The sequence below is a fragment of the Asterias rubens genome, chromosome 15 (assembly GCF_902459465.1).
Source record: "Asterias rubens chromosome 15, eAstRub1.3, whole genome shotgun sequence".
NCBI lineage: Eukaryota > Metazoa > Echinodermata > Asteroidea > Forcipulatida > Asteriidae > Asterias > Asterias rubens.
The window spans coordinates 11,444,365-11,515,494 of NC_047076.1; the positions used below are offsets into that span (position 1 = coordinate 11,444,365).

At 40.0% G+C, this 71,130-nt stretch overlaps 6 protein-coding genes, 1 long non-coding RNA gene and 1 pseudogene across 16 annotated transcripts in view; 2 read left to right on the top strand and 6 right to left on the bottom strand.

Moving 5' to 3' along the window:
* Positions 1–1,293: 1,293 nt before the first annotated feature.
* LOC117300172 lies at positions 1,294–6,893 on the bottom strand. Its single transcript, XM_033783891.1, has 5 exons — positions 6,774–6,893; positions 5,541–5,647; positions 4,366–4,509; positions 2,492–2,656; positions 1,294–2,129 (listed from the first exon to the last, which is right to left on the bottom strand). The coding sequence occupies exons 2-5, from the start codon at positions 5,627–5,629 to the stop codon at positions 1,970–1,972; spliced, it is 558 nt and encodes a 185-aa protein (XP_033639782.1). The 5' UTR covers positions 5,630–5,647; positions 6,774–6,893; the 3' UTR covers positions 1,294–1,969.
* A 2,928-nt stretch (positions 6,894–9,821) lies between these two features.
* Positions 9,822–13,704, bottom strand: LOC117300265. The gene is made up of 4 exons (XM_033783998.1): positions 13,700–13,704; positions 13,073–13,210; positions 10,683–10,844; positions 9,822–10,374 (listed from the first exon to the last, which is right to left on the bottom strand). Exons 1-4 carry the CDS (start codon positions 13,702–13,704, stop codon positions 10,215–10,217), a joined length of 465 nt encoding a protein of 154 aa, XP_033639889.1. The 3' UTR covers positions 9,822–10,214.
* Positions 13,705–17,021: 3,317 nt separating this feature from the next.
* Positions 17,022–33,714, top strand: LOC117300036 (protein Hikeshi-like). 8 transcript variants are annotated; one of them, XM_033783693.1, is made up of 6 exons: positions 17,022–17,199; positions 17,727–17,830; positions 21,264–21,451; positions 28,572–28,809; positions 30,427–30,557; positions 33,437–33,714. In XM_033783693.1, exons 3-6 carry the CDS (start codon positions 21,359–21,361, stop codon positions 33,512–33,514), a joined length of 540 nt encoding a protein of 179 aa, XP_033639584.1. In that variant the 5' UTR covers positions 17,022–17,199; positions 17,727–17,830; positions 21,264–21,358; the 3' UTR covers positions 33,515–33,714. The 8 variants fall into 8 exon arrangements, 5 of the variants coding, with proteins under 5 accessions (XP_033639584.1, XP_033639583.1, XP_033639582.1 ...); XR_004520135.1 differs by lacking the exons at positions 17,022–17,199; positions 17,727–17,830 and adding an exon at positions 20,528–20,913 and having other exon boundaries at positions 30,456–30,557; XR_004520134.1 differs by lacking the exons at positions 17,022–17,199; positions 17,727–17,830 and adding an exon at positions 20,538–20,913.
* LOC117300034 lies at positions 18,557–19,505 on the bottom strand. The gene has a single exon (XM_033783690.1). The coding sequence runs from the start codon at positions 19,483–19,485 to the stop codon at positions 18,580–18,582; it is 906 nt and encodes a 301-aa protein (XP_033639581.1). The 5' UTR covers positions 19,486–19,505; the 3' UTR covers positions 18,557–18,579.
* On the bottom strand, positions 19,539–20,302 carry LOC117300035 (annotated as a pseudogene).
* Positions 33,715–50,460: 16,746 nt separating the features above from the next.
* LOC117300335 lies at positions 50,461–58,102 on the bottom strand. Of its 3 annotated transcripts, none has more exons than XR_004520162.1 (4): positions 57,808–58,102; positions 53,335–53,461; positions 52,804–52,914; positions 50,461–50,643 (listed from the first exon to the last, which is right to left on the bottom strand). It is a non-coding gene; the product is annotated as an uncharacterized LOC117300335 (long non-coding RNA). The 3 variants fall into 3 exon arrangements; XR_004520160.1 differs by lacking the exon at positions 57,808–58,102 and adding an exon at positions 54,047–54,126; XR_004520161.1 differs by lacking the exon at positions 57,808–58,102 and adding an exon at positions 54,043–54,126.
* A 6,454-nt stretch (positions 58,103–64,556) lies between these two features.
* Positions 64,557–65,680, top strand: LOC117300266 (glycoprotein-N-acetylgalactosamine 3-beta-galactosyltransferase 1-like). Its single transcript, XM_033783999.1, has 2 exons — positions 64,557–65,304; positions 65,528–65,680. Exons 1-2 carry the CDS (start codon positions 64,603–64,605, stop codon positions 65,678–65,680), a joined length of 855 nt encoding a protein of 284 aa, XP_033639890.1. The 5' UTR covers positions 64,557–64,602.
* A 3,927-nt stretch (positions 65,681–69,607) lies between these two features.
* LOC117300063 (ubiquitin carboxyl-terminal hydrolase MINDY-3-like) overlaps positions 69,608–71,130 on the bottom strand; it is a 17,312-nt gene continuing 15,789 nt past the window's right edge. Inside the window, exon 12 of the mRNA XM_033783736.1 lies at positions 69,608–70,039. Coding sequence (XP_033639627.1) covers positions 69,890–70,039 — 150 coding nt within the window. The 3' untranslated portion in view covers positions 69,608–69,889. The remainder of the gene's footprint in view (positions 70,040–71,130) is intronic.

The window sequence follows — 71,130 nt, forward strand, 5'->3', positions numbered from 1 at the left end:
ATCCTCCCAAATGGTTGGTTTTTTTTTGCACAGAGCTATCAAAGAGAAAATCAACACTTAATATAAGTCAATTCGTCCCAGACTATAAATGTCCAATCTGAACAAGTTTTCTACCATCGTAAGGCCATTTTCAAGGTTTTTTTCACGTACAAATGTAAATGCTATGCCTATTATCTAGGCAGGGCCAGCGACCAGAAAGTGGACATGCCATTAACCAAAAAATGATGCACTGGGTGAATGGCCTCACACACAGCGCGTGTGGGCATGAAAAGCCGACAGGAAAAAAACAGTAAGAAATGGTTTAAACATTAAATCTGAGCCGAACTCTTCAATAAACGTACTTCTTTATTTCTAAAATCACAAGTGAGTGGGACGCTCCGAGCGGTGCTCAATATACTTTTTGTGCAATGGATTTTTATTTTTTTACAAACATTTAAATACAAGTAATTTCGACCCCACACTTATGCCGATTTTCTAGGCGGGGCCAGTGGCCAGGAAGTGGACTTTCTACCTAAAAAAATTGATGCACTCGGTGTATGCATAGGGAGGTATCGTTAAATCGAAAACTAGGCAATATCTCTAACGTCATCACTCAAAGGCATTTTGTGAAGGATGAAGTCAGGAGACCAGCCTAGGGGTACCAGTCTAGAGCCATCGGTTCTTCTGTTTTTGTCAATGTAGATTGCATTTTCCACCAATGAGTTATGCTCTGCTTAGGGAGTGTTACTCAAGGGTTTGTGCACGGAAAAACGTAGTCAAAAATATACAGAAACACCCCTTCCCAGTGTAGGCTAAACTAAACGCAAAAGATTACATTATTTAAGAGATGCATTATAACAATAGTCGTAGGAAACTTCTGATACGCGTCACCCGGAAAACCCCAGTGTCAGTGGAATTAAAGGGTAAATACATACATACAATAATAATTATTAACAATAGTAATTATTAGCTTTTGCAAACTGCCTAACAACCATATAAGGACCTATTTTATATAAATGCAAAAAGAAGTTAATGTCATGACGTTTCGACCCTAGCAGAAACTTTCTCGAATGCTAAACATGTTTTACCCTCTTCCCCTCTGACCGCCCGGCGCCCCGCCCCCCCCCCCCGGCTCTCTCCCTTCCCTGTATTTTCACCTCACTGCTTACACTTTTCACCCGTATCTCTCACATGTAAACGGCAAACTAACTTCGCTCGGCCCCAGCGGCCAGTCTATCCAGGACCGCTGGGAGGGGCTAATCGCATGCACAGATTCTTGTTCAGGAAGTACGTCATGCGTACAGTGCATACAGATATGGTGCAGTGTGAGTATGATGCATGATGGGACTGCGCATGTTGAAACCATTGACAGTGCATGATACGTTTGCCCACCATCCCAGCGTCTTTGGTTTAAAGCAAGGCGCTGGGGACGAGCGAACAAACCAACTAGCTGTTGCCTGCAAGCTGGCCATGGGGTAAAGAGTCTCAGCTCAAGCTCGTGTCATACCCCGTTTCCCCCATTTTGTCGAGTTGGATTTTGAAGTGGAAAATTACACGTGAGCCCTGTTCAAACTATAGTAATTTCCCGGACTTTTGGTCGATCTTTTCACACTACAAACACAACTTTTTGCCAGGAAATAATTAACCTTGCTCAGGGGTAGAGTTTAGGGCAGTTAACTCGGGGTAAAACGTTTTTTATTCCCGCGAGCAACCATGTACATTCATGGGAAATTGTACTCCCGGGAGTTACCAAATTGGGACAGTGATAACGGTTTCTGTGGTGGTGGTGGGGTTAAAAATTACCCGGGAAATGGCTCTGTAGTGTGAAAGGGCTTTAGTTACTTGTTTGCCGTGTTGTCTAAAAGCCTCACAGAAAGACTATGGTATATGGTTGCTCATATCAAAATAACGCAAAAAACTGTTGATAAAACTGGGGAAGATTCAACGACAATGTTGACTGGTGCGGTGACCTTTTCAGACTCGTAGTTACCTATTCATCTACAACGTAAAGAAACCCTTCTGGTTGCAAAGTGTGGTACTGCATAATTCCCTTTTCGATCAAAGCCTTCAAGTTTACCCAGCACTGAGAGTTATCCGCAGCGACACCCTTTATGTAGCTGGAATCCCACCTAGAGATGGTCCACCCAGATCTAAAAATTAACAAGGAAGGGAAAGGGGAATAACGGTTAGGAGAAAAAACTACAAATAAATAGTAAACTGGCGGGTAAACATTAATCTACGTTGCTTGAGTTTAATTAATATGTGACAGGGAGATCTAGGGACATCTCAGCCGTAACCTCATTGACCGAGGACACCACTCTAAAACGAAGAATGTATTATGCGCGCGGGTAGGAATGGGTTAGGCTTCAAATCTGATTTTCGTGAAGAAACAGTATCTCTAAAGTTTCCACGTGCATTGAAAACGTCGATCGACATTTTGTCTTTTTTGAAATCAACCTCTCTGGGGTCATACTATCGGTGGCGCACTCTATTGTTAAAATTGTATACTTACTGTCCGTTGGCGTCTGGTTGATCAGGTTTTAAGTAACTGTTGCCGTTAGCCGATAACGGGGCAAGATCGTAGACACCTTTGTTGGCGTTGTACAGGATCAGATACTCATTTTCTGGTATGTCCCCGTTCTTGGGAGCAGAATCAGTGCAGCATGATCTCACCTCACTGATGGGCAAGAAATGAAGAACGGTGAAATAATGTCATAAATATTCAAATTATGCAAATCATACTTCTTAACATATGAATAACAGTGATTTAAATATTCAAATTATGCAAATCACACTTCTTAACATATGAATAACAGTGATTTAAATATTCAAATTATGCAAATCATACTTCTTAACATATGAATAACAGTGATTTAAATATTCAAATTATGCAAATCATACTTCCTAACATATGAAGAGTGGTGAAATAACGTCATGAATATTCATATGAAGAGCAGTGAAATAATGTTATTGTCATGAATAATCATATTATGCAAATCATACTTCCTAACAAACGACGTTCAAAACAATTGCATCACGGTCACTCTCAAATTGAGAACGGTACATCCATTCGATCCCGTTAAAGGCAGTGGACACTCTTGGTAATTACTCAAACAAATTATAGGCATAAAAACTATACTTGGTAACGAGTAATTGGGAGCTGTTGATGGTATAACACATTGTGAGAAACGGCTTCCTCTGAAGTAATGTAGTTTTCAAGAAAAAAGTAGTTTTCCACGAATTTGATTTCGAGACCTCAGATTTAGAAATTGAGGTCTCGAAATCAAGCATCTGAGAGCACACAACTTCGTGTGACAAGGTTGTTTTTTCTTTCAATATTATCTCGCAACTTCGTCGACAGATTGAACTCAAATTTTCACAGGTTTGTTATTGCATGTGTTGAGATACACAAAGTGAGAAGAATGGCCGTTGACAGTTACCAATAGTGTCCAGTGTCTTTATGTTAAGAACTGGGCTGACTTTATTCATAGGTAAATTTGTGTATACGTCTAGCGGTGGACACAGGCTGGGAGTCCCAGGGAACTTACTTGGTAAAAGAGCTGTTGAAAGTATAAAACATTGTGAGAAACGGCTCCCTCTGAAGTAACGTAGTTTTTGAGAAAACAGTTACACTGCAATTATTTGAATTGAACTCAAGACCTCGGCTGAGGTCTGAATTCAAGCCTTTGAAAGCACACAGCTCGTGCGACAAGGATGTTTTTTCCCAATTATCATCTCGCAACTTCGGAAACCAACTTATGATATAAAAATGTTGAGATATACCATCAAGTGAGAAGATTGGTCTTAAAGGAACACGTTGCCTTGGATCGGTCGAGTTGGTCTTTGAAAAGCGTTCTGTAACCGTTTGTTATAAAATCGATATGGTTAGATAGATGTTGTAAAAGTAGAATGCAATGATCTACACAAATATGCCTCGAAATTGCGTGGTTTTCTTATTAACTCGTCGACTAAACACGGTCGGCCATTTATGGGAGTCAAATTTTTGACTCCCATAAATGGCCGACCCTGTTTGTTTGTGACGTAAAATGAAAACGTGAAATTTTGGGTGATACTTGTGTGGATCATTATATTCTACTTTTAAAACATCTTTTTAACCATAATATGCATTTCATAACAAACGGTTTAAAACGCTTTTTATAGACCAACTCGTCCGATCCAAGGCAACGTGTTCCTTTTTAATAGATGCTAAATTTGCAACGGGGATAAAGAATAATATTAATTTTTGGTTTTTACCCATACACCGATGTTTGTTAGCACTGTATACTCAGTACTTTCCCGAGTCCTGTGAAGAAATATCACAGGCATATTACTCGGGTGGGATTCGAACCCACGACCCTTGCAATTTTTTATTTTTTTTAATCTTACTTATTACCGGTCGTGCACACCACACAAGCTGAATTTGTGTAGTAGAAACACACCACGGACGACGCATGGCTCGATGGACCTGTCCCCATGGTGCTATAGAGGGCGGGCTCCATCCTTGAGCCAGAACTCCACTTCTGGCAGCAGCTGACAATACAGGGAAATAATATAAACTACTAATAAACAGGAAAAGAAAAGAGTTTCCAAATTATGATGAGGTAATTTCTTACTCAATTTAATAATAAATAACTTCAGCTGAAGTATTTTATTGTGGATCTGAAAGCACACATAATGCAATTTGTTTCTTCTTCTTTTATTTTTCTCTTGCAGTTTTGATGACCAACGGAACCCATCACAGGTTTGTTACTTTTATGCATATGTTGGGATACACAAAGCAAGACTATTGGCCTTTGACAATTAGTAAATGTGTCCCGCCGTCGAATTCACCAACTCTTCCCAATTTGGAAACAAAAAAACATTAGGACTTGGGAAGAGTGAAAGTTCCGTATCCGTAGACGTTTGGAGGCAATTCGCAATGAACCCATCCTTAGGTAGGACGAGTTTCGTGAAATCGGTTGCAGTGCCTGTAAAGTTAGTATTATTTGAAATTTGTCCATGATGTGACTACAAAGTAAGAAACTATTAATTAGTAAACTTGCGGGTACAACCATGTGTGTGAATCTCTTTTGTGCGAGTGTTGGCTCAGAGAACTCCCGAAGAAAACTCCTGAAGATGAGTCTAATGTTCGAAAAGTCGAGACCACACCGGTTTAAAACACAGATAAGCTTAACACTCAGACAAGTTGACTATTTATTTTCAGTTTCTACCTACCTTTAAAGGCAGTGTGATCACTCAAAATAATTATTAGCACAAGACCTTAATTGGTAACGAGAAATGGGGAGAGGTTGATAGTATAAAACATTGTGAGAAACGGCTTCCTCTGAAGTATTAAGTTTTTGAGAAATAAGCAATTTTCCACGAATTTGATTTCGAGACCTCAGAATTAGATTTTGAGGTCTCGAAATCAAGCATCTGAAAGCACACAAGTGTGTTTTTTCTTCCATTATTATCTCGCAACTTCGACGACCAATTGACCTCAAATTTTCACAGGTTTGTTATTTTACACAAAGTGAGAATACTGGTACTTGACTGTTACCAATAAGTTACATAAGACTTACGTATCCTCAGGCACGTCGGATTGTTTCGGACAACATGTTACACTTGTCCAGAGAGTCACGAAGACGACGATTGAACGGAACACAGCCATGGCTTGCAACCGGATCCTCTACCGCATCAGACGTAAACAACAGCAACAACAACAACAAAAGCAAATGAAGAAGAAAGGTGTTATCAAAATTATAGTTAAAATTTGCGATTTGTGTCAGCGGTCCCATTCATCCATCAACATAATAGAACCGTTTACGTGGATCAAGTTTTGGAGAATTTGTTTGCACTAGTCACGACAAAATCAACGAAAGGCAAATTGAACGATTATGATTTGATAACGAGTCAGTTCTGGTCTGCCATTATGAACACCAAAACAACCAAAAACACAAACTAACATCCCCCACCACCCCCAGAAAAAATTGATAAAACTTAGCTTTAATTGGAGAGTATACTCCGAGTTTTTGTTTTCTTATAATGCTTTCATTTTGCTGTTAAGCGCTTCGAGGAATGCTAAATCGTATTGCGCTATATACATACTGTTTATTGTTGTTATTATTAACAAACAAACAAACAAACAAACAAACAAACAAACAGACAGACAGACAGACAGACAGACAGACAGACAGACAGACAGACAGACAGACAGACAGACAGACAGACAGACAGACAGACAGACAGACAGACAGACAGACAGACAGACAGACAGACAGACAAACAAACAAACAAACAAACAAACAGACAGACAGACAGACAGACAAACAAACAAACAAACAAACAAACAAACAAACAAACAAAAGTCAGGCCATTAACTATCTTTATGCATTTACTAAACCATGGTTACAGTCTGGTTGCAGGTTGGTATGCACTTTGCAATCACTCTATAGGGGCCGAGGTTGCTCAAGTTTTCCTCAATGCTCAAACTTAAGGGTGCAATAACTTCAAGTACCACTACTTTCTTCTAAAATTGTATGCACACGTAATGTAATAATAACTACAACATCCATTGAGCAATCAGGGGGTCGATTTCACAAAGAGTTAGGACTCGTCTTATCTCGAGTTAGGACCAGTAAATTTTAGGACGAGTAAATCGTCCTAACTGAAGATTAATCTTAATGTATACATACTACAGTGCAGGGTTGGGACTCATCCTAAGTCATAAGATTAATAATCTTAAGTTAGGAAGAGTTTTGTTAAATCGACGGCACAGAAGTACTTATTATGGAGAATTAAAATGAACAGCCTACCTGTTTAACACAACACAGATGTTATCAAGTTGACAGCTTCAGTTGTCACCACACTCTTGATTGTCACTGCGTAGGTTTAGGTGTTTATACCAAAACAACCTTCCCTTAAATGAGTCTGTACACACAATAAGTGTGCTTTTAAGTGGAAAGTCTGACCTTTATGGTCTGACCTTTACCAAAACAACCTCTCTTCAATAGAGTTTGTATGCAATGCACTGTGCCTCCAAGCGTGGAGAGTCTGGGTTCAAACATAGGTGTATCAAAGTGTGTTAGATTTAACACTGTGATCTCTGCAAACACAATCACCTTGGTGTTTAACAACCGTTGGTGCTTTTTGATTTGCTCTAATACAAGATCCTCAGTACAAATGTTAGCACCCGTCTTTTGCAGTGCAGTTGTCCTACAGGTGAACAATGCATTGCTGTTCGATCAGGAACCGGACCAATACATGTCCTAATTAATTTAATAAATAATTGCCAGGTAAAATGCGGGAAGCATTCAGTTTTTGCATTTGATTATTTATTTACGGTCTACCACGATAACATTTTCATTAAAAAAAAACATTAAAAAAAAACAGTTGGCCATTTAAATTAAAAGCAAACTACAATGCTGTCACTTAGGTATACCATTTCTAAGATGTATTGTAAAATAACAAGCAACGGAAGACGACACCCGACGATGCGCACCGCACTTACACCCGCCTACCCTGTCCGCACCTTTGAACCTCACATCATTTTACATGGCCTACATGGTTTTTCTGAAGATTCCCAGTTAAATCCGAGGTTACAAGTCATGTGTACATTGTACATAAACCCCCTTTTTCTTTTCCTTACAGATTTTTTACAATAACGATTAAGCCTTAAAGGCACTATACACGTTTAGTAATTGTCAAAGACCAGTGTTCTCACTTGGTGTATCCCATCATAAGCATAAAATCACAAGCCTGTGCAAATTTGGGCTCAATCGGTCATCAAAGTTGCAAGAAAATGATGAAAGAAAAAACACCATTGCTTGCACGTATTTGTGTGCTTTCGGATAGGAATAAAGACTTCTAGCTAGAAGTCTTTTATTATTTTAGTGTGAAATTACCTATTTTTTCAAAAACTACAATACTTCAGAGGGAGTCGTTTCCCACAATGTTTTATACTATCAACAGCTCTCCAATACCAAGTCAATTTTTTTTAAGTTAATATTTGTTTTGAGTAATTACCAAACGTGTACCTTTCCGTTAACCTCCGAACAACACTTCTCAAAAATCAAAGTTCAAAATATATTAATTTAAAGTTTATTAGCCGAGTATTGTTTGACCCCCACAAAGTTATTCTTTGTTCAACTTGGACACCACGGAAGAATTATTGGGTAAAGAAAATAACAGAATAACAACATCAGGTCGTGTAAAATGACCTAGAAACGACGTAAGTGGAGATCTTTTGTTTCCGAAGGTCGCAAGGCCACTACACATAACAAAATAATACATTATTGAAAAGACTTTCTCCGTGCACTTTTGCACTGATTTCTGTATTCATAGTTTTTCTAAATGGTTTTTAAGAAAGCAATTTTTTTTACATTGAAAGGTGTTTTAAGAGCCGGGCAGTGTTCAAAATATTATGTGACGTCATCAGTCCAAGGACTGTGCCCAACTTCAAAGAGATGCCTATAAACAAGCGGCCGATTTGTGCGCATATTCCCCAAAACAATAAGAAGACAGTATGTAATGATACTTTGCAGGGCAGACTTATAAAACAAAGGTCTAATGACATTATTAAGTAAACGCTCCTTGGGTTAAAATGTTTGGGCATAAATTTGATGGCTTTAAACAGTTAGGCCTACCACATTACTTACAAGTGAAATAATTCTCAAAATGCTTAACTATACATGGTGTTACCGCAAACTTTTCTATATCTTACTTCCACCATGCAAAGTTTCAAATCCTACTTAACTATACATCGAAAGCTGCATTAATTGGTCATTAGTTTAAAGAGTGATTCCAAACGTATAGCTTCTCTTAAAGGCAGTCGTGTAAAATGACCTAGAAACGACGTAAGTGGAGATCTTTTGTTTCCGAAGGTCGCAAGGCCACTACACATAACAAAATAATACATTATTGAAAAGACTTTCTCCGTGCACTTTTGCACTGATTTCTGTATTCATAGTTTTTCTAAATGGTTTTTAAGAAAGCAATTTTTTTTACATTGAAAGGTGTTTTAAGAGCCGGGCAGTGTTCAAAATATTATGTGACGTCATCAGTCCAAGGACTGTGCCCAACTTCATAGAGATGCCTATAAACAAGCGGCCGATTTGTGCGCATATTCCCCAAAACAATAAGAAGACAGTATGTAATGATACTTTGCAGGGCAGACTTATAAAACAAAGGTCTAATGACATTATTAAGTAAACGCTCCTTGGGTTAAAATGTTTGGGCATAAATTTGATGGCTTTAAACAGTTAGGCCTACCACATTACTTACAAGTGAAATAATTCTCAAAATGCTTAACTATACATGGTGTTACCGCAAACTTTTCTATATCTTACTTCCACCATGCAAAGTTTCAAATCCTACTTAACTATACATCGAAAGCTGCATTAATTGGTCATTAGTTTAAAGAGTGATTCCAAACGTATAGCTGCTCTTAAAGGCAGTGAACACTATTGGTTATTACGCAAAATAATTATTAGCATAAAAACTTTCTTGGTGATGAGTAAAGGGGAGAGGTTGATGGTATAAAACATTTTGAGAAACGGCACCCTCTGAAGTGCCATAGTTTCAGAAAAAGAAGTAATTTTCCACGAATTTGATTTCGAGACCTCAGATTTGGAACTTGAGGTCTCGAAATCAACCATCTAAACGCACACACCTTCGTGTGACAAGGGTGTGTTTTTCTTTCATTATCATCTCGCAAGTTCGATGACCAATTGAGCTCAATATGTCACAGGTTTGTTATTTTATGTATTATGTTGAGATACACCAACTATGAAGGCTAGTCCTTGACAATTACCAATAGTGTCCACTGCCTTTAAGACACTGGACATCTTTGGTAATAAGATACAAAGACCATTCTCACTTGGTGTATCTCTAAGTTTGCATTCAACTGGTCATCGAAGTTGCAAGAGAATAATGGGGAAAAAGGGCTTGCGCTGATGACGTCGTTTGATACTTTTGTGATATTCTCAAAACCTATAATGTTACTTCAGAGTGATAAGCCGTTTCTCCCAATGATTTGTAATATCAGCAGCTCGTTAACAAGTAAGTTCTAATACCAACAACTATATTGAGTCATTACCAGTAGTGTTCAGTGTCTTTTATAGAACGAAATCAATGGTCTAGTCCACGGTGTTGGAGGGTTGGAGGTCTCGAGGCCGGCCTCCCCCTCGACCTCGCAGACCCATGATGACTCCCCCTCTGCCCTGGCCACGAAGGTCATGGACTCAACTACAACACTGCTAGTCAACCACATACAGAAACCCTCGAAATTCAAAGAAATCATTGAGGAATGAACCTTCATCAATCACGATTCTCATGTCATCCCAGCAGGAATTGTCATTCAAAACGGTGACCCCCAATTGGCTGCTAGATGTAGCCGTGTTAATACTCCAGTCAAACCTAGAAACAACCAGTGCAAAAAAAAAACAGTAAACCATATTTCCATTTTGATTTTTGAGGTATGGTGGCCATTAGTCATATCCCTAGTAATGAAATAGCAAATGATCCCGACTTAAACCAAACTAACCGCGATCGGGACCTACTACAAATAAAAATCACAACTGCGTTTATAATCGCACAGATCGGCCGTGTGTTGAGATGTTTCACAAACAGTTGACGCCCGCATTAAACCGAGGACGTTGGTTATCAGCGCTCGTGTGAAAAGGGCTTAAATAAGAAGTGGGTATTCAGATATGTTTTATACGTACCCGTTTTCGCCGGGCAAGCTGTAGGTCCCGTCAAGTTGCAATGGGTGTAACTCGTACCCACCACTACCGATTGTAAACACAGGAATCAGATATTCGTTCGCAATGATGTTTGTGACGTCACCAACAGGTAAGGGCTGAGTGCAGCATTTCTTCTCCTGGAGGCTTGGATACATGAAATTGAAACAAAAACAGGACACAATTAATGTTAAAGAGCTTTGTAATCTAAACCCCTCTCGTAAACCAGCGTCCACGACCAAGCTAGTATTGGCCCAAGACGTTGGTGATAGATCCCGTACGCTTCATTCGGTTCCAGCGCCTCATGGCATTCCGTCACGGACATCGTGGCTTAAGGGAGCTGACATGGATTGTGTAACCGCGGAGCGACTAGTATACAAATATTGACAGCTTCGAGTATGGTTAAAACTATGACTCCCGACTCCCGATGTGATCCCGGAGCGTTCTATTTTGAAAATTTAACGCTACGGGGATCACCGAGGGAGTCATAGTTTTAACCATTGCACGAGTAAAAGCAGTCAATATTTGTGTTATAACACCCCAAACATTTCTAAATACTGTACTATTAAGTTACAGACCTGAATGCTACAATCCACGGACGACGCGAATACAGATTGCAAAAACTGTTACTGTGCTGCATGTTGTGTCGTGCAATCCAAAATGGTTACAGACTATTAATTTATCCTCGGACCCGCAACGGACGTCTGGGTACTGCACGCCGTGTGATAGTCTTCGGACTAGCGCACGGCAAACCGATGCACTATCACACGGCCGTCGTTTAGCAAAACTAAGACATGTCATGTGACGCGCTCTAAACCAATGAAGAGGCAGAATATTTGTAAGGGGTGTTATAATACCGGAGACCACACGCTCAAGTGGCGAACCCAACTTGAGTGAGGGCCTACTTTAAGATGGTATTTTGTTAAGGCCTTCGTCAATTGGAGAGCCGCGATACCAAGCGACATGGAACGGGAGACCACGCACGCGAGTGGCGAAGCAACGAGGGCCTTTTTTTTTTTTTAGTCGTGTTCTCCCATTCCGATCGTTTTGGATCGCAGCTCTCCAAGCTACAAAGGCTTTGACAAAGGACTAATAGCAATCCCATAGGTGTACACATAAAACATTATGGATAAACAACATTACACCCACCATTATGTGTGCACGCACAATCGCGCAGCAGCGGACGAAGTGTAGCTGACAAACTACGTCACTTCGAAGCACATGCATAGACCAATCAAAACGCAGAGATTGAAACCTTACGTCACTACAAGTTTATCAACTGAAATAATGGTATAGCGTCTTCATCATTGCAGATAATGACAGGGGACCAGGCTAAGAATTCTGCGTGCATTTTTTATCAGAAATTTCTGGGCGACAGGATTAATTGGGGGGATACGTCCTCTATTGCATGGATATGACCCCCCCCCCCCTCTTAAATGGAAGGTACACGTTTGGTACTTACTCAAAACAATATTAACTTAAAAACTGACTGGGTAGCGAGCATTGGAGAGCTGTTGATATTATAAAACATTGTTGGAAACGACTCCCTCTGAAGTAATGTAGTTTTTGAGAAAGAGGTTATTTCTCACTCAAATAATAAAAGACTTCTAGCTAGAAGTCTTTTATTCCTATCTGAAAGCAGACAAATTCGTCCAAAAAGGATGTTTTCTCTTTCATCATTTTCTCGCAACTTCGATGACCAATTGAGCCCAAATTTTCACAGGCTTGTTATTTTATGGTTATGATGGGATACACCAAGTGAGAACACTGGTATTTAACAAGTACCAAACGTGTACCTTCCCTTTAAACCATGAAAAGATTGGAACAAATAGTATATTGTGTCAATCTTTTCATGGTCAGTTTCGCTTGAGTTTAGGTGCCATTGTTCAAAGTGGTGCCTGTAATTTTGCTATTGTGACCCACTATTATGCACCCATTATGTAGGTCACGGGGAGGATCCCGCACCTGCCTAGCCTAGAAGAGGCCATGAGGCCGACCTCGCAGCACCTAGGCCGGCCAACTTGAAGCAGACTTCGAGTCCCGGGCTGGGCAGCTGTGGCACTCGGCAGCAGAGCGCATTGGTTGGGCGGCTCTACGTCCCCCCCCCCCCCTCTGATGGATCAAGAGAATGATGATGATGATTATGTGGGTAAATCATTGGTTTGAGAAAAAAAAACACAAACCAAATATATAATTTTATTTGATACCTCGCCATGCATTGCCTCAAATTCTATATTATGGCAATCTTGTTATGGTCCATTTGGCTTGAGTGTGTAATTGTTTAATAGTGTCTGTGATTTTGTTCCTTCGCCCAAGTATAGGGGATTCTAGATCATGTCAATAACTATACAAAACAAGCCAAATATTTGGAGTACCTTGGACCCTGACACACCATACAATTGGATGTTTTGTAGTAGTAACACACCGTGGATGACGGGTTGTCCGAAGGGCTTGATCCTCGGTTGCTGAACTCACTCGGCTCATCTCGTGTGCCAACTAACCCCAAGCAACAGCTGAAAAAAAATTTTAAAAACTAAAAAAGAGCTGTTTATAGTATAACGCAATGTGGGAAACGACTCCCTCTGGGGTAAGACAGTTTTTAAGAATGAGCCTTTCTCACTAAAATAAAGAATATACGAATCTGAAAAAGACTTTCTCCGGAATCTGAACGAAAGCACACATACTTTCATTTATGAAACAATGGCGTTTTTCTCTTGTATTAATCCCTTGCAACCGCGATGACCAATCGAGCCCAAATTTTGGGACACACCAAGTTGAGAGACTGGTCTTTGGCAATAATTACCAAACGTGTCCAGTGCATTTTCCAATCTGTCTGATAATACATTTGTATGTAACTGTACGTATTCACTCATACAACCAAACAATTCTGAAAATTCTGCTGAATACAAAATTCTGCTTAACCAAAAATGTTATTAAAATCAATTAGGCCTAAGGAGCATGTCATTACACGAAACACACAGTAAGAAAGCACGTCAAGATACACCATTTTGAGTTTTCGTTTTACCTGGTTGGAGATAAAACAGCCGAGTTGAGTTCCGTGTAGAGCTGAGGCGGATGACGATGTGAATGACGGACAAGCTTGGAGGCTGCTCCTTTTTATCTGGCCAACAGGGCAAAGTGCCATTCCTTGTTTTGTCCAATAAGTACTCTGCGGGGCGTGATGTCTGGCCACTGGGACCTAGCCACTTTTCGAAACCACGGCATCAGCTTTGGATTCTGCTTCAGGCTCCGTTCTCTCGTCTGAAGCCCATAGCGCGTACGCAAAGGACGCGCAATATTGTTAATCAACCGCGGGGCCAAGCTAGCCAGAGCTGATTCAAAAGCCGAAGCCGTCGTTTCGGAAAGGGCCCTAGTCTTGGTTCCAAGACCTTCTCATGGATTATTTCCCAGTAGCTCTAGACCAATCCGACGCGCACCGGGCGGGCAAGTGTTGAGCACCGCGCGCCATTTGCTGCGGTGTCTTCAACGCCTAGATTGTGCACAAACAGACACCGCAGTTGATAGTTTTCAATAGAGGGCGCTACCAATTTTGTTTCGTCGGATTGGTCTTTAGGTTCTTTATGTCTGTGGTCTTTACCATGCATGGGCAGCGCGCAGTATCGCCCGTTAGCTTTGCGCAAGTCTATTCTTGGTTTGATTTCTAGACATTCTTCAAGCAAACAAAATGAAATCAAAAAGAAAAGCGCGCCCTCTGTCGGGTTATCACGTTTACATCCTAGCGCCTTCTATGAACTCGGCCAACGATGTAGGGCATTAGCAAGTACTAATGTCTCCTTGTTATATAAACTATTGACCGCCTGGTTCAATCTGCAGTATTCTGACGATGGAAGGATCGCTCCTAGCGCCCTCTATGAACTCGGCCAATGAGAGGTCTCCATCGTGGTTTCGGTTTGTCGAGTCCGACAGACTAGCACACGGCGTGCAGTACCCAGACGTCCGTTGCGTGTACGAGGATGATAAATTAATAGTCTGTAACCATTTCGGATTGCACGACACACTACATGCAACACACACAGTAAGTAAAAGTGTTTGCAATCTGTATTCGCGTCGTCCGTGGATTGTAGCATTCAGGTCTGTAACTTAATAATAATAATAGTACAGTATTTAGAAATGTTTGGGGTGTTATAAAACAAATATTGACTGCTTTTACTCGTGCAATGGTTAAAAACTATGACTCCCGAGGTGTTCTCTGGAGCGTTCTATTTTCCCTCTCGCCTCGGGAAAATAGAACGCTCCGGGGATCACCTCGGGAGTCATAGTTTTAACCATAGCACTCGAAGCAGTCAATATTTGTATAATATTGCACGGCTAATATCACTACCATTCGTCTTGTGTGTTCTATGTCACGCGCCAAGTTTACTTGAAGACAAATACGTTATCACACACCTGTATGTTGCGTGCTAGGTGGTGCCCTAAAGAGAAAGTCTTTCTTTGGAATTCCCGAAAAGCAAAACGTGTGCTCTCCTCTGCTCCCCCCAGGAATCAACTATGGAAATTGGAAAGTGTTTATTGAATTGAAGTGATTTGCATGAAGGTACCTGGGTTATTCGCTTGAATTTTACCTGACTAACTAGTACTACTACTGGCTCCTTAAATTGTGTTGGTTTAGATTGTTGATTATAAAAGTAAAACATGTTTATGGAGGAAGACAACATGCAACATTCATTTTAACAACACTCACTCACTTTGCAGCTCTGGATCTGGATATCTCCCAATGTAGGTTGCAGGTGTGTGGTGCATAGTGTGTAGTTGGTGTCCACTAGTTGACAATTACATCGTACGAAAATGCAATGTCAGATTTATATTACTTTCTTTACAAATCGGATGGCACTGACTTTTAGTTTCACTTCCAAAGTGTTTTGTTGGGAAAAGTTTCCGTATGGCGCCACCACTTTTTCATTCGAAATAGAATAATATAGTATCTAATTTACCTGATTGATATATCCCTTTTTGTAAAAATGAGTGAAAAAGTGGTGGCGCCATACGGAAAGTTATCCTTTTGTTGTAATGTACTGTATCTGTATCTGTATTGGTCTCCGTACAAACACCTGGTGAGGTTGTCGTCGTACGTCGGGTAGGGGTCTAAACGCAACGCAGCTTGACAAACCATTAGTTGTTGTAATGCGCTTTTTCTGTCGCTTGGTGGATGTTGATGGAGTCTAGCGCAGCCTTAAATGACTTAAGGTCAGGTGCAGTACGGATGTCTTGGGGAAGTAGACTCCACTCTGGCAAGGTCTTGGGGTATAATGCGAACCGGTAACAGTCTTTGTGGGCACGGATTTGTTTATATGTATGCTGGCTACTAGATGATCTTGTGGTTGTACCGGTGCATGAGTTGAGATATTCCTTTATATTGTTAGGTGTTAAACCATGTGGTTCTTTGTCTGTAGACGGATGTTAAATGAGATTTAGTCCTTCTGTCCCGGAGTGATTCCCAGTTGAGGTTTCCTAGGATTGCAGTAATGCTGGATTCACGGCTGTAATCACGAACTGTGAATCTGGCAGCCCGATTTTGGACCTGTTCAAGTTTCTTAATGTCTGTGTCGAAGTGGGGATCCCAGATAGTAGAGCCATACTCGAGTAGTGGCCTGACTAGCGTTTTGTATGCTATTGCAATTACAGTAGTAGATGTTCCTCTTTAGGAGCCCTCATCCTGTTGGCCTTGGAGCTTATTTGACTAATATGTGTTGACCATTTCAGGTCGTGGCTGAGATCAATGCCTAGGTATGGGTGATGTTTAACTTCTGCAAGGTTTGAGTTGCCAATAATTTATGTTAGCTAGACACAATTGTTTTTTTCTTATGTGTAACCCTTAGCAAGTGGCACTTGGAGGTGTTGAAACAGAGCTGCCAATCAGTTTCCCATCTGTTGAGGGTGTTGATGTTGTCACATTCACACATGCATACATACAGGACTAGCGCCCTCTAGAGTCTAACCCCTACTCATGTACCTTTCCATCAAGATGGCAGCCAAGTGTTAACGTGATTAAAACTATCAAAGTTCATGATACAAGCTGAGTCCCTCTCTCTCTCTAAATGCCAGCAGGAGGCATTACATGGTGGCAGCGGTAAACTGAAGAGTTATGTGAGTAGCAAAACAAAGTCATCATATCAATAAAAGTGTGATTTTCTTGCCGTTTTCAGGAGGCATTACAGATGTCATTTTGGAGTGTAATCGAGTCCATAGGTGAGGTAATGTTGCTTGTTGTTGGTTAAAATTAAATAAACTTTAAAGGGTCTAGGTACTTTTTGTTCGCTTTCTACTACCAATCTTCAAACGGAGTAAAGTTTAATGAATGTGAATTTGTGGTCCATCAAGAGGGACGTATCGATTTGTTTTAGACTGCCACAGCTGCTGTGCCGGTGAGCCATGGTCCACTTCTAGCTGGCGCAACCAGGTGTTGCGTGGTCGCCCTCTGGGTCTCTTCCAGGCTGGGCCGGGACGGATTCCCACTCGAGCGTTGACGCTCAGCTTGAGGGGGGTATGTGCTGGAGTATATGCTTTACTATAATTCGTTCTCTTCACCCAGGGGTATAAATGGGTACCTGCGAGGGTAGGGGTTGATATTGTGAGTGAAAAAGCCTTTAGAGCGCCATGGCAGCTCGGGGTTGAAATCCCCAGGGAGCTGAGAAAGTTTATAGGAATGTTATTGACTCGATGACAAGGGCAATAATGTAAATCGCATTGATTTGGTCAGTGTAATATGTGCTATAGAACTTGGTGGTTAAAGGCCCGGTCCCACTGCAGCGATAACGAGAACGATAACGATAACGACACAAAGAGAACGCATTCCATTGGTTGAATGAGAGTGTGCATATTCTGCGTGGAGCAATTCAACCAATACAATGCGTTCTCTTTGCGTCGTGATAGTTAGCGTTTTCGTTATCGCTGCAGTGTGACTCGGCCTTAAGTCATCGGAGTGTGGGTTCGAATCCTGTTCAAGACATTTGTGTCCTTGAGCAAGATGCTTTACTACCAACCATGTAAAATGTCTGTCATCTATCACAGATGAGAGGATTTCCGAGGCCCAAGTTCTACTGCTGACCAATCTGCCTGCTGCGGCCACGTTACTTGAAGATACGCTTAGCTTCCCAGAAATATCTACTGAGCAGGTAAGTTTAAAGGCACTGGAGGTGTTTGGTAATTGTCGAAAACCAGTGTTCTCACTTGGTGTATCCCAACAAATGCATAAAGTAAACCTGCAAAAATTTTGGCTCAATTGGTCATCGAAGTGTCATGATAATAATGAAAGAAAGAACACCCTTTTTGAATAATATACATTCAGTGTGTGCTTTCAGATGCATATGAAGCCTTTTTATTTGACTGAGAAATTACCTCTTTCTTAAACACAAAGACAATGTTTTATCAATAGTTGCATTAGCAGTAAGTGCAGTTTTCCGCACTTAGTTGATCCCAGTTCTGTACCCCCCTTTTGCGTTTATCTTCTCTTTTTGACAGAAAGTGAAGTACAGTATATAGGATTTAAGGCATTGCATGGTGAGGTATCAATGTATATTTGGTTTGCGGTAACACGATGTGTGTATCTACTTGCCAGGTAGAGTTGTTCTTAGGGAACTGTCTTGCTTTACTCTACTGCCGTGGAGTAGATAATCGGAGGTTCGGGAGACTTCTCAGTTCTGAAAAGAACTGTCCTGCTTTTTAACTATTACCAGGGCGGATGGTATAGAAATTAGACTAACTACTACTTTAGCTTATAGGATTGTAATTAACTGTACTGCCGCGGAGTCAGTTCTGAAATGGGTCTCAACTATCGACTAGCTTGCTCTAGTCATCGTCAGGAGACTGAAGAGGTAAGAGAAGAGTGGGCTTATTTATAGGGGTTCAGTGGATCCACTGCAGGTCAATCAATGCTCTGATTGGTTGTGTGGTTGGCGGGCTCAGGGCTATTGTTAGGGTTGGCCATTGTGTGAGAAACCTCTCGGGTGTAGTGAGGCGTGTCAGTAGGTTGGGGGTTGTTAGAGGAGGAGGGTGGTAGGATAGTATGCCAAATGCTGCTGATGAAATAGCCGATATCTTGTGGCACAGTGTCGTGTCTGTATTTTTTGATAGCTTCCCTTATGCGCCTTGTATACCAATGTCTCTCAGGTGCTATGATACGAGCCTGATCCCAATCTATGACATGGTCTAAATCGGTGGAGTGTTTGACAATGGCAGATTTGTCATATTCTCCTCTGCGGCCATGTGCTTTATGTTCTTTTAGCCAGGTAGTTAGGTCTCTACCGGTCTTGCCAATGTACACTTTACCACAAGTACAAGGAATGCGATAGACCCCTGCCTGACTGCTAGAGTCATGCTTGTCTTTGTGAGTGTGTAGCTTAGTATCCAACTTGTTGTGAGTTCGGTAGTAGACCTTGATTTCGGCCTCACGGAGGATCCGTTGAATTTTGTGTGAGGTATGACCAATGTACGGAAGGACCGCAATGGGCATATCTTTGGATTGTGCAGACTGAGAGTTGTGTTTTGAAAGGGACTCTCTTTTGTTTGGTTTATACCCATTCTCTTTTAGCACTGTGTTAAGGTGCTCCAGTTCATTAGGTAAATGTTTCTTATCACAAATAATGTGTGCCCTTTGAAGTAGGGTCCGGTTCACTGAGGCTTTCACAGAAGGAGGATGGAATGATCGAGCGTTGAGGTAGCGGTCTGTATGGGTGGGTTTTCTGTACACGGAGTGTGCTAGAGAACCATCAGTCTTCTTTGAAATGAGTACATCAAGGAAAGGTAATGAATCGGATGTCTCAGTTTCCATGGTGAACTGAATGTTAGGGTGTTGGCGGTTAATGTGACTAAGGAAGTCATCAAGGTTTTCCAATCAATGTGACCAAATGATGAACGTGTCATCCACATATCGGAGCCAAAGTTTGGGTTTGAGTCGAGCGGTACCCAGGGCTTTCTGTTCAAAATCTTCCATGAAAATGTTCGCTAAGACTGGGGAAATAGGAGACCCCATGGGAGTTCTTAAAGCCTGTCTGTAATATCCATCTCTCCATTGGAAGTATGTGGACTTCACGCATGTCATTAATAGATCATGAATCTGGTCTGGCGTTAGGCTGGTTCGATCGGTTAGAGTTTCATCTTGTTCTAGTACCGCTTTGGTTATTTGGCAAGCTTCATTGATGGGTACGTTAGTGAAAAGAGATTTGACATCAAAACTCACTAATATATCGGATGACTGTAATTCAGTTCCCTTGATAATATCGATAAACCCTGCTGAATTGGGTACATGGTGAGGTGTTTTGCCCACAAGTGGGTGTAAAAGTTTAGTCAAGTGTTGGGTGAGGTTTTAGGTAGGGGAACCTCGAGAGGAGACAATAGGGCGGAGCGGTTTATCTGGTTTGTGAATCTTTGACTGACCAAAGAATCTCGGGCACTTCGAGGCCGAAGGCCTGAGATGTCTGTACAATGGAGTGGGTATGGCAGTGCTACAGTTTAGGGAGAGGAGCATGGCAGCGAGCTTCCTTTCAACTGATGGGATCGGGTTCTTCTTTAGGCGGACATAGGTATCTGTGTCAAGGATACTTTGAACCTTTTGATCATATTCAGTGCGGTCCATTACAACAGTGGCATTACCCTTGTCAGCCTTCAGGATGTGTATTGAGGGATCCCGGCGTAGGTCATTTATAGCCTGGAATTCTCGTTTCGATAGATTGGATTTAGGAGGTTTAGAATGTTTCAAGACCTCATGAATCTGAATACGGATGTCGCCTGCCTTTTGTTTGTCCAGCTTTCACTTGAAGTACCAAGTTTACATGTCCATTGGGCCACTTAGCAAAGGCCTGTAGGCTGCTCAACAAGAATATAAAGCAGCAAAGTCTACACCATTGGGTGCTAGCAACCTGCCAACACCAAAGGAGGGTTCCCCATGGATCCATGCTGGGCCCTCTGATTCATCATTGAGGGAGATGCACTTTCAGGCAGCGTTGGACTTGGGGAATGCTCACCGTTTCCTCGGCAACTTGCAGGATGCCAAGACGTATCTTGACGAGGCTGAGGTGTTGGCCGTCGAGATGGGCGACGTGGACAAGATCCCCACGGCAACCATCCATCACGGGGATTGGATTCTTGGGAGTGGACATCTGAAGGAGGCTATTGCCAAGGTTTTCCAGCCGCTGTTGAAACGGAATATGAGCGACAAGAATAGGGGGCTAATGTTACAGTCATTTGGAAATGCTTGTAGGTAAGTTTGTCGAAGCCACAGATCTATCTGGTTGTCTTTTTTTATGCTTCAAAATTTTAATTCAGATGCCCAATTTTATAGAGCTGCTTTCAAAACCCAAAAGTACCTAACACCAAACAATATTGCTTACCAGAATAAGTTTACCAGCCAAGATATTTTGTCATGTGTGCTATCTGTACCTGGTATCTTGTTTGGAATTGCTAAAAGCATGGAGTATTGCTCCATGCTAAAAGCAACAATTTTTTTCTTAAGCAGCTCTCTAAAATTTGGCCCTGGTAAACGTCATATGACATTTTTCAACCAATGGGATAAAACCAGCCTAAATTTATGATTGTTGCATTGCATTCCAGGGCTTCAGCAGACTTCGGAACAGCTAAAGAGTACTTAAGAGAAGCCATCGCTATCGCCGAGCGACTTGAAGATCCTGTTGCCGTGGCAGATCGCCATGGGGACTTGGGAACCACTTTTCGGTCGGAGGGGCGGTTCACTGATGCCTTTACCCATCAGAAAAAACAGTTTGTGTTTGCAAAACAAAGAGGCAAGTTTCATAGCGCTGCTTAACAGTCGATTTTGTGCTTACTGTGCAATTTCTATTTCGTAGCGCTGCTAACCGTAAGCACATGAAAAGGCATGCTAACCTTCCGGTGCTTACCGCACGAAAATAAATGACGTCACAATGCAAATCCATGGTAAACACGCAATGGCCGTCCAATTTTTCTGCTAACCTGTGAAATACGCTAAGGCTTAAGCAAATTTTTCTGCTACAGTAAGCGCGCAAATTTGCTTACAGTTAAGCAGCGCTATGAAATTGGGCTCTCTCGTTCATACCTGCTCTCCTTCCCTAGGTGACAGGCAGCTTTAGTGGTTTCCTGCTTCAACATTGGCTTCACTCATTACTCCATGAGCCCACTGGACTACGACATGGCCTTGGTCTGCCACGCCATACACTTGGAGCTCTCGGACAGGATCGGATATGTTGATAACGTGAACGACCCTCTTACATTATACCTGGTCTTCTTCCCTAGGTGACCAGGCAGCTCTAGTGGTTTCCTGCTTCAACATTGGCTTCACTCATAACTCTATGAGCCCACCGGACTACAACTCGGCCTTGGTCTACCACGCAGTGCAGCTAGAGCTTTCTGACACTGACAGGATCGGAAATGTTGATAACTGTGAACGACTCTCTTACATTATACCTACTCTCCTTCCCTAGGTGACCAGGCAGCTTTAGTGGTTTCCTGCTTCAATATCGGCTTCACTCTTTAATCCATGAGCCCACCGGACTACAACTCAGCCTTGGTCTACCACGCAGTACAGCTAGAGCTTTCTGACACTGACAGGATCAGAAATGTTGACAACTGTGTACGACCCTCTTACATTATAGCTGCTCTCGTTCCCTAGGTGACCAGGCAGCTTTAGTGGTTTCCTGCTTCAACATCGACTTCACTCATTACTCCATGAGCCCACTGATCTACACATCAGCCTTGGTCTACCATGCAGGACAGCTAGAGCTTTCTGACACTGACAGGATTGGAAATGTTGATAACTGTGAACGATCCTGTTACATCATACTTGTTCTTCTTCCCTAGGTGACCAGGCAGCTCTAGTTGTATCCTGCTTCAACATTGGCTTCACTCATTACTCCACGAGCCCACCGGACTACGACATGGCCTTGGTCTACCACGCCATACACCTGGAGCTCTTGGACAGGATTGGAAATGTTGATAACTGTGAACGGCCCTCTTACATTATACCTGTTCTCCTTCCCTAGGTGACCAGGCAGCTTTAGTGGTTTCCTGCTTCAACATTGGCTTCACTCATTACTCTATGAGCCCACCGGACTACGACATGGCCTTGGTCTACCACGCCATACACCTGGAGCTGTCCGACAAGATCGGGTACTTGGCGATGAAGTTGCGTGCCTTAAACTGCCTCGGCAAGATATACACAGGTTTGAATTTTAAGTATTATAAGTTATCACACACACGCTCATGGAATACGGAAAAATTAGCCCTGGCGGCCTTACACTTTCGTAATACTACAGCGACATCCTGGATATCAGGGTACATTTCTGGGGCGGAAAATTTTCAAAGCTTCATAACTCAAATCTTACCTGCAAGAAAGCACTAATTTCAACAGATTCACACTCCATGGCAGCATATATTTTTCTGCGGTGGGTTTTGATCGTCATATATTCTTCAAAAATCCGTCATTTTCATGAAATAATGCAGCTCCCAACGTTACGGAATTCCCTTTTTTGTTCGTACTCTCACAGTCTGCCGTGTTTACGCAAGATGCGCAAATCTTGCATTGCGTTTGTGTGTTAATGCTGTGCAGTCAAGAGTATGGTGACCAAGAATTCATGCGTCTTGCAGAGCTGCCAACTAGTACGGATTTTCCGTATTTCATACGGAAATCAAACAGGAATACGGATGTACGAATATGCGTTTCAAAATACGTTTTTGGGGAAATCCGATCATACTTTGTTTTCTTTAAAATTTACGGAGAACCTATACACTGGCCTGCTATGCTGTGCATTTTTTTTCAGATGCCCTCCATAAATTTTAATGCTGCGCGCGCTGAGTGTAAACCCTGAATTACTTTGCGCGACGCGCGCTAATGGCCCCCTGTAAAAACCGGGCGCTACACGCTGGCCATGCTTTGACCGTATGACGTGCGGTGCGTGCACATGCAATTGGATACGGGGTTACAATCGACACTCGTATACTTATGTATTGCTAGCTTTAAATCGATTACGGCTACAATAATTTAAATCATAAAATTAATATTTACGCACAGTTATTGTGTTTTTCTCATGGGCATTTGTTGCAAATTTTATTCGATGACACTTTCGTTAAAATGAGACCTCGGAGAATTATCGCCAGGAAGGGCATTACATTTATTGTTGTATTTCAACAGCTTACCCAGATATAATTTTTTTAAAGGCCGAAACAATTACAAGAACTCCGGAATTAATACAATACTGTTTCCCAATTTTTAATTAAATAGTCAGGAGAGCAGCTTTACGCAAATATAAATAAATAAATAAATAATTAATTCTAAGGACGTATTGAAAAAGTCAAAGAAAATTATAACATTGAATGCACACTTTGAAATTACAAAATCCCCAATTTTGGAAGAAAAAACACACCCACCAAATAAAAGCAACATCACGTAACCACCTAAAAAACGACAGCCTGCCAACAATATTATTTCCCGCCTTCTCTGAGTTCCCATGTGCGTGATTCCATTTTTTCCCTGGATCCAGATTTTTATTGTACGGAATCCGATCAACATGCAGGGAACCAGCGACGCACATGTGGCATTTCTCACTTTACAATCTGTGCAACAGAGATGGAGCCGAGCAAACTGCACCACGCCAGCTGGTAGCATGCCTAGTCTGGTTCTCTGACAACAGATCATTGATCTCCATTATACTGACGAATCTTCGATAGTCTAGTCGGAGATTTTCGGGTCTGGGAACTAGACTAGTATCATGCTACATGCTCTGTGCACGTCGACCACATGCACACTAGCGGTTTCTGTAGAAAATACCACGATTGATTGAGCACTAAAATGGCTTCATTATCATCAACGTCGAAGAGTGCCAGAAAGCAAATGTTCAAAAAGGAATATTCTAAGAAGTGGTCATGCATTTCATCCTCCAGACGGGACGAGTACAGCACGAGGTGTACACTTTGTTCATCTGACTTTTCCATTAGCCACGGAGGTGCGAATGACATTCAAATCCACGTGAAATCGAAGAAACACCAGTCTGCCGTTAGATCGTCAAAAAGTACTGGTAACATCGCCGAGTTCTTGCAGCCGAAAGACTTTTCAGATAACTTTCCGTATGGCGCCACCACTTTTTCACTCATTTTTACAAAAAGGGATATATCAATCAGGTAAATTAGATACTATATTATTTTATTTCGAATGAAAAAGTGGTGGCGCCATACGGAAACTTTTCCGACTTTTCAGTCATCAGAGCAGAGACTCTAATGACACAATTTTTAATAGAGCATAATCTGCCTTTTGCTGCTGCTGATCACTTGACTGACCTTGTGAAAGTGATGTTTCCAGACAGTTCTATAGCACCCGACAATCTCCTTCAAAACTGCAAAAAGGCAGCTGCAGTCTACAACAGGCAGTAAATCTTGTAGGTTTGAATTGTGAGGCCATTAGCTGTGATTATACGATAAGAATAGCATGCGTAAAGGTAGCTAAAGTACCAAAGGGTAGTCGAGTTGTGTCGCGCAGAAAAATACTTATTTCATTGGCAGAATACTGATTTTTAGGCTTCAGAATACTGATTTTCTCAATTTAAGGTTGGCAGCTCTGGTCTTGCATCATGCGTCTTGCATGCGAATGTATACGCAGACGCACGGCAACAGACAATACTGTGAGAAAACGATGAAAACAGGATTTTTTTAACGTTGGGAGCTGCATTATTTCACGAAAATGACGGATTTGTGAGGAATATATGAGGACCAAAACCCACCGCAGAAAAATGTATGCCGCCATGGAATGTGAATCTAATGAAGTTAGTGGCTTGTTGCAGGTAAGATTTGAGTTATGAAGCTTTGAAAATGTTCCGCCCCAGTAACAGGCCTCAATAGTTAGGACTCTGTATCTGTGTACAGAGGAAGAGTCCTATATAGGGAAAAATAACGGAAAAATATAGTGCGTCTGCATCTCACATCCAACAAGACCTCGGCCTTGGACCTCTTTGGATATGGGACGTTGTTGTGCTATATTTTTCCTATTGTGCTATATAAAGGAAGCCACTATCAGATAGCACCCCCAGGGATAATTACTTTAAAGAAGTCAATAATTATTTGAAAATCAAAATCATTTTTGATTTGTGTCTGTTCTTCTCTTCATCATCAGCTCTGAAGGGCAATGAGGCGGCCATCTTGCTCCTTGTGGAATGCTTGGAAGTCCACAGTCAAACGGGAAACCATCGCGGACTGGGCATAGCCTACGGGAACATCGGTACGGTGTACCGAGCCATGGGTACGTTGTGTAATGTTTGTTATTGAGACATTAATGAGCCAGTCAGCATTCTCCCTTAAGGCAGTGGACATTATTGGTTATAGTCAAAGACTAGCCTTCACAGTTGGTGTATCTCAACATATGCATACAATAACGAACCTGTGAAAATTTGAGCTCAATTGGTCATTGAACTTGCGAGATATGAATGAAAAAAAAGAAAAAACCTTGTCACACGAAGGTGTGTGCGTTTAGATGGTTGATTTTGAGACCTCAAGTTCTAAATCTGAGGTCTCGAAATCAAATTCGTGGAAAATTACTTCTTTCTCGGAAACTATGGCACTTCAGAGGGTGCCGTTTCTCTGGAGAAGTGAAAAAGAAAAACGTGAAATCTGTGGATGAAAATTTGAAAATAAAAAATATTAAGAAAACACTTGATTGGTGAAAAGAGGTAAAGTTAACAAGAAAAATGAGCAGAGTTTCTGTTGGGCGCGATAATAATAATAAAAATAATAACGAGGTCTTATAGAGCGCACAAATCCACAAAAGTGCTCAGTAACTATTACAAAGAAAATACTAACAAAATAACAAAGAACAGATTAAATACAAAAGAATGGATCTTTGAAACTTATTAAAGAAAAAACTAAAACACCCCTGTAGAAATTAAGAAATTAAAAAATAAACCTGATAAAAAAAAAATTAAAAAAAATCAAATATGATTAGAGTGCCACTGCACTGACGTCCTGGGTATAAAGGTTCTTTACAATGCGAACACAAATTTGACTACAATTTTCTTAATTTTTTACCCGTTCATATATTTATAGTGTCCCTCACTATATTTTCAACGAGTTTACAGCTAACAAATATATCCATGGAAGAAATTATTTCCGAAAATATGTCGAAGTTCTGCACTGGCGATGTTGATCATCATATACCACTTGATAGTGTGAGCTCAAGTGCGCATGGCTTTAGAGTGCAGTGCGTTGTCTTGCCGCTATTCGCCGTCAACTGAGTAGGTGCCATCAAATCGCCTTCAACTCCTCCAATACACATTTAAAATCAAGGAGGCATAAAACTGGAAAGCACTACACCTCAAATAGAATTTTTTTAAAGTTTCAGGTTGAATTTCGGTTACAAAGTGAGTTTTTTTCTTAAAAATTATTTATAAGCAGCAAAGCCGTCTGCCGCCATCTTGCTTTTTTACACGGCTTCTTCTTGTCATATAGACGGACAACAGAGGGCGCTTTCCTGCGCGCGTATATTTTTTTCCTAGGACCGATGAGGCCACTTAGCATGCGCCAACTTAACGGCCTCATCTGTCCTGGGAAAAAGATATGCTTCCAGCACATGGAGTCTTGGCACAAGACGTCTATGCTCGGTATACTATGTTCTGCGCTTTGTGTAAATTGCTCGCTGACTATTATCCATCTGCTTAGTGAGTGGTTGACGCAAGTTGATGGCGCCGCCAGTGATCAGTGCAAGAAAGTGTTTACACGGAAGTTAGTGGACGACGTGGGAATGGAAAACGTAAATTTCAATTTTCTTTTCACAAAATATTAACACCAAAGGAGACAAGTCAACAATTTTAAATAACGCGGGCTTGGAGTTCCAACTACAAGGAACATGTGAGTAAAAGTTCAGACTCCCAACTTGGGTAGAAATATTTTTAACAGATTTTTGAAAATCTTTCGCAATGGTACGGGACCTTTGGACTCCGTCGCGTTGCACGCAACGGAGGAGTCCAACCTGGGCTATATAAAGTACAGTGCTCTCTTGTCTGAGTTGTTGGCCATTGGAATAACTTATCAAAATGATATTTGGTTGTGTTGACGGAGTGGACGACACCAAACGAGTTGACGGCAAGTAGCAGTAGGATTGCGAGTGTAAAGTCAGGTTCATACTTCCTGCAAATGCGAATGCAATTATGCGATAGAACAAATGGTGACGATTTCACATGGCTGTTTAGCACTTAGCAAACTGATGTGAACTATTCCTTGCGAATTTGGGGTGCAAAATTACAACGCATTCACATTCGCTTTCGCAGGAAGAAGTATGAATCAGGCTTTACACTCGCAATCATCTCTTAACTATTCTCACCCATTCTATTCTCAGGTCCAGACGGACATTCAAAGGTTTACGATTCGCACGTCATCCTCTAACAATGACAATGCGGCTAGCATCAACCACATCGTTGTCTTTCTACAGAGACCTCGGAGTGAGGGAGATCCCTCTGTTCCCCATCCCCAACACTAAAATCGCAATCAGATCAATTGTGGTTTTACCCTTTACACCGATATGTTAGTACTCGGTACTTTCCCGAGTTCTGTGAAAAAAAAATCACGGGCATATTACTTGGGTGGGATTCGAACCATCGACCCTTGCAGTTAACGAGCAGTGTCTTCTTACCATCCTAAATAAAGGGTTCAAACTGCCTCTAGCTACCAGGCACTCTAGGTGGTCTAGTTTGTAAGACACTGCTACAGATTTGCAAAGGTCCTGTGTTCTAATCCCACCCAAGTAATCGAGTATGCCTGAGAACTCGTGAAAGTTACTCGTCGGTGTAATGGTAAAATCAAAAGTATATGAAATTCTTTATCCCAAATGCAAATTTAACATCTAGTTCTCGCAACCATCTCTTAACTAGTTTCACCCATTTTACTTTCTAGGTCCAGACGGACATGCAACAGATAGACGACACTCATGTCCTCTTCAACATTTTCAATGCGGCTACCATCAACCACATCGTTGTCTTCCTGACCGGGACCGCAGCAGTTCCAGAGGGAATGGGCGGGGCCATCTACTTCAGTTGGCCGTCACCGGAGGGCGAAATGGTCTGGATGTTTCTCGGTTTCATCACCAACGAAAAGCCAAGTGCCATTTTTAAAGTAGTCGGCTTGAAGAAAGGTATGGTTGACAAAAAAATGTAGTCAATATGTTTCATCAGGCCGGTGTTTATATCCCGTTTTATTGGCATAACTGTCACATCTCCACCCGCAAAATATTATGATTACATGTCCATGTACGTGCAAATGGGCAATTCCGCGGTCAGTCGCATAACACTTTTCAGTGTCATTTCTCGATCGTGGTGCTAGAAGTTCTGTGTGAGATATTCTTTCCTCTAAGTTTATAGACTGATTTGTACTTGACACCCAAGGCTTTGAATTGATAATTATTAGAAATGTTGTGGGCTTTGTGCTCTGGATGTTATAACGTTGTAAAGACCGGTCAGTCGCATTACACAAAAAGGACATGGTAAAAAAAAACACTTGTCACAATTCAAAAATCTCCTCTATCAAAAAGATTGTGAAAGTGTTACTATATGTAACACACAACTCTTATACATGAGTATCCAACAGGATACTTATAAATGGTCAGCAACTTGAACTTTTAGGTATACATGGCAAAACCATGGTCAGTCGCATTACGGTCAGTCGCATTACAGTTTTCCAGGCAATGTAGCCACGCCTACATGGTGCCCAAGCCAGTTCTGATTTGGCAATAATTGGGTTCATTCCTTGTCAACAACTAAAAATTTGTTTCATATGTTAGCTATAACTTCTAAGTGGAAAGAAAGTTGTGACATAAACTTGATTTTTGTGTGTCATGTCCATGTTTGCTTGGAATTGCCCAAATACCTACAGGAACAATCCTTCTTGCCCAGAGCAAGACTATTGAGATATTCCCTAAAGCAAAGCAAGAAATCATCTTGGTTAGAAGCATTGGACACTATTGGTGATTACTCAAAATAATTGTTAACATAAAAACTGACTTGGTAATGAGCAATGGAGAGCTGTTGATAGTAAAAAACATTGTGAGAAACGACTCCCTCTGAATCTGAAGTAACGTAGTTTTTGAGAAAGTAGTAATTTCTCACTAAAATATTTGATTTGATTTCGAGACCTCAGCTGAGGTCTGGAAATCAAGTATCTGAACTGAAAGCACACAACTTCGTACGAACAGGGTTTTCTCTTCCATTATTCTCTCACAACTTCGAAGACCAATTGAGTTCAAATTTTCACAGGTTTGTTCTTTGTGCATATTTGAGATACACCAAGTGAGAAGACTGGTCTCTGAAAATATTACTAAGGTGTTCCAGTGTCAACTGATCAATTTTTGGCATCCAGTGGTTCCACTTCGTCAACAACAATGAGGTCACCCAAAGAACGTGTCCGCCCCCCCCCCCCCCCCCCCCATCAACCAACTAATTCAACACCGCCACTCTGCCTTCTTCGCGTCAGTCGCTCGCCTAGCTGACAACATCCCAGCTAAAAAAAGCTCTAAAGCATCGCCATCAACTCCAGGGGAGGCCTAGCACCAGCTCCTGGCTGGAAGAGACCTAGACAGAGGCCGCCCTCGGTCATCCTAGGCCCAACAACTTGGCCGGCCGAGCGAAATCGCCCACATGTGGCGTGAGGCTGTAGGACGTGGACACATGAAATCGGCGCGATGGGCCCTTGCTGCCTCTGCGGGTTTATTCATTGATTGTCTTTTTATGATTTTGTTTGAATGTGTCTTTCAAAGGAAGTTCTACAAACAACTCATTCATGCAGTCTATGCCTGTACAGCAGCCGATGAAGACGATGTCACAGATTGGAATCTCTGTGGAACCCCTTCACGTTATCCAGCATCAGATACCAGCAGAAACTACCCAGGTACGTTTTTATTTTGTTGTTGTGCACAGTCGGCTGGGTATTGGTAATTGTTAAAGACCAGTCTTCTCACTTGCTGTATCTCACCATTTGCCTAAAATAACAACCCTGTGAAAATTTGAGCTCATTCGGTCATCTAAGTTGCGAGATAATTATGAAAGGAAAAAAAACCCTTTATTCCGGTTAACAAGGTCCCAATTGCATAGAGCTGCTCAAGTAGAAAATACTGTTAAAAAAATTCTCACTGGCTGGTAACTTTATCTCGGTTAGCATAATTTTGATTTGCTTAGCTTATTTTGTGCTTAAAGGCAGTGGACACTTTTGGTAATTACTCAAAATAGTTATTAGCATAAAACCTTACTTGGTAACAAGTAATGGAGAGCGGTTGATGGTAACAAACTTAGTGAGAAATGGCTCCCTCTGAATTAAGGTGGTATTCAGGAAAGAAGTAATTTGCCACGAATTTGATTTCGAGACCTCAGATTAAGAATTTTGAGGTCTCGAAATAAAGCATCTGAAAGCACACAACTTCGTGTGACAAGGGTGTTTTTTTCTTTCATAATTATCTCGCAACTTAGATGACCGAATGAGCTCAAATTTTCACAGGGGGGATATTTTATGCAAATGTTGAGATACAGCAAGTGAGAAGACTGGTCTTTGACAATTACCAATAGTGTCCAGTGTCTTCAAGCAGCTCTATGAAATTGGGCCCAGTATCTCAGGAGTTCAGGTTGCGCCTAGCCCTCTATAGGACTCTTCCTTTGAGCTGTTCACAGAAACAGAGTCCTAAATATTAGGGCTTTTTCTGGGGCGGAAACATTTGGAAGCTTAGTAACATTTGAAAAATGAAAGGGCTGCATCGGATTTGTTGGGTGTCATGACCGAGTGATTAAGGGATTGAATCTAAGTTCAGGTGGAAAAGTCAGTGGAGTGTGGGTTCGAATCCCAGTCATGACACTTGTGTCCTTGAGCAAGACACTTGACTATAGTTGCTTCTTTCCACTCAGGGGTATAAATGGATACCTGCGAGGGTAGAGGTTGATATTGTGTATGAAAAAGCCACTGGTGTGCCAAGGCAGTTCAGGGCTGTATACACCCCAGGGGGGCTGAGAAAGATTACAGGGATGTAATTTGCCCAATGACCAGGGCACTAATCTAAAGCGCATTGAGATGGTTATTGAAAAATGCGCTGAATAAGAACTTGTCTTTATTATTATTACGTCTTCAATTAATCGTGATGCAATTAAGCCTGGGCGACTATTGCGACAAGTGTCAAAGTCGCAACTATTGATTGCTTAGTCGAGTAGCGACTATCGTTTTTTAACTACTCGGTTAATCGTACCTCCACGACAACTACAACAATAGTCGTGGCTTCCTGCTTGGTGAACCAATGGTGTTGCTCACCACTATTTACGACGACATAATTTACTTACGAAACACAATCGGACATCACGATTAGAAACACAATGCGACTCGATGAGAGCTGTAAAACATCGTGAGAAACGGCTCCCTCTGAAGTAACAAAGTTTTTGAGAAAGAAGTGATTTCTCACTGAAATATTTGCATCTGCGAAAGACTTCAGGCGTGAAGCCTTTCACAGACTTCTAAAAAGAATTTTTTCTTCAACTATTTTCTGGAAGTTTGATAATCGATTAAGGCAAACTTCCACAGGTTTGTTACATTTTATGCATACATGTTGGGATACATGGGCATGGCAAGTGCTTGAAAACTGGTCTCTGACAATAGACCGATCCATTAGGCTCCGCCCACGGCGCACATGTGAGCAAGAACACGTGAGGCTCTCCTATGCCATTCTGCACAACTCGTCCGCCCACGCCAAGCATACGCATGTCAGACTTTATTTGTCAGACTTTGTGTTGCACAATGGGATGTGATTGGGTCAATACGCAATGATGGGGCGGAGCTAAATGGATCGGCCTATTACCAAAGGGGTCCTGGGGTCGATTTCACTAACGCGTTTTGGTCATCGCAAACGCCGAAATCGATCGCTAAATCTAAAATCCATCGCAACTTAGCGATTGATTTTTAGCCGACGATTTCACTAAAACTTAACGATGAATATACTCGTCGCAAAGTTTTATTTAGCGATGACAATCTTGCGATGACATGTTAGTGGTCGCAAAGTAAAAGTTCATCGCAAACTTATGATACATTGCGCCATTATGTGCTTATAGTTATAGCAGTGTACGTTTTGACGTATAAATTGCCCGTGATTTACAGTAAAATGAGTGGCGCTTCATTTTTTTAGTCTTGCGGTCTTTTACCTGGTAGACTCAGATTGCCGATGACAACTATCAGCGACGCAACTGCAGTAAAAGAGCCCCTTAATATCGAGATACTATATGGGTTCGATTATTTTAACCATAATTTTTAGAAAAAAATAATGTGTAATGTATTGGCAAATTGACAGTGTGAAGCTTAGTATTATTTCTTCCTCCATGGTATTATTAGACAGATATGTCAGAATTTTCATCAATCCCACCGTTACAACAGATTTACGAAAACTGTTTATTAAAATCTAAATTAATTATAATAGAGGCCATAGGCCTATAAATGCTTTAACCCTTTGTAAATGAGTGCCTAAACATCGTCCACAATAGTTCGTACGTGTGCACCAACATGACAACGATTTACATATAAACTGCACAATGCCATTTCATTTCGAGCGACGACCGACGATTTTGTTGTGGGATGTAAAAGGTCACTACTTTAAGCCTCGTACAAAAACTTTATTTCCCTTTTAACAACATCGCAATTGCGATGGATTTGAGGTTAGCGATCTCATCGCAAGTGTGTTAGCGATGATTGCAAACATAGACAGTGCCTTTTACTTACTTTTTGTTTTCTCTCCATTTATTTAGACGTCGACTTTGACCAGCTTCTCAGAGTTCTCCATGAAGATGTTGGAGAACTTCTACAACTACGCCTCGTCGTTCTGAATAAACCAGTCGCAGATGACACCCCAGCCAAACATCAGCTGGATCCCCATGACGGTCCTAGATAAATGATTTCAGAACTTCAAGACAAAAATGGCGCAGGATCAGAACTTTTGGAGGAAGTAACTGTACTTGTGTAATTTTTGTATTTTAAAAATTTTAAGATTTGGGTACTTTTTGTTACACAAAACATAATGTCCACAGATTTACATTAAACTTACTCAGTTTGAAGATAATGATAATAGAAAGCTTCCCTTACAATATTACTTGCTGAGGTGCTGTAGTTTTTGAGAAATGAGTACTAAAACAAGTCACCAAAATCACTTTCGTCTCACTTTCAGTGATTGCAAGTAAAAACGTATTAACCAGTTACATGTATGGTTGTTATGGTTTTACATGCTAATACGTTTTAACATGCTTATACTGAGACTAAAATAACTTGTGTGACATTGTTTTACTCATTTCTCGAAATCTGTGGACATTGTGTAAAAAGTACCCAGACCCTTTAAAGGCACTGGGCACTGTTTGGTAATATTGTCAAAGACCAGGGGTGGATTTCACAAAGAGTTAAAGACAGTGGACACTTTTGGTAAGTTGTCAAAGACCAGTTTTCTCACTTGCTGTACTCTCATTCATATGCATGAAATAACAAACCTGTGAAATTTTAGCTCAATCGGTCATCGAAGTTATGCAGATAATAATGAAAGAAAAAAACACCCTTTGTCACACGAAGTTGTTGTGCTTTCTTATGCTTGATTTCGAGACCTCAAATTCTAAATTGAGGGTCTCAAAATCAAATTTGAGGAAAATTACTTCTTTCTCGAAAAACTACATCAATTTAGAGGGAGCTGTTTCTCACGAATGTTCTTATGCTATCAACGTCTTCCTATAACTTATTCCAAGTAAGTGTTTATTCTAAAATTATTTTTGATTAATAGTGTCTACTGCCTTTAAGACTAGTCTTCTTAACTCGAGTTACTCGTCCTAACTAGGACTAGCCTTAGGATTTTAATATCTCCTAGGACTAGTCCAAGTTAGGACTCAGTCCCAACTCTTTGTGAGGTGACCACTGATTCTCAATAGTGTCCAGTGCCTTTAACATTTACTAAAACAATTTTTAAATAACTGTATATAATCATTTTGCAAGGTGTCTTACTTTGAAATTGATGCAATTATTATGGTGATTTCAATTGGGCATGGGTTTATTTCTATTTTAGTCTAATTACGTATTTTTTCACCCTGAAAAATCTGAAAAATTGTGATTAAACAGACTTGAATGTCTATTAAATGACCTATGCCATGTGTACTTATCTTCTGCGCTGATCCTCTAATCGATGCTCGAAACCGGAGTGTGATCATGGTGTTGTGTAATGAACAGTAAAGAACTAAGTGCGTATATCAGAAGAGTAGGGGTACGCCGCGGTGTTCCTGGTTTAATCGGAAGCATATTGCACCACAGCACCTTGTAAAACAATTTACATGGTGCTATAAGATAACAATACCATACTTCAAAAACCTGGCCCCACATACCTTGCAGGGAAAATACTGAGCGCTTTGTTTCGACCCTTAAGGGTGTGATACAAAGCGCTATATAAGAACCAAGTATTATTATTATGTTGATGCATTTAAAGGGTCTGGGTACTTTTGTAGGACAAAAAACCTAATGTCTACAGATTTACATTAAACTTACTCAAATTGAAGATAATGATGGTAGAAAGCTTCCCTGAAAAAATGACTTGCTGTGAAGCTGTACTTTTTGAGAAATGAGTAAAACAATGTCATGGAAATAATTTTTGCCTCTTCGAAAAAATTTTTAGCATGTAAAAACGTATGTTCAGGACATTGTTTTACTCATTTCACCTCAGCAAGTAACTTTTAAAGGTAAACTTTCTACTATCAGTATCTTCAAACGGTGTAAGTTTAATGCAAATCTGTAAACATTGTGTTTAGTGTTACAAAAAGTACCCAAAGAATTATGTAATGTATTTATTTGCAACTGCTTTTAGAGATTACCAAAAGAAATAAACTTAGTACATAAAGGTCATAGGATTTGAGGCATTGCATGGTGAGGTATCAATGTACATGTATATTTGGTTTGCGGTAACACCATGTGTGTATCTACTTGCCAGGTAGAGTTTGTTCAGTCTCCTGACAATGACTAGAGCAAGCTAGTCGAAACGTTGAGACCAACCCAAGAACTTACTCCGCGGTAGTATAGTTAATTGCGATCAAATAGGCCTAAGCTAAAGTAGTAGTCCCAGCCTATTTCTTCACCATCCGCCCAGGTAATAGTTAATAAGCAGGACAGTTCTTTTCAGAACTTAGAAGTCTCCCGAATACCCGAACATCTACTCTGCGGTAGTAGAATAAAGCAAGACAGTTCTCCAAGAACAAACTCTACCTGGCAAGTAGATACACACATGGTGTTACCGCAAACCAAATATATACATATAGGACGTTTAAAAAGAACTTCGACATGTAGCCATACCTAAGTTATTTGTACACAATCCTCAATATCGTCACTGCTTAGCAATGTTTAGGTGCTAAGCACATAAATTACAAGTTGAGGTTGGGAGATATACAGGTGTAGAATTTAAGGATCGTATGTATTCACTGCTTGGAGGATGTTGAAATTCAAATTCATTTCATTTGTTTTGCCAAATGTTTACTGTATTCGGAAAGATATTGTATGATACCATGGGTCAAAGTTACACAGGTTTTAGTATCTTATCTGACAAGAAAAAATAATTTTCCTTGTGAGTTCTCAAAAGAAAACCATTATTAATTGTGTTTCGAAACCCAAACATAATTTAAAATTTGTTCTTGCTGACCTCTCGAGAGCTCTTCTTCTGTGTTGTATAATAAGTTTAAGTTTTGTTATTGTTGTAACCCTTCCCGTAGGGAATGAGGTTTGTTCCGTTTAAGGAACAAAATTTGATACAATACAATACAATTATTATTATTATTAATGCATCCAATAATTATTTGCAAAATATTGCGTGTAGTTATTTAAATGCCTCGTAGTTTTAATAGCAACTGTACGAAATTATATTGCAATGGAATAAGGTTGAATCTGTGTTTCATGTTTTCTCTTTCATTATTATTGTGCAAAGCCTTAAACGTAAAATCAAACTTCAAAACTGTGCACCCTCAATATTGGTAAACATCACAAGGGGTAGTAAGTCCAGGATTTTTATCCATTACGGGACCGAAATTAAACAAAATCACATTAAAAACAAAACAAAAGAGGTCGTGATTCCAGCATTTTCATCAAAAAAGACCTAAGTGTAAAATTTAAGGAACAAACATTTTTCATCATCAGAAGTCAAGCATTTTAGCCGTTTTTTAAAATGATTTCAGTGATGAAAATGCTGGACTTACCCCTTGCCTTTCTTCAATTTTAGGCAAATTTTTGATGAGAATGCAGCTGGACGTCTTTTTTTTTCAGTTTATAAAAAGAAAGATAATTTGAATACACATAATTGTCCAGAAGAAAAAACTTCCGAGGTCAAATAAATAAAACAAAAAATACGTCTTTAATGGTGTGGTTAATTGGGTTCATTTAATTAATTGTACTAAATCTCATAGCATGATAGGTGGCGCCGTAGCTACACTAACTACGTATGGGACTGGGAGCCACGAGACCCTGGTTCAACTCTACTGGGTGTATGTTTCTTTTCTTTTTTGCTTGAGTGGACGCAGTGAATTATTATAAGTAGTATGAAAATCTCCCCCCCCCCCCCAGTCACACCAACAGGCACCTAGGTGCACTGGATAGTTCCAATGCGTGTTCTACCGAGAGCTGGTACACCCGGTTCGAATCCTGTTACCGTACATTATATAGACTTGATTTTACTGCTTGTCGCGGGAATGAATTTGGGGTAGGTCATACCCAAACTAGGTTGGATTATTTGGCCAGGTGGTAGAGTAAAAGACAGTCTCCAAGTTACAGGTTGCTGGAACAATAGGATGGGTCTCACATATTCATTTTAATCTGGATTTTAAACCGTCGTACTATCCGAAATAAGGCATTATCTCAAAAAGTAGCCATCGTAGACGACTAAAACCAAGATTTTCCTGCTCCTCGCCCTCTATTACACCTAGGTATGAAATTTCAGGCGATTTGGAAGACACAAATTTCGGCCGATTTTGGAAAAAACGATAAGGGTAGTAAGCTTGACGTTTTTTCAGCCTCGGAAACATTTTCTCTCCGAATTGCCTCAAAATTTAACCAAAGGAAGTTCGTCATGTGTAAAAGACAGACTCCAAGTTACAGGTTGCTGGAACAATAGGATGAGTCTCAAATATTCATTTTAACCTTGATTTTAAACCGTCGTACTATCCAAAATGAGGCATTATCTCAAAAAGTAGCCATCGTAGACGACTAAAACCAAGATTTTCCTGCTCCTCGCCCCTATTACACCTAGGTATGAAATTTCAGGCGATTTGGAAGACACAAATTTCGGTCGATTTTTGAAAAAACGACAAGGGGGGGTAAGCTTGACGTTTTTTCACCCTCGGAAATGTTTTCTCTCCGAATTGCCTCAAAATTTAACCAAAGGAAGTTCGTCATGTGTAAAAGACAGTCCCCAAGTTACAGGTTGCTGGAACAATAGGATGGGTCTCAAATATTCATTTTAACCTTGATTTTAAACCGTCGTACTATCCGAAATGAGGCATTATCTCAAAAAGTAGCCATCGTAGACGACTAAAACCAAGATTTTCCTGCTCCTCGCCCTCTAATACACCTAGGTATGAAATTTCAGGCGATTTGGAAGACACAAATTTCGGCCGAATTTTGAAAAAACGACAAGGGGGTAAGCTTGACGTTTTTTCAGCCTCGGAAACATTTTCTCTCCGAATTGCCTCAAAATTTAACCAAAGGAAGTTCGTCATGTGTAAAAGACAGTCTCCAAGTTACAGAGCGCTGGAACAATAGGATGGGTCTCAAATATTCATTTTAACCTTGATTTTAAACCGTCGTACTATCCGAAATGAGGCATTATCTCAAAAAGTAGCCATCGTAGACGACTAAAACCAAGATTTTTCTGCTCCTCGCCCTCTAATACACCTAGGTATGAAATTTCAGGCGATTTGGAAGACACAAATTTTGGCCGATTTTTGAAAAAACGACAAGGGGGTAAGCTTGACGTTTTTTCAGCCTCGGGAACATTTTCTCTCCGAATTGCCTCAAAATTTAACCAAAGGAAGTTCGTCATGTGTAAAAGACAGTCTCCAAGTTACAGGTTGCTGGAACAATAGGATGGGTCTCAAATATTCATTTTAACCTTGATTTTAAACCGTCGTACTATCCGAAATGAGGCATTATCTCAAAAAGTAGCCATCGTAGACGACTAAAACCAAGATTGTCCTGCTCCTCGCCCTCTATTACACCTAGGTATGAAATTTCAGGCGATTTGGAAGACACAAATTTCGGCCGATTTTTGAAAAAAACGACAAGGGGGTAAGCTTGACGTTTTTTCACCCTCGGAAATGTTTTCTCTCCGAATTGCCTCAAAATTTAACCAAAGGAAGTTCGTCATGTGTAAAAGACAGTCTACAAGTTACAGGTTGCTGGAACAATAGAATGGGTCTCAAACACTCATTTTAACCTTGATTTTAAACCGTCGTACTATCCGAAATGAGGCATTATCTCAAAAAGTAGCTATCGTAGACGACTAAAACTAAGATTTTCCTGCTCCTCGCCCTCTAATACACCTAGGTATGAAATTTCAGGCGATGTGGAAGACACAAATTTCGGCCGATTTTTGAAAAAACGACAAGGGGGTAAGCTTGACGTTTTTTCAGCCTCGGGAACATTTTCTCTCCGAATTGCCTCGAAATTTAACCAAAGGAAGTTCGTCAAGTGTAAAAGACAGTCTCCAAGTTACAGAATGCTGGAACAATAGGATGGGTCTCAAATATTCATTTTAACCTTGATTTTAAACCGTCGTACTATCCGAAATGAGGCATTATCTCAAAAAGTAGCCATCGTAGACGACTAAAACCAAGATTTTCCTGCTCCTCGCCCTCTAATACACCTAGGTATGAAATTTCAGGCGATTTGGAAGACACAAATTTCGGCCGAATTTTGAAAAAACGACAAGGGGGTAAGCTTGACGTTTTTTCAGCCTCGGAAACATTTTCTCTCCGAATTGCCTCAAAATTTAACCAAAGGAAGTTCGTCATGTGTAAAAGACAGTCTCCAAGTTACAGAGCGCTGGAACAATAGGATGGGTCTCAAATATTCATTTTAACCTTGATTTTAAACCGTCGTACTATCCGAAATGAGGCATTATCTCAAAAAGTAGCCATCGTAGACGACTAAAACCAAGATTTTTCTGCTCCTCGCCCTCTAATACACCTAGGTATGAAATTTCAGGCGATTTGGAAGACACAAATTTTGGCCGATTTTTGAAAAAACGACAAGGGGGTAAGCTTGACGTTTTTTCAGCCTCGGAAACATTTTCTCTCCGAATTGCCTCAAAATTTAACCAAAGGAAGTTCGTCATGTGTAAAAGACAGTCTCCAAGTTACAGAATGCTGGAACAATAGGATGTGTCTCAAATATTCATTTTAACCTTGATTTTAAACCGTCGTACTATCCGAAATAAGGCATTATCTCAAAAAGTAGCCATCGTCGACGACTAAAACCAAGATTTTCCTGCTCCTCGCCCTCTATTACACATAGGTATGAAATTTCAGGCGATTTGGAAGACACAAGTTTCGGCCGATTTTTGAAAAAACGACAAGGGGGTAGTAAGCTTGACGTTTTTTCACCCTCGGAAATGTTTTCTCTCCGAATTGCCTCAAAATTTAACCAAAGGAAGTTCGTCATGTGTAAAAGACAGTCTCCAAGTTACAGGTTGCCGGAACAATAGAATGGGTCTCAAACACTCATTTAAACCTTGATTTTAAACCGTCGTACTATCCGAAATAAGGCATTATCTCAAAAAGTAGCCATCGTAGACGACTAAAACCAAGATTTTTCTGCTCCTTGCCCTCTAATACACCTAGGTATGAAATTTCAGGCGATTTGGAAGACACAAATTTCGGCCGATTTTTGAAAAAACTACAAGGGGGGTAAGCTTGACGTTTTTTCAGCCTCGGAAACATTTTGTCTCCGAATTGCCTCAAAATTTAACCAAAGGAAGTTCGTCATGTGTAAAAGACAGTCTCCAAGTTACAGGTTGCTGGAACAATAGGATGGGTCTCAAATATTTATTTTAACCTCTCTTTTTGGAGGCACTGCTATATCAACAAGTAAGCGACATTGCGACAAGAACACGAATAGTCGGGTACCCTATAGTTGGTCTTATAACCCATGCTTCGTACCCAGTAATTTACCGCGTACACATGTATTTAAAATGATCTCCAACCATGCAGTTGACTCTGGCTGTCTCCGTGGACGATATTTAGAGCCTTTTTGATGTAGTTTTAATCTTCAGGGAACTGTTCAGGCAAGACTAATGTGTACACGTTTATTCTGATTCAAAATAAAGTCGTTCAAACCCATGGTAAAAGCAATGTTTGTGATTTGTTTGTTTCTATTAGCTATAGGTCTACACTACGTTAGCTGGTATGCTGGTTAACTGTGCACAACACAATGGGTATGGTGTGTTATTGCTCAATATAATTCTCTGTTATAGTTAGTAGGCCTGTAGGTTGCTGTTTTCCCGTTGATTATTCGGAGATTAAAACAAAACGGCCAGAAATTGGTGGTGAGGTCGTAAAATTGTTCCAATCTAATTATTCACTGCATACAATTGTACAGCCTATCTATGGCAATGCTTTGATGTTGTACCCTGGATTTAAAACTTTGCATGGTGGAAATACGATATGGACAGGTTTGCGGTAACACCATGCAATGACTATCATCTCTAAATATGGGGTGGTTCTGAAAATAACCGTTGGTTTCAATTGACGTTTCGGTCAGTATTCTCTGATCGCCTTTGGAGAAAAACAAAATTCTTTTACGATGCACAAACACTTGACGTTTAAATTTTAAGTTTAATGATTTTAATTATTTAAACAAATAAAAATAAATAAAAAATTGCTGCTTAAAATAAATTTGAATGTGTATGTCAATTATTGTCTGAATTCTTTTTATATTGATTTAAAGAGCAGTCATAATGTGAAATGTAGAAACTCAAACATTAAACAAATATTGAATTAAAACATAAAGAATACTCCGTCCCGTGTCTTATTTAGAGTTCAATTTCCTTAGACTATCAAATATTTATTACATATAATAATAAATGGTTTTGTTGGTCACATTGTTACGCCCCCGTTTGAATATGCCCCCCCCCCCCCATTCGCCCGATTTGCCCGGCTTCTAGAGACTTTTTCAATCGCTGATATTTTCTCAGTTAGATAGACCCGTTTTAGTCCCGTGCATTTTATTTATCTCAAACACCGTCGAATTTGTGCATGCATCAACTCTGTTGTACCCAGTCCCAATCTTTACATTACCTGGGGTACTATGGCATCGGGAAATCCTTGTAAAACACGCGAGTGGAAGGCACTCGCTATATACGTTTTGATTTAAAGTTGTCCACTCTAAGGTTTATAATTAAACTCGAACCCATTGTTCATAAGAAGAGCGGTGGCCCAGTGGTAGAGCTCCGGATTCTGAGCGCAAAGGTACTGAGTTCGAGCCACGGCGTGTGTCTTTTTCTACGCGTAAGAACATTGGTTTAAGCGGAACCCTATGGCATAGGGAAATCCTTGCTTTATACCTAATAAATAACATGCGAGTGGAAGGCACCCGCTATTACGTTTTGATTTAAAGTTGAATTCATTCTAAGGTTTATATTTAAACTCGAACCTTTTGTTATGAAGAAGGACAGTGGCACAGTGGTAGGGCTCTGGACTCTGAAGCTAAAGGTGCTGGGTTCGAACCCCGGTGTGTTTTCTTTTTCTGCGTTGAAGAACACTGGTTTACGCGGTACCCTACGGCAAAGGGAAATCCGTGCTTAACCCCTAATCAATAATTAATGCGAGTGGAAGGCATAAGCTATAATACGTTTTGATTTAAAATTGTTCATTCTAGGGTATAACATTAAACTCGAACGCAAATGAAGTAAGAGTAGTAGTGGCCTAATGGAAGGGCTCCGGGCTCTACACCCGATGGTACAGGGTTCGAACCCCGGTCTGTGTTCTTTTAGTATGCTTGAGAACATTGGTTTGCGCGGTACCCTATGGCATAGGGAAATCCTTGCTTTACACTTAATAAATAATTTGCGAGTGGAAGGTATAAGCTATAATACGTTTTGATTTAAAATTGTTCATTCTAGGGTATAATATTAAACTCGAACGCAAATGAAGTAAGAGTAGTAGTGGCCTAATGGAAGGGCTCCGGGCTCTACACCCGATGGTACGGGGTTCGAACCCCGGTCTGTGTTCTTTTAGTATGCTTGAGAACATTAGTTTGCGCGGTACCCTATGGCATAGGGAAATCCTTGCTTTACACTTAATAAATAATTTGCGAGTTGAAGGCATAAGCTATAATACGTTTTGATTTAAAATTGTTCATTCTAGGGTATAACATTAAACTCGAACGCAAATGAAGTAAGAGTAGTAGTGGCCTAATGGAAGGGCTCCGGGCTCTACACCCGATGGTACGGGGTTCGAACCCGGTCTGTGTTCTTTTAGTATGCTTGAGAACATTGGTTTGCGCGGTACCCTATGGCATAGGGAAATCCTTGCTTTACACTTAATAAATAATTTGCGAGTGGAAGGCATAAGCTATAATACGTTTTGATTTAAAGTTGGTCATTCTAAGGTATAACATTAAACTCGAACGCAAATGAAGTAAGATTAGTAGTGGCCCAATGGAAGGGCTCCGGGCTCTACACCCAATGGTACGGGGTTCGATTCCCGTGTGTTCTTTTACTACGTTTTGATTTAAAGTTGTTCATTCTAAGGTATAACATTAAACTCGAACGCAAATGAAGTAAGAGTAGTAGTGGCCCAATGGAAGGGCTCCCGACTCTACACCCAATGGTACGGAGTTCGATTCCCGGGTGTTCTTTTACTACGTTTTGATTTAAAGTTGTTCATACCAAGGTTTAAAATTAAACTCGAACGCAAATGAAGTAAGAGGAGACGTGGCTCAATGGAAGGGCTCCGGACTCTACACCCAATGGTGCGGAGTTCGATTCCCGGGTGTTTTTTTACTACGTTTTAATTAAAAGTTTGTCATACGAAGGTTTAAAATAAAACTCGAACGCATAATAGTAAGAAGGAGCAGTGGCCCAGTGGAAGGGCTCTGGTCTCTGGACCGGAGGGTCCCGGGATCGAATCCAGCTTCAGAAAAGTTGGAGACGTTTTAAAAATGTTTTTTTTATTATTTTTTTTAAACTTATATAAAAAAGAGCATAGGTTCGTTTTAAGTTTTAAGTTTCTTTTCTAAGCGAGTGCTAGCGGTGAGTGCCACTGCGCGGTGTGTGCCACTGTCTGGTGGGTCGAGACTTCTCGGACGGCAACCGCGATGCCACCACCGGGGTTCGAACCGGGGACCCTTCGCTACGGAAGCCGACACCCACCTACGACACCCACTTGGGTCCCCCCCAAAATCATTCGCATTTTAGACCTGATAAACCTTCGGTTCATACTTTACACAGAAAGCTATGGCATGGGATTTCAGTGCTTTATACTTAGTATATAATTGAATACTCATCATAGGATACTATGGTATGGGAATATCAATGCTTTATACTTGGTGTATAATTTGCGAGTTGAATACTTTTCATAGGATACTATGGTATGGGAATATCAATGCTTTATACTTGGTGTATAATTTGCGAGTTGAATACTTTTCATAGGATACTATGGTATGGGAATATCAATGCTTTATACTTCGTATATTATACTTTATACTTGGTATATAATTTGCGAGGGGAACACTTTCCACATGATGCTATGGCATAGTAAAATCAGTGCTTTATACTTAGTAATTTCGAGTGAAATGCACAAGTTGTGGGCTGGTTACATAGGCATGGGAAACTCATTGGTTCGGACTTAAAACATATTTGAGTTAAAATCTACACACTATAGTTTAAAATGGGAAAAGGGGTACGCATGGTACTATGGCATAGGGAAATCCTTGCTTTGGACTTGGTAAATAATTTGCGAGTGGAAGGCATAATACGCTTTTACTGACGGGTATTGGTAGTAGATAGGGGACTCTTGTGTTCGGACCTAAAAAGTATTCGACGAGTTGAAGGCACACGCTGTAGACATAAAGATAGACAATTAGTTTAATTAATGGGGAAATGGTACGCATGGTACAATGGCATAGGGAAATCCTTGCTTTGGACTAGGTAAATAATTTGAGAGTGGAAGGCATACGCTTTACTGACGGGTAGACAGGGGACTCTTTGGTTGTGATTTAAACAATTGGTGAGTGGATGGAAGGCACACGCTGTAAGTATGGCGCATTGGTTTACAAGGAAACATAGGCATAATAGGGGACTTACAAAATAATTGTTTGAGTCGAAGGCACACGATGTAGGTATAGAAAATTAGTTCACAGGGGAAGTTGGTCTGGCATTTCGATGGGAATTGGGGATTGTCGGTCGCTGTGGAAAGGGTAGCGGGGTACACTGGGGTTGGGTGGCTGAGTCTTTAATAGGCTAGCTGGGATCAACATGACGGCGGGAATATAACTTCTTTAAATTTCCACCAGTGTTCTTGGTGGGTACTCGCCGTGATGGTACAATTGGTTTTATTGAGTTTGATACAATAATTATTCGAGACATTGTTATATCGAAAATCAGGCAATAAAAACAATTACGTCAAAAAGTTACTAAGGTAGACGACTAAACCCAAGTTTTCAGGCGATTTTGAAAAACACAAATTTTTTGGGCAGATTTTTGAGAAAACAGCATGGGGTATAACTTGACGTTTTTTCACCGTCAAACAAATTTCTCTCAGATTTGCCTCAAAATTTAACCAAAGAAAGTTCTTTATGTGCAAAAGACGCTCTACGGATTACAGATGGCTGGAACAATTGGAAGGGCCTCAAATTAATATTAATTTTAATCTTGATTTGGGGGCATCGAAAACTAGACAATATCTCAAAAAGTTGCCTACGACTCAGACCAAGGTTTTTCTGTGCACCTCGTCCTTCATTACACATCTGGATGAAATTTCAGACGATTAAAAAAATAAAAATAAAAAACCCGCCAGTTTTATTCAGACCATGTTCAGACTTTAAAAATTTACATTATCATTTGGCAGTATAGGTGGCAAACCAGTTTTAGATTTACAACTTGATATGAGAAAGGCAATCTGCAAAGGCTTAAACATGATGTATCAATTCTTTTGGATGGTAGGCCTACGACTCCGAATGTCAGACCACCGGTCATTTTGGTTGGTAAACAGTTTACGACAGCTCAGTGTTACATAACATGTCAACAGAAACTGACATAGAAACACGTAGGAGTGGCCGACACGAATTGAAGTAGATAATCTATAAGAACTACACAGAAAAGTCGATTGTTTCATCAGATCATGGAGGAATTCTTCATCCAGTATCTGATTGACGGCAAATTGGCAATGACAATGCAATGACCTATGCTCTAACGTTACGGCTACTTCCGGATTGCCGTTGTTTATGTTGAGCATGCTGAAGGTGGAATAAAATTGCGACAAGAATTGCCCGTTTTATGACAAACTAGGTGGTTACACGCCTTCCACGAGGCCTTCATCCTATTCTACATTATGAACTTGAATAAACTACATGATAAAGCTTACCCATAGAGACATTAAATCACATCAAATCATCGTAAGTATATTCACGGTGTTGACAAAATAAAGCATGGCTGGTGGCCATTTTGAATATGGCGTCACGGCATCAAGCCGTCGAGTACCCAGACCTCTACTACTCTGTTGATGTTTATTTCGCGTAGCGTGGAAATCGGGTACCTGTCGGTTGCTTTAGCTGGTTCCAATCACCGGTGCCTGTCCAAGATCAAAGGGGCAAACTGGCTCCCGCAAGATCTCGCGGAATGATTCGAAATGCGAGAATCGAAGGCTTGAATCATATTAAGTGATGAATAAACGCTTACACTGTACGTACAACGTTCATTAAGCTCCTGGCCAATAAAAAGCTCTGCTTTGCTGACTCCGCCCAAAGATCCAGGAAGATCCAACACACTTTGACCATTGACGTCTATAGAGTTTAACAATGAGTCCAGTAGCTGATTGTTCAACTAATATAAAAGATGTACCTAAAGGATTTAGGTGTCTTTTCAAACGATACCTGGTCTGTCAAATGTAATATAAAAGATGTACCTAAAGGATTTAGGTGTCTTTTCAAACGATACCTTTTCTGTACATATGAGATATAAAAGATGTACCTAAAGGATTTAGGTGTCTTTTCAATCGATACCTTGTCTGTACATGAGATTTAAAAGATGTACCTAAAGGATTTAGGTGTCTTTTCAAACGATACCTTGTCTATTAAAATGTAACATAAAAGATGTAACTAAAGGATTGGGAGACACTAGTTTGCAATTATAATGTTGTCTGTAAGGGAACTGTTACTGGTTTTCACCAACAACACTATGGACACCGCATGGAGGAAGACCTACAAGCAATATGGATCACAATATCATGTTTTGGGATCGGACTCCTAATTAACCGACCCCTCCCCCAAAAAGAACAACTACTATTTTCGCTTAAGCTTCCCATTGTTTACAATAACACTATATCAGAACAATTAGAGATGTGTCTTCTATAGATGATCAAGATAATGGATTGTCTTGAAAATAAACCAGAAACGTGTTAAACAAGTATACTTTATATATACATGTATAATGCAGCCATTCAGCGGGTTCTTCAACTGGGTTTAAAGACTTTGCACCACTGCTGGTGGCTGAATTAGAGTCGTAACGACTGGGGATGTGGGTTTGGGATTGGAATACTCCTTTAGTATAAGAGTATAGTGTTAGCATTGTATTCTCGACGGCATTCCTTACGAACCAAGCGGGTGAAAGAAACGAACAATGAAAAACCGGGGCTCGTTGTGGGATTTATAAGGATGTAGACAGTCGAAGAGGGAGGGGCTTGGGATGGAGTCTTCAAAGCAGACCTTTTTATTGGCCAGGGGCTTAATGAACGTTGTACGTACGTGCAAAACGCATGAACACTAGTTAAACCAAGTAGCCTTACGTTTGAAATGATTTAGCGCAAAGTTGAAAGAACTAAAGGTAATATATGAGGTCTATTTTTTGTTCGTTTCTCGGCTTATTATTAATGTAGGAATAAATAACTTGTAGGTAGATTATTAAAAAGTGACCTTATTTCGTTGTTGAAAATATCTCACTCAAATTTGCGCCACCAAATAATCTAACTTTTAAAGCCTTCGGTACACTTCAACCCAAAAAAGAAATATATAAAAAAATAAAAAAATATTAATAACAAAATATGGCCATCTTATGCATGTTGTTGTGTTAGAAAAATTGCAAGGATTTTACTAAAACGCAAGGCTTACCATTTGAATTTTTGTAACGAAAAATGCAAGGCTTTGAACATCCATTTTTTGTAGGGTAAACCGTTTTTGTTTACTGAAAAAGTTTAAAGAGATGAGCCTTGTGCCTCAAAATAAATACATCAATAAAACAAATTTAAAAAAATACAAACAAAACAAGGGGTAGATGTCCTACAGTTTATCAAATATTTGGGCCATAAATTTAAGAAAACACAAAGAGTTGTTTTTATTCTCTAAAATAATGCGATAGGTACCTCTCACTCTGATGTGTTTTTAACTTGAGGAATAACTTTTATAAATAATATTTTCATCTTGAGGAATGGTTTTAGATATAGATTGGTCAACATCAAATCTCAATCTTAAAAAAAAATGAAAGGTACATGCCATCACTGAAGAAACCAGCTTCATTTTAATGCATACAAATCGAACTTCAAAATGTGGTCAAATAATACAAATAAATAAAATCACAAGGCATAAGTCAAGCATTTTTTATCAATGTTTTGTAATTTTGTTTATTGGAATAGTACAATATAACACATTTGACTTGATCAGAAATGTATAAGGTTAAATCACAATAGTTAAAGGCAGAGGACACTATTGGTAATTACTCAAAATAATTATTAACATAAAACCTTTCTTGGTGACGAGTTATGGGGAGAGGTTGATAGTATAAAACATTGTGAGAAACGACTCCCTCTGAAGTGCCATAGTTTTCGAGAAAGAAGTAATTTTCCACAAATTTGATTTCGAGACCTCAGATTTAGAACTTGAGGTCTCGAAATCAACCATCTAAACGCACACAACTTCGTGTGACAAGGGTGTATCTTTTCTTCATTATTATCTCGCAACTTCGATGACCGTTTGAGCTCAAATTTTCACAGGTTAGTTATTTTATGCATATGTTGAGATACACCAACTGTGAAGGCTAGTCCTTGACAATTACCAATAGTGTCCTCTGCCAATAAACCTGCAATGGTATGTTGATTTAAAGACACTGGACATGTTTGGTAATTGTCAAAGACCAGTATTCACTCTTGATGTATCTCAAAATATGCATAACATAACAAACCTGTACAAATTTGAGCTCAGTTGGTCGTCAAATTTGCAATTAGAGAACAATGAAAGCAAAAACGCCCTTGTTGCACAAGTTGTGTGCTTTCAGATGCTTGATTTCGAGACCTCAAATTCTAATTCTGAGGTCTCGAAATCAAATTCAAATATTTTAGTGAGAAATCGCTTCTGTCTTAAAAACTATGTTACTTCACAGAGAGCTGTTTCTCATAATGTTTTATACTATCTCCAGCTCTCCATTGCTCGTTACCAAGTAAGTTTTTAATGATAACAATTGTTTTGAGTAATTACCAATTGTGTCCAGTGCCTTCAAAGGAATTGTATAATGCTGAACCACGGTTCTATAAGGTTATATCTCAAATTGTATAAATTTATATCGCAATTGTATCAGGGAAATATTGCAATAGTTCAAGATTATATCACAATCATATAAGGTTATATCGCAAATATAAAAGGTTATATCGCAATCGTATAAAGGTAATATCGTAATTGTATATACAGTTATATTGCAATTGTCTAAGGTTTTACATTCAAGGAATAATGACCCAGGATTCTGTGTTGTTTTTGTCTTGGAATTTTGACATTAAATTTGCTTTGACACCGTTGCCCATATTGAAGTTTTAAGTAAAATGGTCTTTTACGTTTTGCATAATTTGTATTGAACATTAAGAAAGCTCTTTAAAAGAATTTCCAAGTGTGGCCTTTGAATTACTTGGCTCATAAAAATTAATGGATGAGCAGTTAATATGACATGGGTAGTCAGCCCAGTGATCTCCATGACCCCTCCTAAAATTCCAGCCCGGACGCCCACGATTATGAATTGTAAATCAAGAACTTGTGGTTCAGTAACTAGACGCTTGTCATTTTTAAAATAGCGGTTAGCTTGGTAGCATTTGAACTCACAACCTTGTCACTGCAAGTCCTGTAGTCTAACCACTGAACCATCACAAAATTGTCATTGTAAAATGAGCAGTTAGCTGGTAGATTTCGAACCAACAACATTCTGATTGCAAGTCCTGCAGTCTAACCACTGGACCACCATTAGCTTGGTAGGATTCGAACCAACAACCTTGTGATTGTAAGTCCTGCAGTCTTACCACTAGACCACAGTTAGCTTTATAGGATTCGAACCCAGAACCTTGTGATTGCAAGTCCTACAGCCTAACCACTGAACCACGGTTAGCTTGGTAGGATTTGAACCCACAACCTTGTGGATGCAAGTCCTGCAGTCTAACCACTTGATCACAGTTTGATTGGTAGGATTCAAACCCAGAACCTTGTGATTGCAAGTCCTGCAGTCCAACCACTGGACCACAGTTAGCTTAGTATGATTCAAACCTACAACCTTGTGATTGCAAGTCCTGCAGTCTAACCACTGAACCACAGTTAGCTTAGTATGATTCAAACCTACAACCTTGTGATTGCAAGTCCTGCAGTCTAACCACTGGACCAAGTTGACCACCATCCTGGAATAGTTTCATGTTGATGAGTTGTGGATTGCACTATCATTCAAGAGGTCAAAGTGCAAAAGAAGACATCTGGAGATGCTGCATGTTGTTCCGAGCTAAACAAAAAAAGGGAGACGGACAAGTAACCTGTTAAAGGCAGTGGACACTATTGGTAATTGTCAAAGATTAGCCTTCACAGTTGGTGTATCTCAACATATGCATAAAATAACTAAACCTGTGGGGTGTCGTGGCCGAGTGGATAAGAGCACCGAACTCAAGCTCTGATGCTTCTGTTCAGCAGAGTGTGGGTTCAAATCCAGGTCGTAACACTTGTGTCCCTGAGCAAGACACTTAACTATAATTGCTTCTCTCCACCCAGGGGTAAATGGGTACCTGTGAGGGCAGAGATGGTTCTTGTGATTGGTTTAGCCATGTAGCGCATATAATTGTCGCACAGGCTGTATACTCCCCAGGGAGCTGAGATGGTTTAAGGAATGATTTAAGGCCCAGTGACCAGGGGTAATAATATCGGAAGCGCTTTAAAACACCCCGTGAAAAAGCGCTATATAAAAACCGTGTATTATCATTATTATTAACCTGTGAAAATTTGAACTCAATTGGTCATCGAAGTTGCGAGATAATAACAAAAGAAAAAAACACCCTTGTCACATGAAGTTGTGTGCGTTTAGATGGTTGATTTCGAGACCTCAAGTTCTAAATCTGAGGTCTCGAAATCAAATTCGTGGAAAATTACTTCTTTCTTGAAAACTACATCACTTCAGCGGGAGCCGTTTCTCACAATGTTTTATACTATCAACCTCTCCCCATTACTCGTCCAAAGAAAAGTTTTATGCCAATAATTATTTTGAGTAATTACCAATAGTGTCCACTGCCTTTAAAGAGCTGTTAAATGATCAGGTTAAAGGAAAGGGATATGTTTGGTAATCACACTTAAAATTAGTGGCAATAACAACCTTTGGTCAAAAGCCTACAGCGGATTGGGATACATAAAGCATTGTGGAAACTAGTTAACCTCATCAACAACCAATAGCTTGTTTATTCCTCTTGTCAGGAAGTCGGCCACTGTGAATGTCGTCTTAATCATATCTTCATTCAACTGTTTGGTTATTTTTGTTTAGTTTTTATAACTGTTGTTCATATGCGATGCTTTCCAGATCTGGTTAGGGATTGTTCTGTGATTTTTATGTTTTTTGTGCAATTCTGTGTCTTTTGCCCTGTTACTTTTGTGGTCTATTGTCATTTGTGCATTTAAATTTTTACGTTTTTTAATCGTATTACATGAAACTATCTTATTATTGTATTTGTAGTATTCTATACTGTGAGTCCATAAACATTGTATAGCGCCCTCTACGGTTCGTATTGTGTTCTATAATAAAAGACCTCGTGTGAGCGTCGTTGGTTCCAGGTAGCCATGTTTGTGTATGACTTATTTGTGTCTCCCAAATATATTACAGTATTAACTGACCAATTGTGAATTTAAGACCGCAATTTAGGTTTCTTTTACTGCCAGTGTCTTTTTTAAATATTGTTGAATAACTAAACCATTAGTTATATATTATTACATTTCACTTTCGATTCGAAAGACGTGTTTTTTTTTAAGCCAAGCAGTGACGCTTCTCAGTATGTGTATTCCCATCAGGGAATTTCCTTCATGCGTTGACATATTTTCTCTGGATTTTCAGCGATATCTCAAAAACCTGACCACCATTGAAAATGTCAGTCTAATTGTGCACACCTACATTTTAAAGGATTAAACAGTCATATAAACTAAAGGTTTACTTGCCCTTTAAAGTCTGCATTTCTTCTGTTTGGACACCTTTGGGTAACTGTCAAAGACAAGTCTTCACAGTTGGTGTATCTCAACTATGCATAAAATAACTAACCTGTGAAAATTTGAGCTCAAACGGTCATCGAAGTTGCGAGATAATAATGAAACTTGGAAAAAACACCCTTGTCACACAAAGTTGTGTGCTTTCAGATGCTTGATTGCGAGACCTCAAATTCTACACCTGAGGTTTTGAAATCAAGTTCATTGAAAATTGCTTCTTTCTCGAAAACTTTGCACTTCAGAGGGAGCAGTTACTCATAATGTTTTATACTATCAACCTCTCCCCATTACTCGTTACCAAGTGAGGTTTTATGCTAATAATTATTTTGAGTAATTACCAATAGTGTCCACTGCCTTTAAAGTCTGCATTTCTTCAAATCAAATTTTATGTGTATGGTGAAAACAAAATACTGTGAATAATGTTTACCGTCAAAATAAGTGGTGTCCGTTCTGTCATCTGGGGCTGGGATGAAAGGGGCTTCTGTCTCCCTGATTCGCTTCCAGTCGATTGCGTGGAATAGTGGATGGGACTTCAGGTCTGAAGAAAGCAAGATAATATATTTGAGAAAATTATGGGAAAGCGTCATTAAAGAAAATGTCTAATGTGAACATCCTTTTCATCTGACAGTTACCAACCTAACACACAAGACAAGAACATAAACAAAAACAAAAACAACAACAACAAACTGTCAGTGTCTTCATTCCCATTTTAGCATTCGACCGGAAGTCGCATGTCTGGCTTGATCCCCAAAACGTGGATGATAACAAACAACAACAACCACATGAAACCGCGACCAAAATGGTGGTCTCTTTTAATTTGCGTAGACTACCGACGGAGAGAGCAACAAAAATCCCCATCGGATTGCTTCAGAAAGAAGGAAAACGGACCTAAAACATCCATCAAAAACCTCCATGTTCCCCCTCCACAAATGACCTAAAAAACATGCTCAAAACTTACCTTTAAATATTGAAAATGCTTGAAAAATGCGAGTTATAGTGGTTGTGCTTTTGTTAACCACCGTCCTAGCTACACGACGTACACACACGCATCACGGCAATAACCAACGGAACTTTCGCAATGCTTTCTGAAAAAACAATAAAATGGAAGTTTATTTAAAGGTGACGCAATGGGGTGGCACTACTAATAGTAGTACTATTATTGAAATACTTTCTAAATCACCAAACTATCTTTTTGAATTGTACAAACAGAGCCAAAATATTCGTTGATATTTTCACAAACTTACCCGTATTATTTTGAGTGTGCAGCCCCTTGTTTTACGGGTTTTCCCCGCCAGATATAAATATACGCCCAGTCTGGTACCTGGACTTATATGCATGTTTGTTGCGTGCTACAGAGTTTGTGAAGGTGGTGCCTTAAAGAGAAAGTTCTTTCTTTGGAAATCCCGAAAAGCAAAACATGTGCTCTCTGCTCCAGGAGCGATTATGGAAATTGGAAAATGTTAATTGAATTGAACTTTGAAGTGATTTGCATGAAGAGGTAGCTGGTTTATTCGCTTGGATTTTATCTGATTTTACCTAGTACAGCAGTAGTACTGGCTCCTTCTTTCGTGTTGGTTTAGAGTGTTGATTATAAACTTAAAGTTAAAGTAAAACATAGAGAAAGCAAAATGCTACAAAGTACATTTATAATTTCGACAACACTCACTCACTATTAAGTTGGTGTCCACTAGTTGACCCAGCTAGCTGAGCTAGTAGTTGAGCTGAGTAACTGATGCTCTGCACTCATTTTTTAAAATGATTAAATTTTGCAAATAGTTAACTTTAAGAATAATAATAATAATAATAATAATAATAATAATAAGACTTGTAAATGCGCACATATCCACCCTGCTGGGTGTTCAAGGCGCAGTAAAACCAAAAAACAAAACAAAAACAAAACACAACACAAAGAAAAACAGACACAACAAAATTAGTCATTGAAAACCTGTGACATAAGATAAGTTTTGAGAAGAGACTTGAATTTTGCAGTACAAAGACAAGATCGAAGATTAAGTGGTAGAGAGTTCCAGATGCGTGGCGCGGCTGAAGAAAAAGACCTGTCACCCCATGAGTGTCGAGACTTGGGTTCAATGAGGAGAAGCATAGAACTTGATCGAAGATTCCTTGATGGAGTGTAAACTTGAAGCAGTTCAGAAATATAGTGGGGAGCCTTGCCATTAAGAGCTTTGTGGACAATGAGCATCAGCTTGAAGATGATTCGTTGAGAGATAGGGAGCCAGTGTAGTTGTTTCAGAATGGGGGTGATAGAACACGATTTTCTAGACAGTGTCACAATGCGGGCAGCAGTATTTTGGAGCCGTTGAAGTCTGGAAATCTGGTTGTTAGAAAGACTGTAGAGAAGAGCATTGCCGTTGTCAAGACGAGAAGTAACAAATGCGTGAATGACCTTTTCAGTGGCACTTTTGTCCAAGTACTTGCGAATCTTACCTATATTCCTGATGTGATATGATGATAAACGAACAATGTTGTTGATGTGTGGCTGAAGTGTCATTGATGAATCAAAAATAACCCCTAAGTTCCGAGCTTTCAGCGAGGGAGCTATCCGAGCATCACCGATGGAGATGTATGGCACTGAAACCTTAGTTAACTGTTGACGTGACCCAAATAGAAGGAACTCTGTCTTATCATCATTTAACTTCAGGAAGTTTTGTTGTGTCCAACGTCGAATCTCTTGGATGCATTTCTCAAGTCTTGCAATAGATGCATTGGCGTTTTCTTGAGAAGATTTAAACGTGATGTATAGCTGAGTGTCGTCTGCGTACACATGGTAATTCAGATTAAATTTCAGGATGATGTCACGAATCGGTAAAGTGTATAGCGTAAACCACTGCGGGCCGAGTACCGACCCCTGTGGCACAGAGTAGTTCAAAACAACAGGGTCGGATATCGCGGTGCCAATACATACATGCTGAGTTCTATTGTAGAGATACGATTTGCACCATGCTAGGGCTGTGTCCTCTATGCCAAGGTGATTCTGGAGCCGAGAGAGAAGGATGTTGTGATCGACAGTGTCAAAAGCAGCACTCAAGTCTAGCAGGACTAGTGCTGTAAGGTTACCATTGTCCATTGCAGAGAGAATATCGTTGCTCACACGGACTAGTGCAGCCTCAGTCCCATGGAAAGGCTTGTATGCTGACTGGAACACGTCGGACAGGTTGAAAGTATGAATGTGATCAGAAATACGTGATGAAACTACTCGTTCGATGACTTTTCCAAGATATTTTAAGTTTGCAACCGGTCTGTAGTTTTTGAATATCTCCTTGTCCAAGTTTGGTTTCTTGATGAGCGGCCTGATGTAGGAAACTTTGAGGCTATCGGGGAAACAACCGGAACTGAGGGATTCGTTTACAAGCTTAGTGATGTAGGGTACAAAAATATCGATGTTTTGCTTTATCATGGATGTTGACACAGGGCCCCTAATAGTAATACTGCATGGGGATAACTTTCCATATGGCGCCACCACTTTTTCACTCATTTTTACAAAAAGGGATATCAATCAGGTAAATTAGATACTATATTATTTTATTTCGAATGAAAAAGTGGTGGCGCCATACGGAAACTTTTCCCTGCAGGGGTCTTGGTTATGGGGCGCCGTTTGTCCATTAATTGTTTGACACTTTTAAGGCATGTTTTTACCATGGTTTACAGCAATTAGGTGTAAACCATAGAAACTTTTTATGGTTTGTAAACCATGATTTCTGAGTGCACATTTTTTATGGTTTGTAAACCATGATTTCTGAGTGCACATTTTTTATGGTTTGTAAACCATGATTTGTGAGTGCACATTTTTATGGTTTGTAAACCATGATTTGTATAAGTGCACATTTTTTTATGGTTTTTTTTTTTGAGATGTGTAAACTTTCATGGTTTATAAACCATGTTTTTTAAGAAGTCTCGATTTTCATGGTTTATAAACCATGTTTTTTAAGAAGTCTCGATTTTCATGGTTTATAAACCATGGTCACAAACCATGATTTTATGGTTCATTTGTTATGGTTTATAAACCATGATTTGTAAACCACGATTTTTATTCTTCAATTTTCATGGTTTATAAACCATGTTTTTAGATGTCTCAATTTTCATGGTTTATAAACCATGATTTGTAAACCATGAATTTGATGCTTCAGTTTTTATGGTTTATTAACCATGTTTTTAAGATGCGTAAATTTTCTTGGTTTATGAACCACGATTTGTAAATGTTTTTTGTATGTTCATGGTTTGTAAACCATAAACTTATACACAACAAATACTTTACTGGTATGTAAACCATAACAGGATTTGGCAACAGTTTCTATGGTTTACATCTAATTGCTGTAAACCATGGTAAAAACATGCCTTAAAAGTGTCAAACAATTAATGGACAAACGGCGCCCCATACTTGGTAGTACAACACAGTACAGTACACTTCACAATCAATCAGATGGAACCGACTTTCACTTCCATAGTATTCAGTGTTTGTTGTTGTAATTAAATGAATGATAATGATATCGAAGTCTTATATAGCGCACGTATCTACCAAACAAGGTACTCAAGGCGCTGAGTATATACAAACTATCAGAAAGATAGGTTATTGCAGTAATGAATTCTGAGACCCAATTATTTAGCACCTTATAAGGGTTTTACAAGGTAAGGTGCTAGCATAAAGCAGCCACAACCAGGAACACCGGTGTGGCGGTTTCAACTTTCCGCTGTGTTCAGTTTTCCGAATGACCAAATACGGTAGCATTACGTCATGCGATGCCTGCGCACAGCAAGCGAAAGTAGTCCAGTTTTAGTGCCGTATTGAGTCATCCGTTACCCTCCGGTAGCTGTCATGGCGGCGTTCACGAGTCGAGTACAACTATGCGGCAAACGCGTGGATCGTATGAGGTCTTTTTGGATAACTTTCCGTATGGCGCCACCACTTTTTCACTCATTTTTACAAAAAGGGATATCTCATTGAGGTAAATTAGATACTATATTATTTCATATAGAATGAAAAAGTGGTGGCGCCATACGGAAACTTTTCCGGTTTTTTTATGCAAGTAGAGTGTGACCTGCCTAAAGTTGTACCCATGAATACATGTAAAGATGGGGCAAGAGATTATGTGACTACACAGAAAAGAATCGTAATATAAACAATTTGGGGTCACTGCTGAAAGAACTACAGTACTCGCCAGGGTACTCGCGGCGGTATCTGACAGGTCACCCGGAAAACTGAACACGCCGGAAAGCTAAAACCGTTCGAACACCATGTTGATATGTCTGACTACGTCACGCGGAAAACTGAACACGGCGGATAACTGAAACCGCCACACCGGGGCGAACCCTAGCCCTGGTAGGACGTCAGTCGTTGCCACTGCACTGACGTCCTGGGTATAAAGGTTCTTTACAATGCGAACACAAGTTTGACTACAATTTCTTTATTTACCTGATTTGAGAAGCTGAAATTCCGTTCATATATTCACAGTGTCCCTCACTATATTCTCAACGAGTTCACAGCTAACAAATATATCCATGGAAGAAATTATATCCGAAAAAATGTCGAAGTCCTGCACTGGCGATGTTGATCATCGTGTACCACTTGATAGTGTGAGCCCAAGTGCGCATGGCTTTGAGTACAGTGCATTGTCTTGCCGCTATTCACCGTCAAACTCCTCCAATATACATTTTAAAATCCAGGAGGCATAAAATATTCCAGCTCAAATAGAATGTTCATAAATCGCATCAGTATGGCTAAGCTATTTGGTCGAATTAGTCTTTTCGGCATGATCACCATCGTAATTATACTGTTGGTGTTCTCGCTACGCATGAATGTTACGATGTACAATTCTGTCCACCAACATAAGCGGAAACCTCAAGGTTTACTGGGCAGAGTGTTGTATGCTAATAATAAATCTAGTAAAGCTTCTCGCCACAGCAACAGCACCACTGTGGAGCATCGGCTGGATAAGGACGTCTTAAAGAGACCCGAGGCGGGTAAGAACACTTTAATTTTGTATTAACTCGGGCGCTGTTCTAGCTGCTGCCACTTTTTCTGCTCTGATACATCTAACAATGTTCACCTACTTTGCAACTGTTATTTATCTCATCATTAGAACATACTGTTTGTGTTCACACAGTCCACCCACGGGACAACTTTCACTGCCAAGTTGTTGCTGTTGAAATGATGAAAACAAGATGATGATTTTGTATATATGTCTTGGTGTGAGTTTGCTATATCTACGCAGTGTCCACCATAACCAGTGTGCAAATACCACCTATAGTGCAACTTCGATCAATTGTGACAAAGGACTGGACACTGGAGTCAACCCTGCTGGAGTGTAAGTCTATTGTCTTCGAAATTCCTTGGACACCAAGACCCGGCAGAGTTGAAGTCTATGAAACATATGAACTATGGAAGTGACTATTCAATTGCACCTGACGTGGTGCTAACACTGAAAGACTTGGGTATTTGGCATCCTCGAAGCCGCCGTGCCGGCAAAAGAACTCATAGAACTAAGAGACACAACACAAATTCCTCTGTGTCATCATACAACAATGCCACAATCTGTCAAAGATCAACTAAGCGGACCTCTGTTCCTGATCAATGTCAAGCAAGATTTTGTGCTATGAATGCACAATCTCTTCGCAACAAAAGAACTGAGTTTGTTGACTTTGTGTTAACCCACAAGTTAGATTTAGTAGCTATTTGCGAAACATGGTTCAAAGATGGGGATAATGTTGTTATCAACGATATTACTCCTGCAGGTTACGAACTCAAACAGGTGCCACGCCCAAAACCAAAACGTGGAGGAGGAGTTGCTCTACTCTACAAGAGTGGTTTTACAGTGCGTTTTCCTGTCATCGCTATTGAACCAATATCGTTTGAGTTCCTGTCAACTGAACTAATTAGTTCAACCCAATCATTGTCTCTTACTATTCTCTACCGCCCTCAGCAAAAATCAACTGGATGTACTATCACTGCATTTTTGGAGGAATTCTCACTATTGGTCGAAAGTGCTGTGATAAAGCCAATGCCACTAATCATTGCAGGGGACTTCAATGTACACGTTGACAATGCTAATGACAGAGATGCTAACGCTTTCAAGGAGCTTCTGTCTGGCAGTGGCCTTCAACAGCATGTTGACACTGCAACGCACAGGAAAGGGCATACTTTGGACCTTTTCATCACAAGACTTACCGACCTGCGTACACCTATGTGGAGTAATCTGAACATAATTGATGGAATTTCAGATCATTTTGCTATCACTGCCAAGCTTCACCTAAAGCGACCAAGCAACACCAAAAAAGCCATACCTTCTCGCAATATCTGCAATATTCAACTCGCTAATTTCTGTGATGATAAACGATATTGTCAATGCAGGAAAAAACACAAATCATCTGCCCAAGTTGAACAATACAATGGTATTCTATCACGTGCTCTTGATAAGCATGCTCCAGTTAAGCAGAGGTCTATAACCCTTCACCACAACTCTCCATGGTACACTGATGCAGTCAGAGCTGCCAAGAAGAAACGTCGCCAGATCGAAAATAAGTGGAGACGCACACACTTGGAAATTGACCGCCAACTCTACTGTGAACAAAAGAAATTGGTAATTCATCTAATCGAACGAGCCAAATCCAATTACTACAATGAGCTTTTTGCTGACCATAGCAAGGACCAGAAGCAGATTTACCGTCTAACTGACAAACCTCTTCACAAGAACAAGAGCTCCCCCCTTCCTTTGCACGAGTCCAGTAACGACCTTGCCCATGAGTTCTGCACTTTCTTCACTGACAAGATCAAGCGAATCCGTGATGGTCAGGAGACTGTTCATACATGTCAGCCACACGGCTCTGATGGGCATGCATCATCACAACTTAATGCATTTGACGACGTGACTGTTAAAAATGTTCACACCACTCTCACAAAGTCACCACCCAAGTCGTGTAACTTGGACCCCATCCCAGCTAAGCTTCTCAAAAAATGTGAAATGGCCATTCTCCCTGCTATGACTACAATAATCAACACCTCTCTTAGATCACGGCAAGTACCTCCCTCGTTGAAAGTAGCCCAAATTCAGCCCACCCCCAAGAAAGCAACCTTGGATCCCAATGAAATGAGCAACTATCGCCCAATCTCTAACTTGAGTTTTCTAAGTAAAACTCTAGAACGCATTGTTGGACAGCAACTGACAGCCTACCTTACTGACAACAAGCTCATAGATGAACACCAATCAGCATACCGTCAACACCACAGTGTTGAAACTGCCATCTTGAAGATACAAAATGACTTACTTTGGGCTATGAACCACAGCAAAATATCCCTCGTAGTGCTGTTGGATATTATGTCTGCAGCCTTCGATACTGTCGATCATAACCTACTCCTAGATCGTCTGAAAACTTACTTTGGTATCACTGGAAGTGCGCTTGACTGGTTTCACTCTTACCTCAGCGATAGGACTTGCTTCGTTCGCATTAACCAGGCTACCTCTACACCAACCACCTTGCAGTATGGAGTTCCTCAGGGTTCTGCACTTGGACCCATACTCTTCTCAATGTACACCACGCCCATTGCAGACATCATCAGAAGACATTGCCTCTCCTACCACTGCTACGCTGATGATATACAAATATACACAGCTGTTGACCCCTCCCAAACAGAAGTAGAAAGAGCTATACAGCGTATTGAAGCCTGCATAGATGAGATATGTCTATGGATGGAAAGCAACTTCCTCAAACTCAATGAAGCCAAAACAGAGTTCATGATTGTAGGATCCAAACAACATCGGTCTAAAATAACAGACCCCACTCTAAGGATTGGTGAAGCCATCATAACCCCATCTGGAAAGGTGAAAAATCTTGGAGTCATCATGGATTCGGAGCTCAAAATGAATAATCACATCTCGGCTGTTTCGCAAGCAGTTTGTCTGTCTCTTCGCAGTATTGGGTTAATTCGCAAGTACATAAACACACAGACTGCGGAACTACTCATTCACTCCCTTGTCATGTCAAAGCTGGACATGTGCAACTCCCTCATGTATGGTGTAAACAAATCACAGCTCTTTCGGCTACAACGTTTGCAAAATATGGCTGCTAGACTGGTAACTCGGTCACCCAAGAGCTCACACATCACCCCTATCCTAAAGCAACTCCATTGGCTTCCAGTTGAGCAAAGGATAGTCTTCAAACTCGGTCTCCTGGTCTTCAAATCATCGCACAACATGGCGCCATCCTACATCTCAGATCTCATCACTCAGTATGCACCTTTCCGCAGTAACCTAAGATCAGCCGATCAACGTCTCCTCATAGAACATATGGCAAAGAACACATGGGGAGCACGTGCTTTCTTGGTTACTGCGGGGAAGGTGTGGAATAGTCTTCCCTACCACATCAGGACTGCAAAAACAACATCTTCTTTCAAAACTATCCTCAAAACCCACCTCTTTGCAGTTAAACAATGACCTCATCTCTCTACAAACTGTTTCTGTTCCTTTCTTTTGAACTGTTTATTTTGTATCTTGAGCGAGCGCCATGAGCGCCTTTTTGTGGCGGATACCGGCGCTATATAAGACTCCATTATTATTATTTTTATTAAATGCCCGGACATGTTTGGTCATTACCAAAGACCAGTATTCCCACGAGGTGTGTCCCAACATATGCATAAAATAATAAACTTGTGAATTTTTTTGGCACAATTTTGGTCAACGAATTTGCAAGAGAATAATGAAATAAAAAGCACCCTTGTTGCACTACTTTCTGTGCTTTCCGATGCATTACAAAAGGCTATAGCTGAAGTTTTTAACATTATTTTTGTGAGAAAATTACCTATTTCTCAAACACTACGTTACTTCAGAGAGAGTCGTTTCTCACAATGTTTTATACTATCAACAACTCTCCATTACTCGTTACAAAGTAAGTTGTCTGCTAACAATTATTTTGAGTATTCGAAGAGCGTCCGTGATTGGATACACGAACATTACAAGTGAATTTGTTTTCACTATTTTTAAATATTCGGGTGTATTTATTGGTGGAAGACCAAAACAAATTAATTATTTCTCTTCTTGAAAAAAACTGTTGAATTTAAAGCAAATATATTTCAAAGGGAGTTTCCTGCACTTTCCATTAGGCCTATCTGCTGTAAACACGTTTTACTTTCACCAATGTTTAATTGCATATCACTTACAGGCACTAGACACCTTTGGCAATTGTCAAAGACAAGTAGTCTCACTTTGTGTATCCAAAAATAAGCATAACTGGTAATCGAAGTTGCAGTAGAATACTGCAAGAGAAAAAAACACCCTTGCTGCTTTACTTCGTGTGCTTTCAGATGAATAATAAAAGGCTTCAGCTGAAGTCTTTAAATATATTAGTGAAAAATTACCTCTTTCTCGAAAACTACGTTACTTCGTTACGCCAAAGGTTTTTATGCAGCAGCACCAAGCCTTTGGAACATTCTTCCTTTATATCAAATACGTCATGTTAATTCACTTTCCGATTTCAAAATACCACTCAAAACACACCTTTTCCAAACTTATTTCGCTTCTTAGGCTGTTTATTTATTTCTCATTGCTTTGTACATGTATTGTTAATATTTAATAGGAGACTTTCCAACACTAGGTGGCAGCAGACATACCGGGTAAATTTCCATTGTTTACGTAGTTCTGAACATGCGCATAATTCTGAGAACAATGGATTTACCCGGTAAGTCTGCTGCCCTCTATCGTCCCAGAAAGTCTCCCATTGCTTGTTATTTTGTTGTAAAGCGTTGTGGTAGCTTTTTTTGTGTAAGAACGCTATATAAATGCTTAGATTATTATTATATTATTATTATTCAGAGGGAGTCTTTTCTCACAATGTGTTATACTATCAACAGCTCCCCATTGCTCGTTACCAAGTAAACTTGCACGCTAACAATTGTTTAAATGTTTAGTGTCCCGTATTTTTGGCCGTAACCATTGTCTCGAATGCAAAATTTCCATATAATACAATTTTAATTTGTGTATACAAAGCAATTGTCAGTGACATTACCCGAGAGTTAAACCAGTTCGTGTCTATGATGGATCGTGTAACAGGCCGATGTGAAAGTTAATGACTTGTGACAATATTTGAATTACTGGTTCGACATGCATCCAATTCAAGATTGCCTGATCGATAGTATAACAGGGCATTATGTTAACGTTAAAGACAGTGGACACTACTGGTAATTGTCAAAGACCAGTCTTCTCACTTGGTGTATCTCAACATATGCATGAAATAACAAACCTGTGAAAATTTGAGCTTTATTGGTCGTAGAAGTTGCGAGATAACAATGAAAGAAAAAAACCACCCTTGTCACACGAAGTTGTGTGCGTTTAGATGGTTGATTTCGAGACCTCAAGTTCTAAACTTGAGGTCTCGTTACCAAGTGAGGTTTTATGCTGATAGTTATTTTGAGTAATGCCCATTAGTGTCCACTGCCTTTAAACGTATTACTTTGTTTGGCCGAGGGGGGGGGGGGGGGTGGTTAGGGTAAGGGTTAGAGTTAGGGTCTGGAAACCATTTTCAATACGTTAAATTTGCATTAATATGGAGGTTTCTCAAGTGTACGGAGACACATATAGATACCGATACGTCGACACTTTGTGTATAAATATAGGGTGCGTTCGTTTAGCTGCCCTGGGTCGACCCCGGTGTGTGACGGTTTTTTTTTTTCTAGGACGAACGTGGGTTATTATCTGCACACGTTCGTCCTGGAAAAACCGCCATACACCGGGGTCGACCTGGGGAAGCTACACGAACGCACCCATAAAAATTTGTTAGTTATTTGAAAGGAACGATGACAAAAAGTGTATAAAACACGGCTCTCTATCTGTCATGTTTGTCACAAACACTCATGATGAATGCGAGCGCACTCAAGTGAAACATACCTATAGTTTGCGACACAAAATCAAAAAATGTTGCGCCAAAAACTAGAAGGGCTTTCCAGTGTTGTGTGACTACGGTTTATAGTTGGGGGCCGTACTTTTTTTGAAGGCCGACCTGGGGTCACAATTCACCTGACGTCATCATCAGAATAATATTGGATGCACCATTTTGGTGCTCAATGTCAACGTGTGTTATTGCATCAGTCGCCGCGCATGCAAGGGATCAATAACTTTAGAGTAATCACAAGACTCTTGAAACGTACAAGAGTAAAGGACGAGTATTAAACTCCTTGTTAAATACGCCCAAGAACAATTCAAGAATAAAGTTTTATTACAAAATGATGTTTCATTTTTGTTTTCCTCTAGGACCTTTGAAGAAAGTTTCCCCGACTGATTCTGATAATTTTCGCAAGGTCAAAGTACTTTGCTGGATAATGACGTCACCAAAAACTTTATACGCAAAGGCTCTCCACATTAAAGAGACGTGGGGTCCACGCTGTGACGTCACTCTCTACATGAGTAGCAAAGCTGATCCAACTTTTCCAGCGATCGGACTTCCAGTGGAAGAAGGACGCAAAAATCTTTGGAATAAAACCTTAAACGCCTTCAACTATATCTACCAGAACCATTTCAACGACGCTGATTGGTTCATGAAGGCTGATGACGACACTTACGTCATCGTAGACAACCTGCGCTACTTTTTGAGCGACAAAAACAGCAGTGAAGGCGTTTACTTCGGCCACCGTTTCAGGTCGTTTTCAAAGGAAGGGTACATGAGTGGAGGCGCGGGGTACGTTATGAGCAAAGAGGCACTGAGGTTGTTTGGGACAAAAGGGAAAAGTGATAATGCGTGTAGCCTAAATTCCAAAGCGTGTGGTAAAAGTATAAATGATCCGGAGGATGCTAAGATGGGGCAGTGTTTGACGGCAGTTGGCGTCCATACTGGAGAGTCAAGAGATACAAAGAAGAGGGCGCGATTTCTTATTCAGGGGCATCTCCCGAGATGGATTCACTCACACAAGAAGCATAACATAGCAAAGGTAAATATTGCGTGTTTTGTTGTTGTACGTTTTGGTTTGCGGATGGAACGTTAAGCCGATGGTCCCGTGTATTAGTTTGTAATGTAAATCTGCGATGTTCACGATTTTTTTCTTCAAACGTTTCTTTAAAATTAAATCTGTTAGAAATATTATAATAAGTAACACAACTACTAACACAACTCCCTGAAGTGATTATATTTTCATTTTGTGTTCTTTGCCGCAGGGTCCCGGATGTCGTTCCGATTACCTCATCTCCTTTCATCACGTGACACCCACAAAGATGCACGACTTCGACTTTTATGATTATCGTCTCCGCTTAGCTGGGAACGATGGTCAACACGTTTACCGGGTCGATAATAAAACTGTTCCAATATAACCGATGACAGCAAGAACTTACGAACGAGACCAGATATGGAATGGTTTACCGCATTACACGTTAACGATGTGCTTCTCTATGCTGCTAAGAAACAATACTGCACTGCCAAACTACCGAGTGTTTCCCCAAATGACATATCATCTGTGAACTCGCTTCTTAACAGTAACTCAAGAGTTCTTCATGTGAATGACTGTCCGGAGGAACTTGCAAAGAAGTTCAGCGAGTTCTTCTTGAACAAAGTAAAGAAAAATTCAAAACATGCTTGAAGATGTCCACATTGATCCATCGTCTCCTCTGTAGGAAAGAAAGTTTCCTTCGCATGGTTTTCTTCTACATGATTTAATAATTTGACCTTTTAAAGACAGTGGACACTATGTCAAAGACAAGTCTTCACACTTGGTGTATCTCATCATATACAAAAAATAACAAACTTGAGCTCAATCGGTCATCGAAGTTGCGAGATAATAATTAAAGAAAAAAACACCCTTGTCACAAAAAGTTGTGTGCGTTTAGATGGTTGATTTCGAGACTTGAGGTCTCGAAATCAAATTCGTGGAAAATTACTTCTTTCTAGAAAACTATCATGTTATGGTTTTCGAGTGACGTCCGAGGTCACATCGTCTATAGCTTCGGAACTGCTCGCTCCCATTCGGTAATACTCGGCCATGAAATCGTCTATCATCAAATGCTTCTTGTTTTGAGAACACATAATAAGTTTACGCAAACAAAATGCATAATCAATGTATGTATAGTATGTGAGAAACTCATGCAACATTTTAATAAATACCAATAGTACAACAATAACAACTAAATCAACGCTTTGCAACTCTAAAAGCTGTAAAACAAAACCCAGAACACAACCAATTCGTCCCTGTTTACGTTTTACACAAGATTCCCAAACCTGCAAAAACCCTGTCCAGCAGAATTTCTTAAACCATTCCCGTTGTGTTACTGATTTTCATAGTATAACCCTCCTACTATAGTTCCCCTTAAAACTCTTAAGTAATTACCCCACTTTAACAAGAACTCTATTTGAAAATAAGTGCATCCAAATCTGAATTCGACCTTGGAGATCCCCTTTAAGTCCAAAACACTAAGACTTTTCCTACGGAGCTCTTGAAGTGCCATCCTATTTGTAAAGATCCTAATTTTATTAACCTTGAGATATGGTGATGAAGAATGAATGACATCCCATTCTTATGATAAATTATTTTGAAATCAAACATCTTGAAGATACGATGTCGCCTTCCAAAGGTAATTTAGTACATAACTTAAAGGCAGTGGACACTATTGGTAATTACTCAAAATATGATTGCCATAAAACCTTACTTGGTAATGAGTAATGGGGAGAGGTTGATGGTATAAAACATTGTGAGAAACGGCTCACTCTGAAGTGCCATAGTTTTCGAGAAAGAAGTAAATTTCCACGAATTTGATTTCGAGACCTCAGATTTATAACTTGAGGTCTCGAAATCAACCATCTAAACGCACACAACTTCGTGTGACAAGGGTTATTTTTCTTTCATTATTATCTCGCAACTTCAATGACCGATTGAGCTCAAATTTTCACAGGTTTGTTATTTTATGCATATGTTGAGACACACTAACTGTGAAGGCTGGTCTTTGACACTGACAAATAGTGTACACTGCCTTTAAAAATTGTGTGGATGCCACTTTAAGAGCTCCGAACAATGCAGATTCCATAGGGGTTTCTGTTAGAAAGGTGAAGATAAGCTCTAATGTAGTTTAATAAGGCCTTTACAGTATTAACACTGTCAGTGAAAAGAACATGAAACTGTAACACAATAATTTGTGGGGAAAAAAGAGAAAAAAAGGTAAAGTAAAAAAATAAATAAAATAATATTGAAGTAATTATTTTTGCATGTATTGTTTCCCACTGCATGCAATATACTGTGTATATTGACATAAATATAAAGTACAAAGACTTTGTTTTATATACGTTTGTATTATTTTAACTCTGCTCAAAACTGTCACTTGATTGTTTGTATATGGCCCTCATACCTGTAGAAATAGAACTAAACAATGCAACAGATCTCCAAGAATGGCAACCATGTTAAAATATCCACATTAGGTGTGAAACAATTGCTTTCCCATATCACATGACCCTTCCTAAGTTAATCATTGTATTCTTGCATAGAGAAAGCCAATAATGTGCACCATAATTTAAAAAAAAAAAACTATCCTTGTCAAAAAATAACTAAGGACCCTTGTTACTAGATCTACGAGAAGGGCAACCATGTTAAAATATCCACAACATTGTGTGTGGATTGACAACGATTTCGTATGAGCGGCCTTCTGTATAACAAATTATAGAAACTTCAATATAAAATAAAACAGAAATATTTTTAAGTGAAGAATACATGAATGTGTACTTTTTATTTTGAGCAGCAAAGTCGATTTGGGTAAATCAGTGATTTGGGTAAATTTCTAGAGTTTAAAAAATGTATAGAATTTGTGCTTAAAATGCTTAATCAATGTTTGTTTGTTTTCTGCAGTGAAGGTATACTGATTTTTTTCAGGCCCTAAAAGCATACTTTACTTAAAATTTTACCCTAAAATATTTCAGACTTTGAGACACGATCTCAAGAATTGCAGTTAATCTTCAGTTTCGACCATAAAAACTGAGATTTTATTTTAGGCCTAGCATTTAAGGAATGGAGATTTTACTGAAGGATTGACCCCCAAAAATTGGGACTTTACTGGAAGTGAATGCTTGACTAAAAGGATTTGAGACTTAACTGAAGGCTTGGCCAATAGGATTTGAGACTTTACTGAAGGCTTGACAATACGGACTTGAGACTTTACTGAAGGCTTGGTCAATAGGATTTGAGACTTAACAGAACGATTGACCATATGGATTTGAAACCTTCCTGAAGGATTGACCATAAGGATTTGAGACTTTACTGAAGACTTGACAACAAGAATTTTGGACTTTACTGACAGCTTGACCAATAGGATTTGAGACTTTACTGAAGGATTGACCATTAGGATTTTGGACTTTACTGAAAGCTTGACCAATAGGATTTGAGACTTTAATGAAGGATTGACCATTAGGATTTTGGACTTTACTGAAAGCTTGACCAATAGGATTTGAGACTTTAATGAAGGCTTGACCATAAGGATTTGAGACTTAACTGAAGGATTGACAATAAGGATTTGAGACCTACGCTTGACCGTAAGAACGCGAGACTTGACTAGAGGAAGCTTGACCACAGTTATTTTACTAGAGGCTTAACCGTTACTATATTGAAGGATTGACCATAGTTATTTGAGACTACATGTACATGTATATTTGAGACTATACGGTTAGAATACCATACCTAATGAATGCTTGACCAAAGGATTGAACTGACTACACTAGAAGTTTGACCAGAACAATTTGAGAGTATGACCCCAAACTTAAAATTACATGCATGCTTAAATACAACTGAACATAACCTGTGAAATTACGAACAGCAGTGTCAAAATTCATAGTTCTACTTTGTAGAAAACTATCTTATAAGAATTATAACAATGATTAGGTTTTCACAGAATAATTTCTTATAGGCAGAACATTTCTTAGCTACAAAGAAAACTTGTTTAAAGACACTGGACACTATTGGTAATTGTCACAGACCAGTCTTCTCACTTGGTGTGTCTCAACAAATACACAAAATAGCAAACCTGTGAAAATTTGTGTTCATTTGGTCGTTGAATTAGCGAGATAATAACGAAAGAAAAAACACCCTCGTCACACGAAGTTGTGTGCTTTCAGATGCTTGATTTCGAGACCTCAAATTCTAAACTTGAGGTTTCGAAATCAAATTCGTGGAAATTTACTTCTTTCTCAAAAACTACGCCACTTCAGAGGGAGCTGTTTCTCACAATGTTTTACACCATCAACCTCTCCCCATTACTCGTAATCAAGAAAGGTTTTATGCTAATAATTATTTTGAGTAATTACCAATAGTGTCCACTGCCTTTAAGCAGTTGGCTTCGAAGGACACAACAGCAGGTAAACATCTTATTTGCAACACACAGCGGTGGGTTTAAAGGCTGGTATTTGAGTTTCTGTGAGTGTTGGTGGCGTATATATCAACAGTGGTCTTGTGGACTTTCCTAAAACATTTTAGCCCTGAGCAGGTTTTTTCTTTCTCGAAAGCAAACTGGTTAATAGCAGTTGGATGGAATTGGCACCTGATTAAAATCTCAGATAATTGATGGGTTTGCGTTGTCTTTCCAGTCAACCTCGCAGGTGGGCCATTTGGTTCTTAGACAGCATTTGATGGGGGTTGCGTCACTCAAACACGTCAAGTCACTAGGATCGGGTATGGAGGCTCTCCCCTCAATGTACGCAACCTGAAAAATATATTGAATAACAAATAATATATATAGAGTAAATAATAAATGTATAGTAACGAAGGTTAGAATATTGTTTGGTGAAGATGAATGGCAATTCAAACATTCAGTTAGAAGCCTAAAGCAACTTTTTATAGTATAGAACATTTTGAGAACAAATAAATTCACTTCAAATGGAGTTGTGTAAAAAGACATCAGCTCTTACGCCCCATACTCTCAAAATGTAAAATAGTGAAAAACACCACTCTTTACATTTCGGCATATAAATATTACAACCACATTATCTCGGTCATGTACTACTAGGACCTTGGACAGTTTCCAGGCTCTGATTGGTGAAAAACCTGATCACACGAGGAAATGGGTGATTAAGGACACTAGTGGATAAATGGCCCTTAAACCAGCATACATTGTGTACAACTAGTTTGTGCTTTGCGCTGTATCGCATGCTTATTCATATTATGCTAGGAGTCCACTGGGCCAGCACCAGTTGGTGCCAGTTTGCGGCAATCCAATTTATTGTGGCGCCTAGTGTCGCCAATAAGGTGCCTAGTGGCGTGTAGTGGCTCAAACTGCCCCCCAACTGGCTCGTGGTGGCCCGTAACGGCACCAAATTTGAGTGTGGCGGCAAGAAAATTTCAAAATGTTTGAAATTTTCGTCGCGCCACTTGCATCGAGCAATCAGCGCCAAGTGTTCGCCCTTTGGCGCAAACAATCCGCCTATTGGAATCCACTGGTATGTTGCGCCACTGAGATTTTGTGCCACATGGCGCCACTTGTCGCCGAGTGGCACCTTGTTTGCGCCACTACGCGCCAAATAATTCCAACAGAGGCGGATAGCCCGCCAAAGCGGGCCAAATGGCACCCGATTGGTGACTACTTCGCGCCAAATGCCACCTGGTTGCCCGCAATTCGGCGCCACTTGCCGCCTATAAAAGCAGGGCGGCTTCGCAGGACTTTCTCATACAACTTTCAAGATTCGACTTGACAACGGCTCCACGCAGTTTTTCCTTCACAATTTCTACAAGATTTCACACAATTTTCAACGAAGATGCAGCTGAGGAGGGTCTGAACCAGGGAGCCGTCGGCAAATA

What these genes read in the sequence shown, in the direction of transcription:
- LOC117300172 (XM_033783891.1), bottom strand. Translation starts at nt 5,629, where the DNA reads ATGGCTGTGTTCCGTTCAATCGTCGTCTTCGTGACTCTCTGGACAAGT. An exon ending in GTGTGCACGACCGGTAATAA is followed by an intron (nt 2,657 to 4,365) that starts GTAAGATTAAAA and finishes CTTGCCCATCAG; the next exon opens with TGAGGTGAGATCATGCTGCA. An exon ending in CAACCAGACGCCAACGGACA is followed by an intron (nt 2,130 to 2,491) that starts GTAAGTATACAA and finishes GTTAATTTTTAG; the next exon opens with ATCTGGGTGGACCATCTCTA.
- LOC117300265 (XM_033783998.1), bottom strand. An exon ending in ATGGTGTGTCAGGGTCCAAG is followed by an intron (nt 10,845 to 13,072) that starts GTACTCCAAATA and finishes CATGTATCCAAG; the next exon opens with CCTCCAGGAGAAGAAATGCT. An exon ending in AGCTTGCCCGGCGAAAACGG is followed by an intron (nt 10,375 to 10,682) that starts GTACGTATAAAA and finishes GGTTGTTTCTAG; the next exon opens with GTTTGACTGGAGTATTAACA.
- LOC117300034 (XM_033783690.1), bottom strand. Translation starts at nt 19,485, where the DNA reads ATGGAAACTGAGACATCCGATTCATTACCTTTCCTTGATGTACTCATT.
- LOC117300036 (XM_033783691.1), top strand. Translation starts at nt 20,639, where the DNA reads ATGCACTTTCAGGCAGCGTTGGACTTGGGGAATGCTCACCGTTTCCTC. An exon ending in TCATTTGGAAATGCTTGTAG is followed by an intron (nt 20,914 to 21,263) that starts GTAAGTTTGTCG and finishes ATTGCATTCCAG; the next exon opens with GGCTTCAGCAGACTTCGGAA. An exon ending in TGTGTTTGCAAAACAAAGAG is followed by an intron (nt 21,452 to 28,571) that starts GCAAGTTTCATA and finishes TTTACTTTCTAG; the next exon opens with GTCCAGACGGACATGCAACA.
- LOC117300266 (XM_033783999.1), top strand. Translation starts at nt 64,603, where the DNA reads ATGATGTTTCATTTTTGTTTTCCTCTAGGACCTTTGAAGAAAGTTTCC. An exon ending in AGAAGCATAACATAGCAAAG is followed by an intron (nt 65,305 to 65,527) that starts GTAAATATTGCG and finishes TCTTTGCCGCAG; the next exon opens with GGTCCCGGATGTCGTTCCGA.